Here is a 57,179-nt window from a genome sequence, read left to right as displayed (position 1 = left end):
GTAACAAAAAAATAAAAATACAAGATCATTATACAAGGTACGTGGGCATTTAATTTTACATAAGCTGTAAGGTGCATTTATATCTACAGACATTGTATGTATGAGACGGTCCGTCGATCTATACAATGTGTAGGTACGTTTACGTGTGTACGTGTGTGTGTGTGTGTGTGTGTGTGTGTGTGTGTGTGTGTGTGTGTGTGTGTGTGTGTGTGCGCGCGCGCGCGCGCGCGCGTGTGTGTATGCGTGTGTGCGTGTGTGTGTGTTTGTACGTATTTATATCTTCCATAATACAATCGCGAAAATACGGGCCGTGCCTATTAAAATAATGAAGAAAAATATGATTTTGTCTAACACGACACGTTCATTGTTAGTAGATATATACGTGACCTAGTACAAAAAAATATATTTTTTAGACACTCATATTAAAAAATAATTTTCAGTAGTATATCCCATTTCAAGTATAAATTATAGTAGACGTTAGTGAGGACAACCATAATAATGTAAAGTTATATAAAGTAGAATATTTTTATTTAAAACCTAATAATATAGGAAAGTCTAAGCAGTATTTTAAGATACACAATAATACACATATATATAGATACGAAGCTTTTTCAATATCTTTACAAAATAGAAATTACCATGAAAACCACAAATTTCAGTATGTCAAGATAAGTCCAAACTGGTTTTCAGCTCGCACGTTCAATCTTTTATGTATATAATTTTATACATACCTGTCTATTATTATGAATTGGTGAATATATTATGTGTATGTTGTTATTATGAATATCTTATATTATTCATACTTATAAGGTAGTAGTGTGTGTCATTTACAAGAGTGCAACACATTTATTTCCTTTTGGTACCATTCTACTTTAGAATATATAGTTTAGAATATCAATTGTCGTATAAAATGCTTATAATGATATACGCTTATTCTATGATAACAGCGATAAGGAAGGGTATAAAATGACTAGGAACAAATTATGTATATAACTGAGTAGGGACGGTACATTTGCATTCTTACATTCTTAATGTTCTTTTATAATTCGTTTTGTAAGACCAAGGGTATATCGTTTTAAAAGTTAATATGCTTAGGATTAGGGAAATTGGAAAACATAACTGTTAAAATGGAAATAATGACCGAAATATGAAAAAAGAGCTGCGGCGCGGTGCCGCATCGCAAGCGACCCTGATCTGTGAACGTTACGGTCCTTGCGTGCTCTTACGACGCAAGTTTCTGCGTTGCGGCACCGCAGCCCTTGTCACTTTTATAGGGTCAAAACGCAAAAAAAAAATAATTTGCTGGTTTTATAGCTTCAAGATCGTAAAGAGATTCATTTTTCACATTTAGAATTACATACACCTTCAATCCATTTCTGGGAATAGTAGATTCAAGTATCACTCGAATACGTCACAGTTCATTAGAGTTAGCCATAAAATTTTTATGTGATCCCAACTTTTCCTTTACATACACACTAACCATTTGATAGTACATCAGTCAAAGGTGCAATGCAAAGCCACGCCTATGCATTTTATTCGTAATCGTTACAAGTCTCGTATTTGGCTATAAGCTTAGCCGCTAGATCAAAAGCCATGACGTCTTATAATTAATATTTTATACGTAGAAGAGTTATCACGCTATATTGATGAAACTTGAGTATATTCATTTGTTTCATTATAAAGACAAGATGACTTCTGTGTATGATATGACAACCATACATTGTATTATCCAAATAGACACTAAAATCGTTGATATTTATTGCAGGGTAAAAATGACATTGTAAGTAAAAAGACGAAGAAATATTACTCATTTGCTCTGCGAATTAGCCCATCGGTTTCAAAACCGTAACGTTAGTAATCAAAATCCATAAAGTACGTCTTACGGAAATTGTTTTTTAACTTATGTTAAATAGCGGCACATAACCATCTACGTACAATTCAAATTCGTTGGCCATTCGAGGGCCACAGATTCGTTGGTGTCCCAAAATTCTAAAAAAATGAGAGAGTGCAACATTTGATCTGGCATTTTTTTAGATTCAACATCACATCAAAGTTCACTTATAAAGTTCACGTAAAATATTATGCAATTGAATTATCTATCAATAAAAATTGATATGTCGACTAGATATTATGTGATGTTAATTTCATAGTACATAATGGTTATAATGCGCATAGTATTAACATTTGTGGCGACTGTGTTGGGTCTTCTAAGGTATTCTTCTTCTATAGACATAACCACTCTTCATCTTTTTACTGACAAAATCATCTGATTGAAATATTCACTAAATATGCTTATAAATAAACGATAAGTTACATCGTTTCCTATTTCTATAAACATTGACTGTTGAGATTATACTCATTACTTAACATATATATCGGAAAAACACCTAAATACTAATAATATCATTAATACTTTCAAGTTTGTATTGTCAATTAATTGCGTTAATATAATTCAAGTCAAGTCAATTCATGATCAGATAGTTCACGTTCCCAAAAAACGCATTAAAAGTGTCTCAACATTTTTCTGAGCGGTCTAGATACCAAAAAGTCCATTGAAAAGTTACATTTACGTTAAAATAGTCAGAGAGCGCAATTTATTTTTTGGATGTTGTGGATTATTAAAAAAATGAAGACACAAATATTCCTTGAAAAACCTCTACCAAAATCAAAATGCTCTGTAGTCACTATGTTTCTAGAATATAACTTATAAAGATTTATTTCTAAACATTGCCCCAATTTCGTAATTAACTTTGTCATTATGGTTTTACAACAAAAATATAACCAAATTTGTAAATAATTCAATTTGAAACCCAAATTGTTCTTAAAAAAATTATGTGCGATGAATAGTTTACCTGATGGAGCGTTTAACCGATTTGCATCCCTTTTTCAAGATGGCGGCCGAGGGACTAGTTTCATACAAAGTTAGAGTTAGTTTAATTAAATTAAAATTGTGTCCACTCCCTATCCAAAAAGTTAAATTCTGTCCTCGAACTTTTACACGGTAAGCACTAAATATAGTTACACTTCAATGGACTAAAATACGTGCGTAGGCATTCCCAAAATAACGTCACGACTTTAGATAAAAGAAGAAGTCACAAATTGTTGTATAACTCGATGCCATGTTGCTAAATGAATTACTAAATTTTTTTTAAAATATCTTGACATGTCCAAGACACAGGGGATCACAACCTACAATTGGGACGGGATTAGAAACTATACAATTCGCGTGACATACTTCATGAATAACTTTTCAAAAATATGTTGCTATTAGATAATGCCTACGCATGTTTTTTTTAAAGGGATAATGCTGACGGGCTGACGATAAACCTGATGGAAAACAGTCACCTGTGTTGACTTGTGAAGACGAACCTTGGTGTTGAACCAGTTGTCCTGCCGTACTGCCGTAGGTATTGTTGGCCGTACTGCCCCTGGTGTTAAACCAGGGGTTGTCCACAATCGGTAATGTAGCAGGTTTTAAAGAATAGCTCATTTTGCGTATTCAGCCGTACAATATCTTATGTCGTATTAAATAATTGCGAGCAGTCTTAGAGTGAATTGGTATTAAACAAACCAGCCTTTTAACTAAACGCTCAATGCAAAACTGCCTTAAGTTATTACTCATTCGCTACAGATAATGCGTTTATTGAGAACATGCGCTAACGGGTAACCATCTTAAGAGCGAACGAACTCCCATTGGTTCGTTCGCTGGCTGTCGCATATGACTAACAGGAGTGTTTCGCCGCGGTACGGGCTATCGACACCCAGGCACATACCGGCCGCCGTGTTGTAGATGGGACTGCCGGGCTGAAATGGAATTTATGATTGTTACTTATTATTACTAACAAATTTGACGACCCGTGTGGCGGAGCGGCCACCATACCGGTCTGACGCGCAAAGGGTCCCGGGTTCGATCCCCGGCCAGACAGAAATCTAAATGATGAATTTATATTTCTGTTTCTGGGTCTGGGTGTTTGTGTATTTGTCTATGTGTGTGTCCATGGCACCCACGACACAGGGAATCCTAGTGTGGGGCTGTGAGTGTAGAAAGCGTTTTTTGATGTGAAACATCTATAGCCGCACGTAAAACCGATTTCTGGCGTGGCGACGCATGCCGTGCGCAAAAATCGTAATATTTTATTTTATCATTATGACATATTTAGTTGATGTGAAACATCTATAGCCGCACGTAAAACCGATTTCTGGCGTGGCGACGCATGCCGTGCGCAAAAATCGTAATATTTTATTTTATCATTATGACATATTTAGTTCCAATCACAATATGTTCTTTTCTGCATATTACTTTTACAAAATAATGTCGATGTTTCACATCTGCCAGGCGTCCCGTAACGGCTCACATGTTTTTTTTTTTTTTTAATTTGTATTACTTGGAAGGTGGAAGAACGCTCTGTAGTTAATCTCCGGCGGCACCACCGAAACACCTATTCCTGCCTAATAACAGCAGTGTTAAGCTGCTCTGTTCTAGTTTGTATGGTGTGGTAAAGGAGATATACTTTTCCGAGGCAATCCAGCTTTGTCCTCAGGAGTAGCGGCGCATCTCTGGCCAACCTCAGAAAGGAATCTAATCTCATCTGGTATTGATTACGAATACCCATAGGCGGCAGTAGCATACCATCAGGTGGACTACATGCTCGTCTGCTATCCTTATGTAATAATAAAAAAGATACACCGCAACACCTATTTACTTAGCTTGAAGCGGTTCTTGCGTTTTGTTGGAAAGATTTGGATGCATTATGAGGAATCTGTCATCGACTTCAGTTAGAACCGCTACTCTACGTCGTAGGTTACAAATACCACTTAACATAAGATGGGCTTGCATGTTTGTCTGCTATTTCAACATAGAAAAAAAAACATGTCCACCGTAAGGTCCCTGTTTATTTGGATAAAAGAAAACTATTCGACAAAGCTTTCGGCTTTCTGTGCATCATAATGGTGGAGTCCGCGCCAAACTTCTAGTCCGCTCTGAATATAGAAACGAGTCGCATCGCAACAGCAAATTGTAGATATTAGCTTACTGTTGCTACTGTTGCTACTGTAGATATTATCTGACTGACACCTGCACGCAACAACTTCAGAGCGGACTAGAAGTTTGGCGCGCACTATAAATGCGGCTGAAATAGTGGCATCATATTTATTTAAAAAAAATAGTACATAGTACTCACAGCACCCTTATGCTTCCACTCCTGAGTGCCACCGAGCTCGTGGCACTTGCTCAGCATTGGCGAGATGTTCGTCGACGAGTCCAGGCAGAGAGTGCGTCCCAATACCAGCTCATGGCGGTCTGTCTCAAACCACATCTAGAATAAGAAGTAACAATATTTTTACAACCGAGAGTAGCCCAAAATAATTATTTCTGCGGGGGGGGGGGGGGGATTCAAGAAACTAATGGCCGACCAATAACGACACGACGCATAAAATGTCCGTATATATAAATTGCTTCTGAATCAACGTTACGACTCGGTAAATGTTCATAAGGGATTCCATCATAATTATCAACATTTACAATAGTACATCTTTATCCACTAACTTATCACGCTTGTATTGCAACCTATAACTTTGGTCGAGATAATCCTTCGATTATCTTTGTTACAATAACATCACATAATTGCTGGTTCGTAATAAGTTATGTCACTTATTAAATACGTTTCCTATTTATAAATTTTTGGAATAATCAGTCTTGCTTTGTGTTATGAAATTTTAACTGATTTTTGCAAATGGTAAGCGTAATCAATTAGTTGATAATGGTGTATTATGGTTTATGTTGATGATTATGGAAGAATATATTGTATTTCTGGAACCCCCTGAGGTGTTTCATACAACACAGTTACCTGATTCAAAGTCCTGATGCAGTTGGCGAGGATCAGTTTGCTGCCCTTCGACTTGATGTCCTTCGCGCTCTGGATGCACAGCGGAGTCCGGTATAAGCGTATCTGGAACGAGTCGGTGTAGTTGCGCTTCCTGGAATTATACAATGACATCGGGATATTAATTATATATAGTCCTCGCCAAACTGCAAGTACGCTCTGAAGTTGTCGCGAGCAGGTGTAGTCATACAATTTACTATGGCGATTTATTTCTATATTCAGAGCAGACTAGCAGTTTTGCACGGACTATACCAGGTGTGAATATTTTTTTATGATATAGGAATAGCAAACGATCATCTAGTCCTCATGGTAGGGGGCTACTGCCGTCCATGGACATCTGCAATCAACCCCTGATCGGGTTAGATATTCCTACCTGAGGTAGGTTACAGATGCGCCGCTGCGCCTGAGGGCAGCTTGAAAGACTCGGAAAAGCATGTCTCCCTTACCACACTCTTCAAATCAGAACACAGCAGCGCTTTACGCTGTTATTATTAGGCAGAAATAGATGTGACGATGGTGCCACCGGAGTCGAACCACAAAGTATTCTACCACCTATAAGTTGTTGTTGTTATGTATAAGTCGTAACCATATACATACGTTTATATAAACATTTATATATTTTTAATCATAATAGCATTAAGATTGCTTAATTTATAGAGTAAATAACGGGTCTTTCTTGTCGCTACTGGTTTTTTGTATGGCGATCCCCATTTATTTTCAAGCTTATTTAATATCTACAAACAGTTTTACACATACTGTAACAATTCAGGTATCTATCTATTACGGTTTAAGAGATAGATCCCTGTGACAGACAAAAAACGATGTCTTAGTAATAGACTGCCAATTTTACACCTTGAGTACAGAAGCCTGAACAACTTAGACGTTACGTAACTACCCCTTACTACACAACCCTAAAAAAAGACGTAAGACGTTAGCTTAACCCACCTAGAATGCCACGGTTGAAACTTATTCTTATCAGGATCGTTGAGCGCCTGTATCCTCTTCTTGGCCACAGTGTCCTCGCCGTACTCCAGTTCAGGGTACACGTGCTTCAGATACCACCGGAACGGTTTGCAGTTGAGGCGCTGACGCAGCTCCAGCCGCTCGGATATGTCGCCGATGTCCACGTGGGCGGCAGCCGGCTCCTTATCTATCACTTTCGTCTGGTAACAAGGATATTTATTTATTTTATTAATCTAATTACAACGGCCGAGGCCACTAACACCAACTATAGTCCGATTCATAATTAGGTGTCGAAAATGTAAACAAAGGTGTTGACCTATCAAGAAAATACCCTTCAAATGGTACTTTCTTATTTTTGACGATATTAAAGTAATACAAAAATAATAAAATAATAATCTAAATAAATGAAGATCAATTCCCATTTTTTTATATTTATATTACCTCAATTTCGGTCCATACAGTAATAATAATAAAAATCAAGGTTTATGGTAGAACATTAAAATGTGATAATGGTAACATAATCGAGATACAAAACATTTTTTGTGCCGCGTTTTTAAGTTTCGTAGCCGATTTTATGCATTTTCGTGATCGTGATCGAAGTCGATGTTTTCTCGTTTTCATAGGGCGTTTGTTAAATTGTGTTCAAGTTGTTCAAGATTTTGTTTTTTGTTGAGTTTGTTGAAGTTTTTGTTTCTTGTTATTTTGTTAAGATTTACAATACCTGTCATCGTATTTTGACAATAACATTTATTTGTTTACATTTTGGACACTTAATTATGAATCAGACTATGGACAGATCTAACATACAGACATCTCACAGAACTCCAAACATACAGAGATTATCAGCTTCCAGTCACCAAGCACATCACAACTCGGATGACGATTCATGAGCACGTTCAATGTTAATATTATACATATAATATAGAAGTAGCAGGCGAGCATGCAGTCCTGATGGTATCTAAATGGCCATCTGCAATCAACTCCAGACAAAACTGGATTCCCAGCTGAGATCGGCGATAGATGCGCTGCTAGCCTTGAGGACTAAGCTGGAACGCCTCGGAAAAGTATGTCCTCCCACACCCTTCAAACCAGAACACAACAGCGCTTAAGATTACTGTTAAAAGGCAGATATAGGTGTGGCGGTTGAACCACAGAGGGTTCTACCTTTAAAAAGAGTTTCTCAAGTTAGAATAGAAAGATGATAGAACCAATATTCGTCAATCAGATAGGTATCACCGCTACACCTATTTCTAACGTGAAGTTATTCTAGCATTTCATAGAGAAGGGTATGTATAAGATCCTCCACCTGAGGAAGTTTAATACGAAAAGTATGCCTATTATTACAACCATTTTTATATGTAGTTCAACTTGTAATACAACTGTGAAACGTAACTAAACATTCAAGCATTAATTTAGGAATTAAGGTCACGCGATAAATTAATATTATTTCTTTATCTTTGTTTTACATACTCGTACGTGTTTCTGTTTTTTATGTGTTTAGTATTGTTTGCGGTATTCTTTGAGTATCACTCATATTTGTAGATAGAACCTTTCCCCCATTTCTGGGGTAATATCTAATGCCGCGGGCTGGGGTCCAAACGACACTTGGAAGTTTATGTGATTAAGTATAATTAAATCATAAGGGAAAATAAATACATAGTGTATAAATTAATATTATTATTATTAACGTACAAGAAGTTAGTATACGCACCACATACTCGTCCATCCAGACACGAGCCATCCGCATGGAGTTCTGCAGCATGTAGTCCTCGCGCTCCGTGACGGCATACGGGCGTCGCTTACGGAACACGTGACCCACGCGACTACAAGGCACCAGCTCCAAAGTACCGCCGCACATCCAAACCTGGAAACAGATACACAGATTATTGAAGACTTGCCTTGCGAATTTCAGAGGTTTTTACTTTTTATGATTATAATTATTTTTAAATAAGAAACCCAACAAAGCCGAGACTAAATTAGAATCATGGTGAATTTAACGGTACAAGAACAAACATATCATTTTACTCTCGCGTGAAATTTACATTTAGCGTAGTAGAAATAAAATAAAATTTTCTTGATAAATTTAAGTAGAAATGAGAATTAGTATACTATGATATTTTAATTATTCGCTTATAAAAAGTTGAGAGCATAGCAAATGAAATGAAATAAAAATTGTACATCACATACCCTGAATGAAATCTCCAGATTCTCACCACCCCAGATGTTCATACCGGGATCGTACTTGCCGATGTAGTTGAAATACTCTCTGTAAACAGCGAACAAGCCGCCGGCCATCGTGGGTGACATGATAGGTCTGATAAAGTCGATTTCCGCTGGAAAAAGTAATAATCTACATTCAAACACACTCACATTTCGCTACAATATCTTTGTAGCAGCTGTTTAGTCAGCCAGAGATAGTCTACAAATACAGGCAACCCTTTTAAGTCGCTTTTAGTCGGTAATTTAATGATTTTAAAGAAATCGCTCGCCGTACATAATATAAAGTAGGTAGTACAAAACAAAAATTCGTAACGTGGTTTCCAGCAGCCCTCTCAAAATAGATCACCACGAAAAAAGTATATTTGGCAGCCCCTTGCAAAGGTACCACGCCAAGTATTATTACTATTATGTACTTTACGCTACCCATTTACTATTAAACATAAACATGTAACTTTCAATTGTCTTGTATGTTTTTGTGTCGTTGTTCGTGTTTGTTCTTTTTTGTTTTTGATTGTACTGTTAAATCTATAACTTACACCTCAGGCTTCCTTTAGGAAGGTTATCCCATTTGAAGTGTAGACCCCAGTTGAAGCCACCTCGGACCAGCGGGCTTGCGGTGTACTCGAAGGTGTCAGCATTGATCACATCGATGATGGGAGCGACCACGCGCTGGGAATACTTCACCTTCTCACCATCCACACCTTTGGCGAGACGACTCAGCAGTGGCTCGAGCCAGTTCACGTTTACTTCGACGTGAGAGTCCAGGAAGATCAGCACCTAGAATAGTTAATAAAATATTTGGGTTACAGTAGCCTTTTGATAGTGGAAGAACAGTACACTTATTTTAGCGTAATAATATAGTCCGCGTAGAACTGTTAGTCCGCTCTGAATATAGAAATTAATCGCGTTGCCATGCAAATTTTATGAGTAGGTACACCTGCTCGCAACAACTTCAGAGCGGACTAGCACTTTGACGTGGACTATACCAGTGTAAGCGCTGCTGTGTTCCGTTTGAAGGGTGTGGTAATGGCACACTAGTCAGAAACGTTCCAACTTAGTTCTCATGGGTTGCAACACATCTGTGGTCGACCTCAGATGGGAGTCGAAACTTATCTGGGTTTGATAACATATGCCCACTTACTAACAGGCGGAGTGCATGACCGTTTGCTACTTCTATCTACACTAATATTATAAAGAGGAAAACTTTGTTTGTTTGGTTGTAATGAATAGGCTCAAAAACTACTGGTACAATTTTAAAAATTATTTCATCATTCGAAAGCTACATTATCCACGAGTAACATAGGCTATATTTTATATGAAATATATTTGAGGCGGTACAAAGTTTGCCGGGTCAGCTAATGTTATATAAAAATGTAATATTATGACTCCAGTGCGATACCAATTTAAGAATTCTGCCCCTTAATTACCTATGGATAAAAAAAACGACCAAACTGTGACATTCTATGAACTGCACGCACATTTGCTTAATTTATAGAATAATGTTCATAATGTTAGACACATCACTACTGTTGATGGCCATCACTGGCTGTCATATATACAGATAATTTCGGCGCGCTTTTCGGTGAAAAAACGTTATGGAGGATTCGTAAGTTCGTTGTTTATTTAAAGTTCAAATAGGTTTTGCAAATTATCTATTAATAGTTCTAAAATTACTTACATCACCAAAAGCATGTTCAGCTCCGAACAGCCGCGCACGTATCAGCCCCTCCCTACGTTCCGTTCTCAGCAGTCTTATGTTCATTCCGTTGGCGGGCAGCTTTACACCTTCTTTGCCCACGTTCTTGCCCTCCGCTTCGTTGTTGACGTCATCAACAATATAATCGACCAGATTTTCACCATCTATATTGTTAGTGTCTAATATATCGTCGTCTTTTTTCCTATTGATATTCAAGTCGTTCACTTCCGCCATAACTCTCTCGTGTATGTTGTCTAAGTCGCTGAAGTCGTCAACGAGAATGATTTCTTTGATGAGCGTCTCATCCGATCGTTCTATGATTGAATGTACGGAACGCATGAGGGTCTCAAAGTGCTCGTTGTAGAAGCACATTATCACAGAGGCCGTCGGCAGGTTGTTCTCAAACTTCTGGACTCCACACCTGTAAATAAATATGTTGCATTTAATACTTCTTTGAATTAAAATAAACAATACAATACAAAACAGTAACAATGTAAATGTTAAGGTGATTATTTTGTACCTATATAGCAAAGAGATGTCACTTTTTTAAATGATAGTAGATATCTACTATTAAACAATGGCGCTACAAAATCAAGCCAGGGAAGGAGTCATACAAAGAGAGAACAGCAAGATTTTGATAAGCTATTAAAACTTTGGGTAACTTTAAGGATCCTGAGATAAATGAAGTACAAAATTTTATGACATTATTCAAAACGCAATTATGGACGCTAACGTCTAAAGCTGAATGACAAGCTAAAGTCACGTCACACATTTGAGAATCTAACTTTTTACTTTTTTTTTAGAATTTAATCATCTATGACGATGCAATTCCGTTTTGTCTCTTCTGCATATTTTATGAAACTCCCCCTTCACTTGTAACCTTTGGCTAACACCTAAACAAAGGTAACTTTCGTGTTAATTTCCAATACTCACAGTCTATGTCTGGTATCAGGAATCGCCCTGAAGAACCCGATACGTTGCGAGATAAGCGTGTTAAAAGCGTGCGAGTTGTAGCCGCTTTCACGAATACGCATATCTTCTAAATTATGTACGCGACCGAATTGATAGTCTGCAATAAAACAGGGCCAATTGTATATAAAGTAAACAAACTTAATAAGACATATGCACCAACTGTTCAAATGAAATATTTCAACACGAATTCATGCAAGCGGAGATTAATAGCGCAAGTGTTACTAGTAACAAAAGGGGTCTCATTGTATACCTGCATATTCAAAACAATGACCTTATTATTACAATAGTTATGGTGGTAGCATCAATGCACTCTTAGCATATGAAACGATTTAGATTTTCAGTAAATTTAAGAGGGTTGATTTGACTTTGATTCTAAGTGATAAAGGGTTTCTTATTATCACGTGGGTTGCTCTGCATGCTACATGCATCGTATCGTTTCGTAGATACTTCCTCTAGCATGTAAGCCACGCATGCGAGACGCGAAGATAGGTTGGCAGGGGACGCAGACAGGAACCAGCGTGACGAGGACGAGGCTATAACTAGTATACCAAACATTTCTATTTTCAGTTCAAAATCTACAACGCAATCTCAATCAAAGCTTCGATAAGAGTCTTTCTCGTATTCAGCGAACCGCGTGGGCTCCATCGATACATGGATTACGCCACCTAGCTCCGGCTAGGAATATAAAAATAAACATTTTCTGTCTATAAATAACCTATTAAAGAACATCCTCTCTTGTACTTTTATTATTGTTATATCTATAAGCCATGTATTCATTAAGGAAAATATTCCAAATATAAATGTGCTCAGACAATCTGGAAAAACCTTTTTTACAATATGTTGACAGGCACAAACTAAAACAAATTATTGGTTTACAATTATATTATTATAAAATCTTATTAAGGTCGCGTTCCGATCCGGTAGTAGTTTAAGAAAATATTGTAACTGACAATTTGTAAGTGCCGCCGTTGGCCTATACAAAATAAATATATTTCATTTCATTTCATTTCATTTACATATAAAATTCTCGTGTCACAATGTTAGTTACCGTACTCCTCCGAAACGGCTTTACCGATTTTCACCAAATTTTATATGGATATTCAGTAGGTCTGAGAATCGGCTACTATCTATTTTTCATACCCCTAAGTGATAAGGGTTGTTAACCCTTATTTATTTTTAATTTATATGGCAACACCACGTTTGCGGGGTCAGCTAGTATTTTATAAGTGACAGATTTTCCTCTGCAATATAATTTATCTGGTATGATTAAAACATTATATAAAGAGGTATAACATAATATATATTATTGTTCTCTAAATTATTCTATGTTATCTCTATATTTTATTCTATGTTGAATGATTTGTGTCAATTTATGTTTAAAATAACGCATCAACGATAGGTACCTAATTTCTGGATTAGCAAAGTATTAATGTCTAATTTAGATAAATATATAAAGAACTACAACATTTAAAAAACAACGATACAAAGCAGGTTTTCAACGTTATCGTTCTTATTTTATCTTTTAATCTTATTTTATTAACATTTAATTTTAAACTTCGCGAACACATAAATACAACAAATAATTATAATGCAGCTGAGACAAAAATAAGATTTCACTGGTGCCTGACCGTCAGAACAATAATCTTGAACACACCGTGCCAACACAACATCAAAGAAAAATCCTAGCCCAGGCGACCAAAAATGCTTACAGCCATGCATAAAATATTTATTAGATTACTTATTGATCAAACAATTTAAATTAAGTTACTAATATCTGCAAGCAATTTCGTGAACCATTATTGATTGCCTATTAATATGCGTGAGTCGTCTTACACACTTAGGTAAAAGCCGACGACAACAATCACAACATCAACATAACATACAAAAGCACACCTAGGACATTTATGATTAGAGATGTTATATTAGGGTAATTTTTAGGTAATCCTATTATTGAATATATTAGCTATCGTATATTAGGATACCATAACTATTATGGGATATTAGTCACATATTAGTGAACCGATCACTATTAGCTACACAATGTTATATTGATACCTGATTCTCTTGATTAAATACAAGATTCTCGAGAATATGCACGATATTAATCACGTAGATTGTCTATTATAGAAGTAAACAGGTGAAGGTGATTAAATTTTCCTTCATGCTTCAACAGGCTTTGAATATTGTCATAACGAAGCGACTCGCCTGCTCGCCTCGCTATTACGCGTCACTATTATTTGACTAATTTCTGGTAACCTATTACGCTACATTCGCCTATATTGCCATAACGAAGCGACTTGCCTGCTCGCCTCGCTATTACGCGACACTATTATTTGACTAATTTCTGGTAACCTATTATGCTATATTCGCCTATCCTAATATGTATGTACATGACTTATATTATGATACCTGTACCTGCTACTAATATATTAGTCACACCTCTATTTATGATGTATTGAAACTCTTAGGAAGGTAACACCCACGCGCCATAAGCCAAAACACGAGCGTCAGTTTGTGTCGTCGACTATTTGCGACCTTAGTCGGTCATTGCTCGCTAACGACAAGTCAGTGGCGTAACTATAGGGTGACAGGACTGACAAAATGACACAGGCCCCCGGCCTGACGGGGCACCCGGCCTTAGAGGCTGCGAACTCAAGTGATCAAAAAATGTGTATAAATACATAAAAAAGGTCGCCAGAACCGAACAATCACTAAAGTACGTATTGGTGAGCGAAAATTTATTAGGGCCCCATAGGTACAATAAATTTACCACGGGTCTCATACGGTATAGTTACGCCACTGGCAGCGAGAGTCATCGACATCGATCGTCGCATGAATTATTCGCACCCTTAGATTACGTTACATGAAAAAAGTTAAATTTATTACGATTCATCATCGTGAACCCTTTCTAGACCCACTGTTGAGCACGTGGCTCCTTTAAAATTGAGAAGAGTTTACTTGAACCTTGACTCATGACAACCACCTCAGGAGAATCTAGGCACATATTTTGTTTAATTTGTGTATATTAAGCACACATGCCTTGGATTCTAACTGACCTTCAGCATGGAAGGCTATCCCTATTGACACTATTTTGAGGATGAATGATGACGACACAATAACAATATAAAAAGTAATAAATGCATGCTATAGCTAAATTACAAATACAACCATAATTCATACAATGTGACGAATGCAAATTACAAATATTAACATCACACACAACTGAGATTAAAAAAAGAACTACAACTTCTAATAATCCAATACAATGATTCTATACAATATAGCGATTAGCAAGAGACTGTAACAAATATTACGATAAATAAACTAGATACGTTGGGGTAATATCCGTGCTGGAGTACAACCTTTGAATGGTGGTGAAACCCTTTATGGTTCGATTTCAACGCCACACGTATTATGGTTTAATAACAGCATTCTTAAGCGCAATTAAGTAATTATCTGAGATTACAGAAGTCCACAGCAATAGCCACTTACAACCCAGATGGACTGCAAACTCGTCTGCTACTCTTATACGTAAAATAAAAAAATATATACACCATAACTGGTGGAAATTCCTGGTTAATTAATTTAAATCACACCATGTATTACAATGATGTACATGTATGTATACCATGTATAATATTGCCAATTTTAAAATATTGACCAATTAGCGTCAATAAGATTCATACCGATTTACCCCGGCGCTGACATAACCCCAACTAGCCTTACAATACACAACAGAGGATTAAAATTATTTATAGAACTTTTCAAAAACATCCAACGTTACGCCTACACTCATCTTAGCAGTATATAATATTGTATATGTTTTACCCCAGCTCGGCATAGGAATCTCGTCTACATGATCAATATGAATTATCTTCCTCGACATGACTTTCTTTTTTAACGCAGCGTAATTTTGTTCCTTCTTCAGTTGCTTCCAAAACTTTTTCAATTCCCGAGGATCCACTTGTAATAAATTCCCAATTTGAGGAACAACAGCGGAGTCCACTGCTGGGAAATAATTTTACAGTCTACATTCGCAAGAGCACTCAGAAACAATATTATTCACAAATAATATAATATTATTTGTTCTAAAAATTCTTCGAAACTTCAATTAAAATAATTATTATATAGTATGTTAGAAATAATTGTTCTACAAAAAAGCTTATAATATTATCATGTATATTTCAACTGTTTATTTATAAGTTATGAAGCTTAACATTGTTATTAATTTAAATAAATTAAATTACAATCAGTTAGTTCACAGATTCTCTTATTTATATTTTCTTATTTCGATTTTTATATTTTTTATTATTCAAAATACTGATTTACAAAATCGTTTAAGATTCTTCTTCTGACAATGTTATTCAATTTGGTTGCAACACCAGGTAGAAAGTGAACCATGTCACATTGCTGGTATTGCATGCACATGTTAAATAACTACTGAGGTATGATAATGTACAGAAAATATTATCTGCCTCTTTTGTTATATGTTTCTTACCTTACTGACTTTTTAGTTATTATATACACAAAATAGTAAGAGATTACCTATATAACCTCAAGAATGACTTAAATAACTTCCTATCAACTGACTATTTGAACTTTTGACACATTTTTTGAGTATTTTAATTTATGTTTTACTTATTTTATCTGAGCATAGGAATGAATTGATATCTAAGTACAAAGTATGTCACACAGCTGCAGAGGTTTCCTGCCATTTGACACACTTGCGAAAATATATTACCTTATTCTTTCTCATTATTCTATCAAATTTATTGTAATTATATTTTACATAAAACACACACATTAAATTATAATAGATTATGAAAATGTCTGATAAATTAAAGATAAAAATAAACAATTATCTATGGAGGAGTCATTGATTTTTGTGAATTATATAAATAAAACATCTGAAATGTAACAGTTTTTTTTCCAAAATTGGCAATAAATTTAATAAATAACATAAATATTTAAAGAAAAAAGTGTATTATCATGATTGTACTTGTATCATTAAATACTATTATAATGATATAAATGCATAAAATATAAATAAGGCTAAAGTAATTGACAAGAATCAATAATATAACTTACCAAGTGACTCAGCAGCCGCAAGTTCCGGAACAACTTTTTCCTGGTGTTTCATTTCCAGCTCTTGTATCTTATTACTCAACATCACGTCTTGATTGCGTTCCGAGTTTTGTTTTTTCCATGTCTTTCCTACATCATCATTTTTCCTTGGGTTGTCGTCCAGAAGATTCTTGCCTTTTAAGGATGCAATGGATTTATCATTATTTTTTATACGATTCTTCTCCTCCGCGTTGACAAGGTATTGCATTTTCCGGTCAGTACTACTTATGGTGACTTCATCTTGAATTAGTAAAATTAATGATGTCATGTTAATGGCAAGAAATGGAATGTAGTTAAATATGTAAATGTTGTTAGAATGAAATGAGATTATAATAAATCAACCATTTTTATGGATGTACATGTGAAATCCGTGAAACATATTAGTGAAATAAAGTAGAAAGCATGTTTTTTATAGTCCACCACAGTCACAGGCTCTAGCCAAATATAAATTGGTAGACTTTCAACACCTTTTTTATCTAAGAATACCCAAACCTTTAGGATTCCATCATTTTTATCAATATACCTGTGATCAAAGTAAACTAGAAGTCCAATCCTATTTGGAGTCAATGACAGATGTCTATGGACAGCAGCAACCACTTACCAATAAATTTAAAAGCTTGCATGCTTTACAGAACAAGATAGACAGTAGCTTTGTTCATAAAAACTATTAGTAATCTGTTTTTTAGTTAACTTCTGTTTTTGCTGCAAACCACCATATCATTGCTTCAGTTCCAAAACCGCAAAACTCAAAAATTGGCCATTTACAATTATGCATATCAATTGATAGGGAATTGAAAGAAGCATGTATATTGCATGTATATCATTATGCATTATGCATGCATTGTATGTATATTATTATGTATTGTTTCATACTCAAAGAGGTGACGAGCACGAGAATTATAAATAACTATATGTGCCTGTTTTTTACTCTCCTCAAAATTGGTAATTTTGAGATTTGCTGTGTTAGACCACTGGTTCAGAAACACAGCCACTGAAGATAATAGTCAAGTTCTAGCTATGCAAATATCCTCACAATGTTTTCCTTCACCGATAAACCAAAAGCATTAGCAACCATTATATCCTAACTAATATTATAAATGCAAGTGAGTTTGCATGTATGTTTGTATGGTAGGGTTTCGCGCCTTCACACCCAAGCCAATTATCATGAAATTTTGTACACATATAGTCAGGGGTATAGAACAGGACAAAGGTTAACTTGTACCCCGAAAAAAGTTCCCGAGGTATAGATAAAAGTAACTATTGATATCAACCTCTGACTGTGAGCGAAGCTGTGGGTAAAAGCTAGTTTATGAAAATAATTCGTCTCGGAAATATTACCACTCAAATCATCTCATCTTAGACTTAGATTCCAGAAAGAAAGTAGTAGAAAATTTTAATGAGTTGTTTAAATCCCAAATTTTACCTCTTGTTTCTCGAAGAGCATTATTAATAGAAGAGAGTTATTAATGTAGTACTAAGTATATAAATTTCTATAATTTTATTTATATAAAGAATATTTAGGCTAAACTAATTATATTTATGATTATAAATCATTTTAAAATTCAATTTCAAAAAATAAAAAATCTTATATCCCAGATGCAGTTTTCCTTTATTAATTTTTTTATGTTCTGTATCTTCTATCAATCCTATCTTACGCATAATAAAACAAGACAATAATTTATCTTTCCATCGCGTACAAAGGCGTATACCGAAAATCAATCCATTCAACAAGTAACTCCTATGATGACCGAAACAAAGTTCTACTGATATCAGATGAAGTTAATGAAATAAAAAATGAAACTAGACAAAATGAGCTCTGCAATTGAATTTAGGACAAAGACTTACCACTCATATTCAGAATCCAATACAAATACAGCGATATTGTCCAAGTCACCGAAGCGAACAATATGCCCCAAAAAAAGGAATTATTTAACCTACGCATTATGATTCTTTTGCACTGTATCGTTAATGAGATAGGGAACAATGGTATTTTTTTATTTTACGTAATTATGTTTTTGAATACTCTACAATTAAACGTATTAGCATTTCGAATTCCAATACTTAACAGGTGATTGTACTTTTCAATTCTTGGTCATGAATTACATGACGTATACGTGAAATGGGAAACCGACAAAAATGTTATAACTTGATTTAATGTCTTAAAACACTACATAGTATTTAATTTATTTTATATTTCTTTCCACAACAGCGACGAAGACAAGCAACAGCTCACCGAGGCAACTATACTATCTACTATTCAACTAAACGAAATCATAGATAACACATTTGCCTCTTCATAACAATATAGATAAAAAAGCATTAAAATCATTCGATGTCGATAACGATACGGTACTGTGTTCGTAATGCTTTGATATTTCGATGTATCGATGTTTTTTGTACAGTATATTGAACAAGAGAACGTTATCTTAAGTTTTGTCGTTTATTATTTTCGTTGAATTCACCGTTTAATTTTAAATTTTTAGGACAATAGCAGATTTCTACAGATTTTATAAGCTTTTAGTTTATAGTTTACTAATACTAATAGAGTTTCTCTTTAAATTAAATTCGGCTTTACACTTAATGGATTTAAAATTAAATTTACATTTTAATATCATGCGATCTTAACATAGTAATATTATTCTGCAGTTTATAGGTTTTAAAGGTATTTAGGGGAAAGTGTTTCGAGTCTGATAATTTGTAAATCCGTGTCACCGTTCGAAATATTACATCGACAAAATATTATTATTATTTTTAAACTCATTTTCTTCTGCTCGTATTAAATATTCCAAGTCTAAGGATAACATCGACATAACATAGACATCTAGCTTGCTGTTATTTTATCGTTACTAAGGTAAACACTAAACATTTGAAAAGTGTAAGTATTATTTTCCTAACTGTCAAAAATGACATGCATGTCATGGATTTATAATATGTTTATAATATGATTTGGACCTCGGAGTAATTATTATTATATTACTATGATTATTATTATTATCATCAATATAAATCAATCAATATAAATAAATAAATAGATTTATAGATGAAAAATAATTTAATAATTTATAGATTAATTATAATATTATTTTACTGCCACCATTTATTAATTCTACATCGAATTACGAAATGACTTCAGTGTGCCTACTCTCTATAATGTCCTGTAAAGAATGATGTATGTTTATAGCCATAACTTTAAAACTTCAATAAACAGCCTTTTTCGTAGGATACGGAACTCTGGCAGCTACGAATGTGCCTGAAGAGATTACATCGGAATTCGAAAGTAAATAAGACATGAATGGGTATTTTAAAATAAAAATATGTATTACAAAACTGCTAATGTAAGATAATAACAACAACCTTAGCCAACTAAAACTGTATTATCATCGATGAATTTGTATGGGGGAACAACTAAATTTGTAGGTGCTGGTCCCTTACGAGCTCTACCTACATTATCGAAGTGACTTCCGTGGCAAGGACAGTAAAAGCCCCCAGGAAAATCCCCAGAATTTGGTATAGGTACGCAGCCTAAATGGGTACATATTCCGATGACAATAAGCCACTCCGGCTTCATTATCCGTTTATCAGGAGCCTCAGGATCTCTTAATAAAGATAGTGGTGTCAGATTCTCTGCATCGATTTCTGCCGCCGTCCTGTTTTTGACAAATAGGGGCTTCCCTCTCCATTTGAACGAAAGGCACGCTCCTGGTGCTACTTTCGTTATATCTATTTCAATGGAAGCCATCGCGAGAACATCTTTAGCCGCAGCCATATAAGATAGAAAATGGATAAGCTCGCTTTTAGTGCCATACATGCCACAAATTAATCCAAAAACTCCGAGGACATAAGTAATCCCCGGTTTTTCATCACCTGAATCATACGATGTCTTTGAAACGTCTACGTATGCTTTCTTCCTATACGGGTCAAAATTAGGGAACTCTACGTCACGGTGCATCTTAGGAAAATCTTTTTGAAATCGCACTTGCGTCCACCATGGTCCCCATCTTTTTATGCTTCTTGTGCACGACGTGTTCAGAAAATTCATTGATTTCTTCTTACATACGTGTTGATTATAAGATGGAGCGTTAAGGGTCGCTGAGCAAGATTTTAAAATATCCCTACAACACGGTGTTGTCCACAACATGATACGTCCATACCCCGCAGCACAGCCAGTGGTAATTAAATTCATCTTCTTCAGATCTTTCCAAGCCTAGGATAATTTTATATAACTTTTGAATATTCTGACAGGCTGAACAAGCATGTCTCGAGATTTGTCAAACAAAAACCAACATAAAACATAGATAATATATCTATCTACTGTGGTGTGGTTTATATAAGTAACCTCGTGGTTAACCCTTTTTAATGTTTCATGGTTTCAAGGTTATCATACTTTTTAGGAAAAAATCGCGCTATTTACCATATTGTTCATAGGTCATAATATATGACATATCAGTCACATAGGCCATATTATAATTATAATGGTCTTTGGCCGATCGTGCCACCGGCAGTACTGTGGAGCGATAGTAGGCGAATAGTACTTATACACACCACAAACGACTAGGTACCTACTATTTAGAGTATGTAGAGTACAATGCAGAGTATTGTATAAGACGAAATATCTTGTAAATATAGGTTACTAAAAGTTATAAGGGAAATTTGGAGGGAAGATTTTTACTTACTTTATACCCTTTTTTTCTTTTCGAGGGGGGAACCTTTAAAAGGTGCCCGACGACTTAGGAGCGACGCCGGGTTATATGGGATTATTACCGCACTAAAACCCCCCCGGTGGCCGTCCTCGCTTGCTGGAGAACTCCGGGATCTCCGACGGAACACAACCGGGGTCCTCCAAGCGCGACGACCCGGTCGGGCTCTGCCCTGGGGGAGCGTTCGATCCTCCCACATCATCTGGTGACTACGACGATATGCGACCACACATACCGCCGTCCTTCCCGGGGTAGCTTACTGGACGGTTCGAGCTCCCACTCTTACTGCTCGCGACCCCGAAAGCCCCCTTCTAGTCGCCTCTTACGACAGGCCGAGTATACCGTAGCCCTATTCTGGTTCCGGAACTATAGGGACAAGATAACTTTATACCTACTCACTAAACCTCGTCGGTGGCCTTACTACGCATATGATTATATGGTTAGAATAGTATGGTTTAAGATTGCTATAACTAAACGTACCTATATGATTTAAATGCAGACTTGTGTGATTCACGGTAAACAAAATATGAGTTAAAATTTCACGTTACGTATTCCACAGACGTTATTTTTTTAGTTAATTTATTCACACAATGCTATGCTTGGCTGTTTTGTTTTTCTACTAGGTACTTATAAGAAGGTAAGTTACTTGTTTCACAATTTTCCTAGCGTGTTTAATTGCATAATTGATAGTATCCGATAGGTACTATGTATACATAAGAAATAGTTTGCTTATGAAACAATGCCATGAAGCTGGCCAATAGGTCACTTTTAATTCCAGTATAATATTTATCTACACTAATATTATAAAGAGGTAAACTTTGTTGTTTGTTTGGTTGTAATGAATAGGATCAAAAACTACTGGACCGATTTTAAAAATTCTTTCACCATTCGAAAGCTACATTATCCACTAGTAACATAGGCTATACCTATTTTATATAAAATATATTTGATAAATAGATTTTGAGGCGGTACAAAGTTTGCCGGGTCAGCTAGTCCTTAATATTTGTGGCTACTCGCATTGCAGCAGTCTGCATAGGTATCCGTCCCTGCTAAGTTGCTACAAAAAAGTCTTACAATAAATACTATGTTGACCGTTAATAGGAACGTTAAATTAAATACCATTTTAATACATTAAGGAAATCACACCAACCGTTGCATTTCAAAGTTAATCATTTATGAGTAATGTCATTATTCAACATCTTTAGCAATCGTTAGGTAATAAAGGTCGAAATACGCGATACGACCTGATAAATGTTGGCAAGTTGTATGAGAAAAAGAAGTCAAAACATGATACAAATACAAACCTCAATTATGAATTTATGAATATTCAACTGAACGTACATTGATACTTGGACAGCGTGTAGAATGGAAGGGCAAAATACTTCAATTATCGTCTTATTCCTGCTCAGTTTTATGTGGTCACCAGTCGGGCTGACACTTGTGACCGGTGTTATAAAACAGTAGGTGTTGTACAATCAGGAGGAATCTTTATTAAATACATAGCACATTAGCAACTAGTGTCAAGGCTCCATGACGTAACTCGTGAAAGTCGAGACAGTCGAGGTGGTGGTAGCCGCATACACCTTTAGTCGATAGTGGGACAAGCTTGCAAGTAAGTAATGTTGTTATTTTTCACGTACCACGTTGTTATTGTTTTATAGACTTTTAAATATTCTTATAAAATTATAAGATATTACATATATTAACGAACCGTTATTAATAGTAATTCGTTTTCAAATATTTATTTACTAAACGGTCCGTATTTTTAAATTCCCGTATTCTTTAGTAGAGCGTAGTTCATCCAATGTTTTTGGCATACCTACATACGAACAAATTTTATTTCCTTGCTCATTATATAACTAATTTATTATCTATTCATGAAAACGGTTATATTCCAATAAACATTACCACGGGTAGCACTGTACTACCTCCCGCGTGAGTATGTAACAGGACCTATAATACCTAGATATATTTTTGAACAGTAATTACTACCACTGACTTTGATGGAATTGATGGAATACAATTGATTGACTATATTGTATAGTAAGTGAGAATAATTATACAAATATGTATGTTTTAAAGTTAATAACCCGGTCAAGAAAATAAATATAAATTAAGCTAGTAGGTACAGGTTACCTGTATGTTATTTCGATGGAGGATATATATTTATTTTATAATATGGTATACTTATACAAATCTGGCCGATTTAGGTTTATTGTAAGTGTATCTTTGTACCTTCTTGCAATAATCCCTAATCGTACAGAACAAATAATAGACCCAAATAAGATTATGAAATTTATATTTTGTTTTAAGTACCTTGAAACTTTTGTATAATTGTAACACTTGATGTAAAACGATTCAAAAAAAGAAAGTAGCAATCTCAAATATAAACGAATACAAAAAAGGGAAGTAAGTTGATGCAGGTACCTAACCATAATGTTTACATAATGCATAATTAAATTTGATTTGCATAATTGTGGGCTACAATCATGAAATACAGCCAAATTTCAAGGAATACTGTTATAACTAAAATCCCTAGTACTATAGTGACCAACGACATTTTACTTATAATGCAAGCTTCGGAAACGAAGAAACACGACAGTGGTGCGCCTATTACTGCCATTATTATACACATACACATAACAAATATAACCATTACGCCTGTTCCTATGGTTCCCCTTGACGTAGAAGTTACTCCCAGGAAAAGGATAACGTTTCCGATTGTCAATAGAAGAGATGTTAATCCAATCGTGAGAAGAAAAGCTTTTCTCACGGATTCGTCAATATTTCCGCTATTTATATACTCTCCTAAGATGCTATTTTCAATTAGTCCGTATAAAATAATACCAGCCAAACCAACACCTCCCGAACCCATTCCGAATATGGATATCAAATATGTTGCGTACTTTGGAGGAAAGGTGCCGAAACATTTTGTAATTTCTGGCATGTTAAAATCCATAATGGTCTGATATTTTTGTGACTCACTTAAATATAATTAATATTGATTTAGATCTGATCTAATGTTGTTTTATGTCCGGTTCAGGTACACTGACATTACTTTTTTGATTTATTATTTCATTTTCTTGTCAATTTCTGAGAAATTGCCACAGGAAATTGCTGAAATTATTGTCATTGGGTATTAAAAATATTCAAGGGCATAGAGATAAATTGAATTCTTTGCAATTCACACCGGTAAGATGACCGCTCTTGGATCTTCTATAAAAGAAGGTAACACAGACATAGTCCTTTTTTAATTTAATTATTATCAACTAAATTTTCCCGTTATTGCATTAAACTCGGCTCAAAGTCAGTTATAAACAGACGTAAAAAATCATTATATTAGTAGATCGGGCGAAGGTTCTACTACTATAAAAATATAGATATCGACAACAACACCTATCAAGTTTAGAAGTATCATAATATCTACGCAAGAATAAACCATACAAACAAAATTTCATTAAAATCGTATTACTGGTTAACCGCGTAGTTACTTTGAAAGTAGAGACTGAGATTTTTTCATACTACCCATTTCAGAATGTTACCGACTACGTTCTTCTTCTTAGTCGCCCTCGCGTGCAGCAGAGCAGCTCCAGCAGATAATCCTGTACGAGTAGATTTGCCAGTTTACGATCAACCTAAGGCTGGTCCAGATCCTGTTCTTGCCAATCCTTTGGAACTTGAAAACCATCCTTCACTCAAACGAGTAAACGACAATTCCCTCGGCGGTCTCTTCGGTCACTGGAACAATAAGTTAGAAACAAGTACTCCAAAGGTAGTATTGATTTTTAAACTTTTTTTTATTTTTTTTACTAGATTCACACCAACCAGGCTTATAGGTTAACTATGATTATTATCATTTATCACTATGCACGAAGATATTATTACACTCGTGCTCCTCCGTGCAAATAATTTTTCTATTAGGTACATTATGATTTACATAACTATAATGAATCATTTTCTGGCTAGGTTGGTTCAATCAACTACGGAGGAGGTGCGTTCTCAGCGCCAGTGACAACCCTTGAAGGTGCGCTCCTTGAAACAGAAGGCTTGGGTAGCAAGACGCTCTCCGTTAAAGAAAATGTCCAAGGAGTCGTTGCTGGTTTATTTCAGGTAATTTACATGTGAAATGAATGTAGACATCATTGATTTATTTGATAATAAAGTACGATATATGAGACCGTAAATAAGAAGGTAGCTAGCTGGCCATCCGCGCTCGTTCGAAATTTTAACCTACCTATTTTATTCGTATTACATTATTTTCCATCACTGGGCACAAACATATAGTAGAAGATCCGAAGCTAAATCGAACTGGACCGAGCTGATAATAGAATGAAACTCATTTTATAACGAAATTAGTACATTGGGTAATACATTAAAAATGGGTTTGCTAAAAAAATCCTGGACAGGATAATTTTAATTATTTTTTGAAAAAATAATTTTAATTTTGCAGACAACCCTATATCAACGTGTACAGCGCTTCTACTGATATAAAATTTTATCTATTATCATCATGAGTGAAAGTAGTTGCCAGCGAAATACCTGTCATTATACCTGACAACCCAGTAGTTCGTCCACGTAAATAATAGGCAACCCTAAGCCTGCACATTCTGTATGTTTTTAACATTCACTCAGAATAGAATTTTCTTATTATCTTGATGTTGCAAAATTTAATTTTCAATTAAATTTTAATTTTTCAAAAAATAATTAAAATTATCCTGTCCAGGATTTTTTTAGCAAACCCATTTTTAATGTATTACCCAATGTACTAATTTCATTATAAAATGAGTTTCATTCTATTATCAGCTCGGTCCAGTTCGATTTAGCTTCGGATCTTAGACCAATATAGCCGGATCAGTTCTGCCGAAATCTCAATCTTCATCTTAAACCAATGCTCTTAATTACTGGAATAAATCTGTTCGAGTAATAACGCACTTATTTCAATTTTTCAGCCACAACCCATTGTGGACACCATAAAAGAAGAAGAAAAATATGGTAATGATGGCGACAAATTTTATAGTACGGGCAGGGCCTTAATTGGCGGGGCCACCACGGTTTCAAACTTCGTCAATTCAATATTAGAGGTATGATAATATATAAATATGTATATGTTTTTTTTATTTTTACCCAACTGCCAAGGAAGGGTTATGTTTTTCGCGCGTATCTTGTATGTTTGTCTTTCTTTATTTGATGGGATCTAACAAACGACTTGTTAAATTTCGACAGTTACGGTGTGATTATATTCGTCTCAATGACCCGAGTGTCCTTAGATAGGTTTTAGAAAAAAAAAACAAAATGGTGGATTTTGGGCGAGAAATAGTAACAAAAATATAAAAAAGTCAACCAGGTTCGGTTGACTTTTTTAACGAATAGGGTATCAAATGAAAGGAAATTTAACTGCGATTATAAAAACATATTTGTATACAGGGTGTCCCGTAAGTACCACGACAAACTTGGGGAGAACATAGGTGAGGGTCTGACCTCTCTGGGAAAAAAAAATTACCTTAGTAAAAGTGTCACCGTTTTTGCACTATCAATTGTTTTAGATTTTTTGAGAAATTCAGCCCTCTTCATCTTCTTTCGTTAACTGCGAGTACAAATTTGGTGATGCAGTGTTTATTTTTTCTGTTAAATACTATCAGATAGTTGATCTATCATATTGAAATGTAAATTGGTTAAGAGATGTAAAGGAACCATGAAAAAAATAGGGATATTTTTAGATTTTAATTATTTTACTATTTTTCCCTCAGCTTTGACTCGTTGTGGTGAAAAAAAAAAATTACTGGACTATAAGTGTACATAGCGCAAAAAATATGACCAGTTAATAGAGATTTCAAAAAGGTACCACACTTACTATTTAAAGTTGAAGAAAAAAAGTTAAGGCCGTTTTTGCACGAAAGGGACTGAAACCAACTAAAAAGTAATGATCGAGTTTTTATTTAAATTACGGTTTCTACCGACTCACAACGTGTCAAGCAGTACTAAATCACATTTTTACCTAGTTGCACACTTAAAAATATCATTCTTAATTTGTAAAAAAACAATTAAGTAACTAACTAGCAAACAAAGTACTACAATTTATTAAGTCAATTTTTACCTACTTTGAAGTGTCATTTCGAAGCGAAACTTCGTATATGTATGTAATTTGAATGACAATACCATAATTTGACATCTTGGAACAGATCTGATGATGAAGCCAGGATATGGATGGTAGATCTCTTACCAATTTAGCCCAAACTCAAGGGATTTACTAAGAAATGAACCATGCACCTGCTGGCTCCATCATCAGATCTGTTCCAAGATGTCAAATTATGGTATTGTCATTCAAATTACATACATATACGAAGTTTCGCTTCGAAATGACACTTCAAAGTAGGTAAAAATTGACTTAATAAATTGTAGTACTTTGTTTGCTAGTTAGTTACTTAATTGTTTTTTTACAAATTAAGAATGATATTTTTAAGTGTGCAACTAGGTAAAAATGTGATTTAGTACTGCTTGACATGTTGTGAGTCGGTAGAAACCGTAATTTAAATAAAAACTCGATCATTACGTTTTAGTTGGTTTCAGTCCCTTTCGTGCAAAAACGGCCTTAACTTTTTTTCTTCAACTTTAAATAGTAAGTGTGGTACCTTTTTGAAATCTCTATTAACTGGTCATATTTTTTTGCGCTATGTACACTTATAGTCCAGTACATTTTTTTTCACCGCAACGAGTCAAAGTTGAGGGAAAAATAGTAAAAAAATTAAAATCTACAAATATCCCTATTTTTTTCATGGTCCCTTTACATCTCTTAATCAATTTACATTTCAATATGATAGACCAACTATCTGATAGTATTTAACAGAAAAAATAAACACTGCATCACCAAATTTGTACACGCAGTTAACGAAAGAAGATGAAGAGGGCTGAATTTCTCAAAAAATCTAAAACAATTGATAGTGCAAAAACGGTGACACTTTTACTAAGGTAATTTTTTTTTCCCAGAGAGGTCAGACCCTCACCTATGTTCTCCCCAAGTTTGTCGTGGTACTTACGGGACACCCTGTATATATAAAACTGCAAGGTGACTGACTCACTGACTAACTAAATGAATAATTCATTTTTCAAAAATCAACGTACCTACCTACAGCCGAAACCACTGACCTTAGAGTTCTGAAATTTTGCACATAGCTTCTCTATATAGCGTAAATAAGTACTAAGAAAGGCTTTTTTGGAATATCTACACCTAAGAAGGTAAAATAGGAGAAGACAGTTTTTCTTAAATCCTTTAATTTTGAAGCAACTACTATAAAAGTTAGTATTTGGTTTCTTGGATTCCTATCCAAGAAACCAAATACTAACTTGTTCCTACAAGGACACACCTATTTATCCCCTTCCGAAAAATCAACCCCGTAGAGGGTAAAATAGGGGTTGAAAGTTCATTTGAACAACCGCCAATTTTGAAGCAAACACTATGAAATTCTTTTAGTTTGTCATTTATCATTACTTCCCAGAATGTGATACCTATAAGCATAGATAAGTATAGATATCTCAACGCCTCGTAATTGAAGGAAGCCATTAAATGACTCAAACAGCTGACAATTCTGTCAGCCGTTTAATGGCTGTCATGGTGTAATTTACGCGGAATAATTAAGTAAATATTAAATAATTAATTAAATAAGTTAAGACACGAAATCGAAGAAAAAGTGCGAAGAAATATCGTTTCATTCGTAAATGATCTAAAAACTACATTTTTTAATATTTTTCAAACACGAAAATAATTGACAGTGACAATTGTCAAAAGCTTACATTTTCTTGTTAGGAGCGAGTAATCTTTACTAATCTATGCCTATAAGTAACACTATCAGATTGTTGATTGATTGTTTTTTCAAAATGTTTGATTCCCGGCTAGAGAAAAAGATATTAAAAAAACGAATGATGCAGTTTTAATTTATATCGAAATCGGCCTCGTAATTCCTTTCATCATTTTTCGCATATCCTTATAGTTTCGGCCCTGATTTGATTTGATTTGGCCCTGATGGCCTATTTGAAAAATTCACCCTGTATATGTACAATGTATGTGTGTATTATTACATAGTGATGACTGTCTGACTAAAGGAGAAGTGTTGCTGTGCCAGAGATCAACGCAAAGGGAAACCGCTGAACTTTAGAGAGCTGGAATTTTACACGTAGGTTCTTTATATAGCGTAAATGAGCACTACGAGGATAAAATAGGATTATATTTTTTTGAACATCTATTGATTTTGAAGCAGATACCTACTATGAAACTTTGTATTTGGCTTTCTAGATAAAAATAATGAACCGCCTATTTCACCGTTTTTGGAAATTCTACTTCAGCTTTTTAGTGCAGTCGGGTTTTTGATTCTTTAATTAAATTAGGTACTTGTTATTATTGGCAAGACATAAAAACTTTAAGATTATGTACGGGATGGGCGCATGGATGGGTAGTATGTAGCGGCTCGGAATATAGCGATGCCGAATAATCGATAGTTGACCTCAAACATCAGTTAGGATATCGATAGGATTATCGATATTTTTACTATTGCGGTGCCGTTCGATATGGTACTATCGAAGTGTATCGATAGTACCATATCGAGCGGCATCACTAGTAATATGAAATGAGTACCTATACCAGATAATCACTGAAAGCTTTCGTCCTTTAAATATAAATCATTTATTACTTTCAGGTACCGGGCACGATAATCAGGAAGATAACCAGGGCAGCCACAGAAAAGTTAAATAATTTGGGCGGGAAGCTTATAGGGTTATAAGATATTGTAATATTAAGCCATTCATCTGGTTGGAGGATCTTTTTATTATTTTAGTTGATACAACTATTTTATTAAATATGTAGTGCAATCAATTTTTAGGCCATGCTTGTACAGCAGGACTCCACAGCGTCAGTTGTTGGACAACACTTGCACGCAATCACGGACTTTAGCTATAAATAATTGTAAATAATATGGTTAAGTATGTCATTGAGTGTATAAATAATACGATCTTGTTAAAAAAATAAGTACAAATCGTTTTGTAATGTATATGTATATATGTTCGTTAAAAGACTTTAAATATATTTGAAATTATTGAAAAGAAAACTCTTAAATTGGTTTAATCTTTATTCAAAATTGGTTTCACAATATGTGCCCTAGTATACCATAAAATTATTACATGCAGGACCATTTAGGCCTAAACGTGAATGTTTATACTAATATTTTATAATTATGTGATAAATACCGGGACTTTAGATTACAATTTTATTGAAAAAATCAAAACGACCGTCTAACAATGGTGCGCAACAAATTGCAGAGTCCATTTACGGAACATACCTTACAAACATATTGTAACTTCCAATACAGGGATATCAAATATTTTAATAGAATAAGATCGCTACGTTAAAATAGTTACGCAATATATAAGGTAAACCACCCGATCATTCACAACACCAAGAAAATACGTAATCGCAAGATATATATTGCTACAACCACTTTACTTATTCAGGGAAACCCTACATAGTATGTAATCGACATACCCCTAAATATTTTACTAATACTTCATGTTGTTATCTATGTTATTTGTACAAATAAATAATATTTTCAGGGCAAAGCAATTTGATGATTTACCCTACATATAATACCCTACATATAATACCCTACATTAAAAGTACCTCATTACATTGAGGTTTTAAATTTACATCGAGATTTTTAAAATACATTAGTATTTGTATAATAAATTTGTCGTCACAAAGCCAAAAATTATCCCGTATTAGTAACGTGACATCCAAATAATATGAATCAATGACATATCAAAAATGTCCTACTATAAATTTAATTATTGGATTTTTAAAGTGACTGAAGTGACTGAGTGAATTTCATTATTTTAACTGTTTTATAATAATATATATTAGTACCTACAGACAGCTTTAAACATTTAATTTATTCGATGTATTCAAAGTTTACTGTGATGATAAACGCATCTTGGTTTCCGCGGGGGTACTATATTACACAAATACTTATCTAGTGAATGAAATCTTCCAAGAAATTGCAATCCCTATAATCTACAGATACATTTATTATTTTTATTTTCAATTCTACGTTATAATAGTGACGTGTATATAGTTCAAACGAGCTTTTGCAAACAAAATTAAATATATTTAAGTTTGCAGAAAATGTCAATTCTAATTTTAATATTACCGAAAGTGCGACCAGCCCCTTTTATATCTCCTCTCTACAACCCGACCAATACAGCAATCCCATCATTACAATGCTACTCTTATACGCAACTATTATAATTTATAAGGATATTAATGACACGTACTGATTAAATATATCGTAGTGTATTTGTATACTCTAAGACTTACATCTATGTAAAATACTAATAATAATATTATGTTCGTGGACATAGCGTGTCCTTTAAACAATATTTCTCACCGCGATGTAATAATAAAATTTATAAAAAATTATGTAAGTGCTAAAGATCTTAAATATATATCTCTATATATAATTGCATTTTTTTATAAAATAAAATGGTTTATTAACTTAGGGATAAGAACATCGACGACTTCGCCTGTTCTAGTACTGACAGCAATTGTATTAAAACAGTGTTAGTATCACAGTTTCATGTAATACAGGTACGGTTGACAGTTGATCGCGGTTTAACTTGCGACTTCCTTCACGATATTTCTAATTATGTAGCTCTGATATTATATTATTTATTCGTTTTCACATTTTGAACGATGCAACATCGATAGCTAGACGAAATCAAACCGTGTTGGAATGGCACGGCCAAAAGATTCAAAAATAGTAGGTATTCAGAAATTTGAATCATTTATGAGACCAGGAAAGATAACGAGAATGTGGAGGCCACATTAATAATGAAAATAACTACACCAGGCTATACAGAAGGAAAAATCGAACATTTGCAAAAATACTTTACACCACGTGATCTCAACTGACCACGTGACCTATTTAAACAATGCAACTCATTTTATTATTTAAATACTGCTCTGCAACCAATGTAAATTTAACTAAGGCTAACAAGAGTAAAAAATAAAAACAAAACAAAATACAGTATTTGGAGAGGACAAGAACAAATAATGTTTTGTCCCAAAACAAGAAACATTAAAATAGCGAATTAAAACAATAACTATAATAAAGCCACTTTCATAGAAAGTGGAAGGATAGGGATTTTTTCATGAAATAAACCTGAAAGCGCCAACGTATTATAACGTTATACAAGTTGTTGTCTAGCATGCGCATTAGATTTTACAAAAACATATTGAACATTTGAGAGCTAATGTAAGAAATCGATTAATTAACTGGCTTAATCGATGAATTGATTCGTTGCAACAGCCCAAACTTTAAAATTGGCTACATATTGGCATTAACATATCAACATATTGGCACTCTGAAGGATAGTCCTATTTGTGCTGAAGGATAGTTATTATGACCTTCGATCATTTGAATAAAACGATGTCCTCAACGTTGTGCTGCCAACAATTAATCTTTTCATACTGCGACAAAGTGGACGAATGACAAAGTTCATTCGACGCGAGATCAAGTCGTCAATGGATACAATAGAATAAAAAGTGCCATATAAGTTTAAATCACCCATCAATTAATGCATACAGTATTTTGATTTTCACTGAAACAATCTTAGTACTATCAAATATTTGTTCTGAAGCTTACCGGCCTAATGCTCGTGTGCCCCATGTGTAAACTACAGATAAATTTCCTTATATCACCTAATAATAATCATGTGTAATATAGTTCAAACGAACATTCTATAAGCGATTAAATGTATTTAACACAACTCTTGAATTCACAAAGAACGCTAATACTAGTTTACTTTAAGAAAAGTGCGACCCACCCCTAATCATACGTCAACTACTCGGTAAATACGACGAATTCCATCTTTATACAAGTTAAATTTAAAATTTAAACTTAAACCCCAAAATTTAAACCCCACCCATTATCATACACATTTTACATATCATTTTAAGCGATACAATCTGCCTGTAACTTATCTTTATAATTACTTATCCACAAGCAAATGCAAAAAATATACTAAATCATCAAGAACCCAATATTAAGCCAACCAACCCAAGAACATATTGCATCTTAGCTATTGCTGTCTATAGCCTTTAGACAATATCGCAACCAATGTATATTATAACGTATAATTATAATTATAACAAACAAATAATAATTAACATATTAATTCATTAGGCGGCGTCTCATTTCAAATACCGCTATAACATTATTGCGTCATCTCCCTGAATTTAGCCTCCCGTAACTTCGGCTTTATAGAATAGCGTAGTTACAATAGGGGGAAAACACGCTGAAACGTTTCATGCTGCGTTCGGAAAAATTGTCCAACACGCCGCCTCGCGTTTTTATACAACTGTCAAGAAATATTCAAAATGTTATTAATCGATTCCAGTATGCAACTAAAAAGCTGTCATTATAGTAATTTTTCATATCCATGAAAATCTTTTTTCCTCATTTGGGCGAAGACTTTGTAGTTTTGTAACAATATACGTTTTTGTTCTAATAAACAGAGCTAAATCGAAAACTCAACTCGTAATCGTAAAATTACCACAAAGACAGTTTGATAAAACTGTGCAAGAATTTTAAATTCCTTTGTTCAGAGAAAAAGTCATTACAGGTTTACAAAAAGTTTAAGCTGATTTTGAAATTAGACACCGCCATTTTTGTGCTTTTTAACATACACAATACTGATTATTGTTAAAAAAAAACATTGCATACCCGATGCAAAAAGTGCCACAATTCATATATGATAATGTGAATCAATATCCTACATATCTAAAGTGTCTGTTTGTGGTGATTTTCTTCTAGGTGATGAACACTTGCTACAAACACATTTATGGATTAACCGTGCTAATCGTTTATCGTTATCAGGAGAATAACGGGTGAAGACTTTCAAAACGATCATTTAGATGTTGTCGTTACCATCAACAATATCCAGCACGGTAAAATCAATATGCTTGTCGGACCTTAAACGTCATGGACGCGTTATATGCATCTGACGTACAGTCTCGACGTAGTGCTTGTTATGAGCGAGGACCATCTCCTGGAGCACGGGCGGCACTTCCGAGAGCGAGGGAGCAGCCGGTTCGACGATGTCGTCGCGCTTGTAGAACAGGATGTACGGTGTGGCATCGCTGGTGTCGTCCTCGAGCTTGGACTCATCCGAGTCCGCCACAGAGTCATCGTTGTACATGAACCATTGGTCGTTGTCCTTGGCGAGCGTGTAGTAGTGGCCCGAGTCGAGAGTGGTGCCCGCGTGGATGACGGCCGCGTACAGCGTGTAACAGGAGTGTACGGCCTGCGAGCGCACAGTGGGCAGCGTCACGCCGCTGTTGTGGTACATTGGCTGGCACAACTTAGTCTGCACTTGCATCTTCGCGTCGAACCTGATGTGACAAAAAATATACAATTGATTAAGTTAAGATAAAAATTACTTCGCAACAATCCGCTACAAATATCTATGATGGTACATATTTTAAACCAGTACGTACCACCCTCTCTCCCACAAAGGATGCGTGCAGATGCAAAAAATTAAAAATTTACACCACCATACATACCACCACCAACACGTGTTTCGCTCCAAAACGGAGCATCATCAGAGTAAGTTGACTCTACGATGGTTAATCGTTAAATACCGGTAGTTAAGTAGTAATTAAAATATTAATAGTACTTTTAATCTTAACTTAATAGCATGGATTTCCGCAAAGTAACGCGTGATACAATTAACTATATACAATAAGTATAAAAAGGAGGTAGCCCAGTAAGACATCGGTAGTAAAGAAATTAACTCACTTGAAATGCTTTAACACCAAGATCAGATATTTAGGTGTAGTTTCAATCAAAACGCTCCTCTCAGCGTCGCGCAGAACGCCGCAATCGGCGCACTGGTACTTGTTATCGCCAGACAGGCTCTCCTTAGAGCAGTAGTAATCGAGCAGGTTCTGAACGGTGAATGGACCGTCAGGGTTTTTATACTCCGGGAAAGCGAGTTGGAGATCGCGGAACACGTCGCGCGACAGGGAGGAAGAATGGCAGTGTGTGCACTCGACGCGTGTGAGAAGCACTCCGCCAAACAAGCTGTCTATGAACGAATCCTGGTGCAGGAAAAGTGCCTCAGACATTCGCAGACGTTTCTTGGGTGGTACGAGAGTATCATCCGATAAATTGCGTTTCATAGACGAGCTTGAACCTGCAATAGAATAGACATATTAGTGTCACTGCACACATTACAATATTAATTTATTTTAACTTTTAGTAAATGTAGAACCCTTTGGGGTTTCAACGCCAAAGCCAACTCACCTGCAGCGCTGCTGCCCGGACGTGGAGATACTGATCGACGATTCTGGCTGGTCCCAGGATGATTATTATTATCACTGTAAGATTATACATGTCATTATTATTATCAATGATTTAACCTGAAACATTTTTTTCTATTGATCAGCAGACAATGAATTTTGTGTTTGGGATTGATAACTTATTACAATAAAAAATCAAATTAATATATATTGACAATATTTTGTACACAAACATGTGAAGATGTGGAATGAACTTCATAAGCGTTATGACATCGGGCAAAAAAGTGGAAAAAGAGCTCTTCTTGAATGCCAGAATTACTTTGGCCTCAGTTTTGGCTGTCTAGCATATGCAAGTACCCTTCGCAACGTTGGCTATTTTTCAAGTAGCCCAACTACCCGATCGCTGGGTTTAATTATCTTATATATAAAATTCTCGTGTCACAATCTTTGTTACCGTACTCCAAAACGGCTTTACCGATATTCACCAAATTTTATATGCACATTCAGTAGGTCTGAGAATCGGCTATTATCTATTTTTTATACCCCTAAGTGATAAGGGTTGTTCACCCTTAACATTTTTTTATTTATATGGCATCACAGCGTTTGCCGGGTCAACTAGTAATAAATAAATCTTTCACAATCACCTGGCGCTTTGCAACACGAGCTGACCGCCCCTCCAACGGTTGGCGCTGTTGAGCACGGCCGGGCGCGAGTAGTCATGATTCGCGTCGGAGCAGTGCTCATACGACGACAGAAGCTCGAACAAGTAACTGGAAATTTAAAATTTAAATTCGTAGCAATCTAACATATGAACATAGGTTCAGATGGTGTATGACGATGATATATGATGGTGTAATTCACATTTTATCATCCATAATACACTAATACTCCAAAAGGATTATATTATATTGATTTAAATACATGGCCAAGTGCGAGTAAAACTCACATGTGGAGGGTTCCGTACCACTAAGTTGTCATATTCTTTTTTTTCATTCATCTTCTTTTTTTTATCACAGCAGCAATAGAAGTAAATACACTGTATAAATTTGAAGTGTCTATCTATTATGGTTTAAGTACAGTACCCTGTGACAGACGGACAGACAGCGTGTTTACTTGTTGGGTATGGAACCCCAAAATTAATTGCTTATGAGATTCTTTTAAGAGGTAACAGAACGGGTATGGTTTGAAAGTATAGATACCACCGCCATTTATTTCTAGCTTGCACCAATACATTTCGGTGGAAGAGTGCGGATGCAAATTGACTTACGTATGAAGCAAGTGTCCATAGTCCATAGGAGTGGCAATGCCATTGACTTCATGTGGAAACAATTTTCAATATAGAATTTGTAGTCTCCATTAGTGACAGTGACCACTTATCATCAGTATTACTGATGGTAACTGCATTTCTGTCTTTCATTTCATTATCATATTCTAACTTTATATTTCAACTTTAAATACCCAAGGAACTCGGAGCTATCATGTTGTGTGTCAGTTGTGAAGAAGGGTGGCTTGACCACGGCGAAGAACTCTTCTGGGTTCAGCTTAGTAGAAATGGAGTGCAGCATTTTGGCAAACAGTATGCCAACCTTGGACCAGTAGGGCACTCCGTTCATCTTGAGCAGGACATGAGTGCTAAACCTGCAAGGGTGAAAAAAAATGTGTAACTAATTAAAAAAAATAACATTCATAATATACACTAGGCACAAATTAATTATTATTTGTTTGTATTAAATTTATTATTATTTAATATAGTTTGCATTTTATAAGGCATCATAGGTTGGGAGGAGTATCTTTGCAACCTCCAACAGGTTTTAACCAAGTTGCTCACTGTCATATCAGACGATCTCATTTTACAGGCAAGTACGATCTGACCTAATATATAATATTTTGCAGTTTAAAATAAAGCATGTACTTCGTTAAATCCTGATACAAAATTGGATTTCTGTAGATTATGTACAAGCTTGATGCGATAACCATTATTTGTTTCCCTTTAAACAAGCATTGAAATTTTAAAATAATATTTTGTATCACCAGTCTAGATTCAGTGATTACTAAGTTATGAATACATGAATATATTACTAAAGTTATCCACGAGACGGTATAGTTCAAAACATGTGACCTAACATGGTTTGGTTTGAGATAATTATCAATAAATGCGCACAGAGCACAGCGCCAGCTTTTAAAATTTATTTTACAAACTGACCAATAACTATATGATATTATAAATTTTTAAACAATCTTAACTTCTTATGTGGACGAAGCCTGAATTGAAAAACATTAACTATGTGTCGCATAAACTCGCAGAACTTTCTATTAATGAACGAATGAAGTCTTGTCAAACAATAAGTCATAATAAAATAAATATCGTTCAGTAATAAAAATTGCAAAACCTCGCAAAGGAACTATTGTAACTGGAGCATTGGTTTAAATTATTCATAACAGCTTTAACTACGTCAAACAATATACGTAGTAAATTTCCAATAATATGTTAGCATATCCATTTAAGTAGACAATGCCGAGAAATTATAGATCGACCTAGATAAGAAATAGACTTATAAAATATTAAAATATCGATCGCATCGCGAGAAATGTATGTGGAAACGCTGCAGGTGCAAGCGCTGTAAATTATATGCTTCGCGACGAACAGATACGTGGCAGTTCTACTCTAATATATACTAATAGCTAATATTTACTTTCGCAGTCGGCTACAAACACAGTTCAAACATATGTTCGCAGGAATAAGACATTTTTCTAATTACTTCGTATGGTATTCTTATTTTTTTGTATTCAGTAGTCTTAAATAGCTATCAGCTTTTATTTTACCCTCATTTGACAAGAAACCGCCCATAATAATGCTTAACGAATGCTAATCACATTCTATCATGAATTCCCTTCGAACGCAAGCATTTCTTTGTGTGACAAAGAAATAATGTTAAATAGTGGGTAATAGTGGTAAAAAGTTAAATAATGGGTCTATTATGAGCCAATATGATACAGAGTTCTTTGAAATTAATGTCACTGTAAGCATAGCGAGACCTCATTAATATTGATTATGGATTTCTAAATCATGACTCGTTAAACCTCTACATAATTTCTGTAAACCAAATGTTTTGATAGTTTTTCTTATGTTCTGGCGTTTCATGTGTATTATGAGATAGATACAAAATAAAACAAAATAGCAGTAGCACAGCAAATCAGGAGACTAAAAAAATTACAAAAAAACAACAGGCTGAGGCAGAGGAAATCATTGACAAAAATAAAACTGAAATAAACAAAACAATAAAAAATAAATAACATAACATAGTAGGAAGCAAACATAGATTAACTTTACAAAAGCAAAAAAAAAGTGTATTAGAAATCCTTTCGACTATTTCAAAATATAAGGGTGCTCAATAAGGATCAAGAGCAATCGATTAGTTATCGATCAATGGTAGGATCGATCATTCAACGTCAATCGTAATTTGTCACTACACCAATCTACCGGTGATATTGATCGAACATAGGAACAACATAGATTTTTGCATAACTACGGCTGATTATTATAATTATTCATGTCTGTATAAGTTAAGAGATATGTAGTTCTAAACCAATGAGGACGAAACAATAAAGTGGTAGCGATCAACAACACGTCCTCCTCCGAATATATTTGGAAGACTATAGTAGTCTTCATTGATCTATTGTAAACTTAATCATCTATCGAAGTTTTATCGATCGGAATTGGTCGAATAGTCGAAGCTATCCATATCAATGAAACGATTGGTGTGGAGACACCCTAACAGTACCTAAGTACCCAATTGTTCAAAAACTACCAGAATTTTCGCAATCAGACAGACCATGACCTGCATTCGATCATTTTTTATTCCAAAACAGTCCTTATGGAATATTTATGATTATGAGGATGTTGATGCAGTACTACGCTGAATTTCCAAGAACATTTAAATACAATTAGGCATGCAATATCCATCCACATAATATGTTTTACATCATGATAAAATATTTTTGAGATATACAGGGTGATTTTTTCAAATAGGCCTTCAGGGCCAAATCCGAAACTATAAGGATTAGCGAAAAATGCTGAAAGGAGTTACGAGGCCGATTTTGATAAAAACTAAAACTGCATCATTACTTTTTTAAAATATATTTTTCCCTAGCAGGAAATCGAACGAGTTCATTTTGGAAAAAATTACACCCTCTATATTATTCCACTATCTGATAGTGACGCTTATAAGGATCAAATTCTGGGAAGTAATGATAAATGTCAAACTAAAGGAAAAGCCTCAATTTTAGGAAAATACATATTTTTTTCATATTCATTTGGCAGTTAAGTTCCAGCCATTAATTAATTTACTCATTTCGCATATTAACATTTTTTTGTGGCCTATTATTTCAAATCATTAGAAAGCGGACGTTTTGTTTTCCAAGAATTTATTATGTTAGACAGTTAAGTTATTTATAGGACTATTATAATAGATTTTCAACTAGCTATGCGCGGAGTTTCGTTTAATACAGATGTAAAGTTGACAATTTGCGAGAATGACTTTTTTTAGTAAAATCCCAGCCAATAGAATCCACTTTGAGTCCTAGGTATATAAGTCTGGTCACCAATCAAGAACTTCTTTTTAGCCCTTTGAATCTTGAAGTGTTATTTATTAAGTGCTTAGTTCCTGTAGGATTTGATCGAGTGCTCGATCTCTTCTTGGACTGTTCTAATATGAAGGTCGTGGTGTAATTGTCGGTTTGTTACGAACCATTGACGACTGCAACCGTTTTTTTTTTTTATCGTATAACCTAACGATTAGAGACGTGCTACCTGATGTAAAGTAGTCAACGCCGCCTATGGACATTTGCAACACCAGAGGAGTCGCCAATGCATCGCCGGCTTTATATGAGCTCTTTTTGCACCTTTTTTGAAGAGCCCCATGTCATAGCGCTCCAGGAATACCTCAGGACCGTCTAAACATATAAAAAACACAAGTAGTGTGTGTACTCACTGCCTGGTGAGGAGCAGCGCCTGCATGACGCTGTTCATGTAGCACGTGTTCCCCAGGTTGATGAGGCCGACCTTGCGCGTGGGCTGGCGGCGGCGCGTGCGGCACCCGCGCGGCACCACGGCGTTGCGGGCGCGCCACGGACGCAGACGCAGGAACCGGCAACACTTCGACGCCATGTGGCGCTCCAGGCAACGGATCTAGAATATACACGATGATCATTTTATTTCCTAATTATTTTTATTTTAGTATAGTTGTACCGCCTTCAATTTTTCTGCACATCCCTAAGGTTGACTGGGAGAAAATGCTATTTAGCATTAAGTCCGCCTTTTGCAGCACTCTGTTTTTAACATGGTCAATAAAGAGTAAATAAATAAATAAAAAAAAGATGACAGTATAAAAAAATAGAATAAATGATTTAAGTAAAAACAATATATTGAAAGGATTCTGGAAAAAGAACCAGTTTAAAAAAATCTTTAAGATTTATTATATTTTCAATAAAATGAAAGTATAACTAAATACTGCAGTCGGCCATCTTGTCGCCTGAAACGCTAATCGGAGCGCGAATGGGAGCGCGTAATTTTTGGGTGTATCATTGAATTGCTTGATTTTTGTATGGGATGTTCTAGTGCGATGTCACCAACGGACGCCATGACACCCGCGAGCGTTTTCGCGCTTAATTCAAAATAGGTATAAAAAATAAAAATATATTATTTTCGTTGATACTGAGTTTATTGCAAAAATAATACGATTTTTGGAATCAGCAGACATGTACGTACATCATAAAAGGGGTTTTCGAAATTTGTCATCATGCCCATTGTGATGTTTTTTATTGTTATAGTTGATTTAACTAAGTGCTTGAAGCTTGTGAATGTAGAGGAAGCAGATATTTAAAAAAATAACATATTTTTATTATTTATTACGATAATGTTTCAGTAATTAAATGATGGTACTTCTGGAGTCGGGACACGAAGGTTTCTACAACTTAACTCACAAAACACGACTAAAACCATATTTTATGCCTGTATTTATTATGTCACTTGAGCCTACCTTCCATCATATTTAGTATGCATATAAAATCCGCCCATTAATGAGCGACAAACCAAAAAACCAATTACTTATACATCAATTCCTAAATAATGACCCTAATAGTGAAAATTCCTGCTCTTTCCAAGATATTAAGTAGGGTTGTTGCGAATATCAGCATCAGCATCAGCATCCGCTGATTATCAGCTTTATTTTAAATATCAGCATCAGCATCCGCATCCGCAACAAAAGATGCTGATATTTAATGCTGATATTGAAATTGTAACGTGTTCGTTGAAGGCGGGACCGAGCTTAAATCACGTGGAGTTTTAGCCAATCACAGAAGTTTATAAACACAAGTTGTCTTCAAACAATCATTCGATTGTATTGACAACGTAATTTGGTCAGACATCAATAAGTTTCGATCATAGTTCAATCAATCAATAACAGAATTATGTATTCAATTCATAATGCCACATCCAGTGAAAACTGCAAATGACCAAATATTTCGTTATTGAACAAAGATACGACACAGTGTAGTTTTTGTAAAAAAAATAACAAATAAATGCCGACTTCTGTGTCACTGCAGAGTGGAGGGTAGCTGAAGTGGATGTTGGTTTGGTACATGGTTCTGAAGTCGGTGCTAAATATATTTCGTTGGATAACGGCGTAAACAGCGTGCTCAATATGAGCGCCGACTTCGGAGATATGTGCTGAGCCAAAATTTGTTTTAGTTGATTTTTGCTTTGTAGTGACATGGAAGTCGATTGTATTTTTTAATTAATTTTTTTTTCACCTTTTTTAGTTATGACATACTAAAAATCTTACAAACGCACTAGTCGCCCTTACGATAACCAATGGAACCACTATAATGTGACAATGTGACAATAATGGAACCACTTTGGAAATATCTTTTTTTTCAAAACAAAAATCATCCAGTTCGGTTCATAAACTACGAAGTTATCCGCGAACAAACATAAAAAATAACATATATACGGTCGAATTGATAAACCGCCTCATTTTGTGAAGTCGGTTAAAACAAGACTATTCTCGTAAGGGACGTACAAAAACCTCAGTATAAAATATATTTATATTTAGTATTTCTAAATATCAGCATCAGCATCAGCTGATATTAATCTGAAAAAATCAGCATCAGCATCAGCATCCGCTGATCTAGTAAAAACCTGCATCAACAACAACCCTGATATTAAGTTCCTGTACTCACCACGTTAGCGTATTTGGATCTGAAGTTGTTCTTTGCCTCGCCTTTCAGCGGATCGACGAGGCGATCGATCATGGCGCTGAGTATGTCAACGATGTTTTGCAGCAGATTGCGGCTGTACTGGCCGCTGTCGGCAGCCAGCTGAGTCAACACGTGCTTCACGTGTGTGGAGATCTGTATATATAGTATTGCAATTAAGTATTTAGCCATTTCTGAATTTAGGCTCAACAGAAAAGAAAAATCTTAAAATGTTTAACTTTGATGTGTTTTTATCAGAATATTTTAAATCAGATAGAATGTTACATTTCTGTGTAGTATCAATTGGACGAGTGGACGAAACGTCGCTTTAAGGTAAGAAACTTTTGGAATAAACCGTGAATGTAAAGTTGTCGAAGGTAATATTTATTCAGATTTTAAATCGACTGACAATGAAATATGTATGATGCTACCATATGAAGAACGTTCGCGATGTCACTCTGATAATATTTTTCGAAAATATGATTTTCATTCAATCATAATCAATAAAACTACCGCTTGCTTTTTGAACAAGACTATCGGACCCAATTTAGCCAACAAAAATTGAGCAACCTATAAAGATCGTTCTAGAGAGATCTATGTAAAAAAAAAAACCAGTGTCAACGGCGGCTCGAATAGTGGCAAGGCGGTGCACAGTACAATCGCTACAAAGAAGTTTATTGAGTAATTGGAGCTGATAGTTTATCCGTTTATACAATATTACCGGCACTTACCCTATCAAGTGCATCTGTAGACTCGCGTAGAGAGGCGAGCACGTGGAAAATCACGTTAGCGTTAGATTGACGCAGAGACGGCGTCGCGAGTGCCGAAAACATGCTGGCCAAGTTATCCAAGGACACTTCGATCAGGATATCGAAACGCTCACTCTCCTGTTAATCAGATATTGTGTTAAATTAGAAAAAAGTCGTTGTAATTTCTAATCACTGCTAACATTTTTTGTTTATAATAAATTAATGAATAATTCGTCGCAAAATGTTACAATAACGATCGCTACTCTAATTAGATCTAGAAACTGATATAAATTGAGAAACATTAAATAGTGTGCCTAGCACGTTCTCTTGTAGGGCAAAAGGATCTAGAAAAGTATAGTGCGCAATTGAACTCAATATACTTTTGATTGATTCGTGCCAAATAAAAGAGTAGAGGATTTCAAAAAGTCATATGATAGAATGGTCGCCATATGATTTGGTTTATTCGCAGACTAGCTTTGTGCATCAGCGATTTCTATTTAGGTTACGTTAGGTTAGTTAGATACTATGTCAAAATTTGGCGACGAGGTGTGTTTGGTTAAAATATCTAAAACGCGCTTTATTGCTCGCGTTCAAAAATGGCTGCAAAGTCAAAACTGCCGATCTCCGGCCGATGTTATGTCTCCCAGACACCTAAACGGATACACACCTGAAGCGCCTTGACATAGGACAAGATCCAATTGCCGAGTGTCGGGGTGCCGTGCCACTCGTACATCCAGCGGTAGAGGCAAGAGAGCGAAGAACGCAATCCAGCGCCACCGGGTCCGTTGTCCCTCTGCTGCACCAGCCAACGGGCAGCGTTCATCGAAGCGTCGGTGTCATTACTGTCGATTACCACGAGCACGGTGGACATCGCCGGACAAGCATCTGACTCTGTATAACAAACAAATATTTGAATATCATGTTGTAAAGGAATGTACGATTTTTTTTTACCTTTTTTGGCGGATTTAATAAGAAGTGTATTGTAATATTTAAATAAATGAATACCTTGATAGGTACCAGTAATTTCGTTATCGTGTCAATTATATAAGACCTAAAAACAAAATATTTAAATTCGTTTTGTCGGTATCCTTTTCTGCAAAACTTCAGACATTTTCTAGCTAACTTCACGATGTCGGTGTTGTAAAAATACTATATTATTTCTTATAGTAATATGAAACTTACGTGGATCAGATATGAATGAATAGAATTTGTCCATTACAGCGGTGACAACCTCCTGGCGGACCTCGCAGCTTACGGTGTTCATGATGCGGAGGAGAAATCCCTCCACTGATTGGAGCAGAACCCACAGCTCCTCCTCATTGCCAGACGCCCGTGCTAAGGAGATTTTACTCATTAAAAAAATATTAGGGTTCACTGCCCGACACGTCAGCATTTCTTTATTTCATAAGCACACTAACTTTACAATATTTCATTATTATTCGTATTTTACATATACATTCATCCAATTTGGTCAAAAAATTATCGGCGTCGAAGAATCCAAAAAGGTACGACGTAATATTACTCGTTATATTTAACAAGGTACCTCAATACTTACAAAGACACTTAACGATGTCTTGACACGTCTTCACCAACTCAGGGGCTGGTGGCAGGTACGCATTCTGTTCGTTCATCATTTGCAGATACTGCTCCAACGTCTCCAAGTCTGGCTGGAGACTGTCCGGTTGGACGAGCTCGTGTTTCTTGACGGCCATTTTACGTGGCCTGCAAAAAAAACGCATTTTGAACAATAAGCTTATAAAACAAAAGATTTAGGAAAAGGATAAGGAAAGGTAAGTAGGATTAGAGTTAATCTGCATCGAAATATCTAGTGAAATTGGCAATCGATTTATCGATCGATCGATATATCGATTTTTCAAAATATTTAATCTCACGGACACAGGCTACAGATACATTGCTATTATTGACGTTCGTGGTTTTGTCTTACCAAACAAAGCATTAAACTTAGTACTACTAAATATGGATTACTAAATATTTAGAAAAGTAGAGGGTAACATTTATCGCCGTTTATTCAAAACCAATCTAAGCCTATCTTTGTTTACCAATGTTCGAAATTTGACAATTATTGAATACAATTTTCTAACTTTGGTAGGAAAAGATTGGTTAAGATTGTACATTATTAACCATAAACAATATAAATATATTTAGATTGTATTTGACAATTTGCATGTAAACTTCTTGCTCTCATGGTATATAAAATAAACCTTATGACACTTCTGAGATGACAATTTAACAATGCCTCCTATTGCAAAATCCGTTTACAAATCACATACAAAACATTACCTTCCAATTTAGGCTGTCAGGTGAGAATAAATAACATTACACATACATATATTTTTACAAATAACGCTTAACGTAAACAAGATCAAACTATTAACCAAATATCACACCATAAATCTGACAAGAACAACAAAATGTGATCAGATGTGAATTGTACATTCTTAGAAAGTAAGTTTTAGTGTGATCTTAACATCACTTGGCTCACCTTTCATCTACATCAATTTCATAGAAGTCTTCAAGATCGTAGCAATAACAACAACATAAACAAGTCAAAACCCCGCAAGTCAAACAATATAAAGAGGACAACGCTTTAGAAAAAAACGCTCTAAATTTTTTTTTTATACTTAACATTTTAATATTTGCTCAAAATATAAGATGACAGTTTAAAATTAATTCATTCGAAAAACATAGAATTATTGGAACCATTACGTTTATCGAAAAAAAATAAGGGACTACCAAAGAAATAATTAAAAAAATTAACAGAGATTGTAAGGAAAAATCAAGGATATAACAAAAGTCGATGATTATATACATTTAGATGTAGGAACACTGAACAGTGTTGTTGACAATGAATGGACCTTTTCTGTTATTCCACCCCTTGTGCCGTGGACAAAACAAGGCGTTTAGAAGTAATAGGCCGTTGCTAAATTATTAACCGTTAAGGGCTGATGCACACTAGAGTGCAGGACGTGATTTGTCCAATATTCCGTTCGAAGTACTTATTACAAAAATATGATATACAAAACAGAATAAGTAAGTATGATAAATACTCAATGATTTTTGTTCAAATTTGAGAAAGGTTTTCTAACTTTATCTTTAACAAAAATTTTCTACCGCGAATGGATACGGATGGATTTCACTGCGACGAAAATCTTTCCGACAGGTCCGTGTGATTTTGCATATAATCCTTCATAGCCCTGCACGTCACAGGACACACAAGTGTAAAAGCAAAACTCTGATATTCAGAACAGTGAAGTGTCAAAAGCGTACGTAATATCTCACAGCTCAAACGAAAGGTTAGAAGACCTGATATTAGGTTAGATTAGGGTCAAAAACATTCAACTATGTAGTAGACCTGACGTAGGCAGAAAAAGAATTGATCACGACTTATGACCAATTGGTAATAAAATGTTCACTGATATATATGACTATCGTCAATAAATCCGGGATGGTTTCAGTGATGTTTAGCTTCAGTTCAATTTTAGCGGGATGAAAGCTGTGTTTCTGAAAATACAAAGACAATGTCACCTCTATGGCCCTGTTTATTTCATCTCTTCGATTGGAAATAATTTAGAATTAAAGGAGATCGAAATATGTGGATGACAAACAATTCTAACGCGACTCTAGTCTTAACAAGGATTGATCATATGTCCATGGGCGGCAGCCACTTATCATCAGGTAGGCCCCATGCTAGTTTGCTGCTTCAATATAAAATAAATCAATTAAATAAAATAAAAACCCAAAAGAAGTCAGTGTGTGCGGTTCTTAAAGGGTTAAAGTTGTCCGAGTAAACTGCTCATTTCTACATTACGAATTTATTTTAAAATGAATGCGCAATTGTAGGGTATGATCCTACTAGTATTCCGAAGTCTTCTTAGTATTGTACGACTTTTTAATGCTGTGCTGTTGTTTTTTGTTTTCGTCTTTTTCAGTTAATAATAAACACAAAATTTTAAATGTCTACAAATTTCAAAATGCGTTAGACACTAAAGCTTTCAAAAATACTGCGGTAAATTATAAATGCGAAAGTGAGTTTTGTTTAATACATTTTCACGCCTTAAGTACCAAACCGACTGTTATGAAGTTTAGTGCACGCGAAAAAAATGCAGTTTACAAGGGATACATAAAACGATTGTCCTGAATAAATTACGTATTATTAAATAAATCGTTTTTAAAATTATTGGGGCAAAAATTTTTACTCAGTGGAAATTTAGCAACTCTCATAATAATAAACACATAAATGAACAATGACGTCGCATTCGCATCGTGCCACGTTGCAACGTCGTGTCGCGATGCGATGTCGTATGGTGGAAAGCTACTTGTGCAATATAACAGTCTCCAATATGTCGCATCGTTAAGTGTATTTCATCGCTCCATAAAGTTTATTTTCCAAATCATTGTTAATGTAAGGTTCTGACATGCAATTATGTGCCATATATATGTGAGAGGATATTATTATATACAGGGTGAATTTTTCAAACGGGCCTTCAGCGCCAAATCCCAAACTATAAAAAAAATCGAAAGCGAAAAATGCTGAAAGGAGTTGAAAGTAGGGTGGATTTGTTTTCAAAATGAACTCGTTCGATTCCCGGCTAAGGAAAAAATATTTAAAAAAACGAATGATGCAGTTTTAGTTCCTATAAAAATCGGCCTCGGCCTCCTTTCAGCATTTTTCGCTAATCCTTATAGTTTCGGATTTAGCCCTAAAGTCCTGTTTGAAATATTCACCCTGTATGCACGTGGTGACTTTCGCACGAGAACTTACGCCCGGGGCTTTGAGGCTTAGTCGAAAGATACCTATTTGCAGTTATTAAAATTAATTTGGAGAGAACGTGTGATTGAGATTTTTAATAAAAAAACTTAATTTAAACATAAAAGTCTATTTAGTGGGAAAATATAAACGAGTAGGGACGTTGAAAACGTATTGTTAATAATAAATAATTTGACTTTAAGCTATCTAGCTGAATATTTAAATAGTGACAGTGATATTCAGAAACCAATCCTTAACAACGAGAAAGAGGCAGTTAAAATAAAAATAAAAACTACAGTAAGAATTATTCAATTTTAAATATATCAATTGCTTATTAATTATTGATACACTGTGCACTAGATTTAGCAAATATTAAACTTTTTATATCATGAAAAATACTTAAAAAACACATTAGCTTACGCTTTTTTCACGCCCATCTGTTAACGAGTTTTCTCAAAGTTTAACACTGCAGTTTAGAAGCAAAAACTTGTCAGAAATTTCCGAAGCGTTAACACGAAACAAGACATTACGGCGGGAAAATATAAACATTGGAGCGCACGAACACTGGGCGCGGTATTGGCGAGTCGAATGTCGGACTTCGACGATGTTCCTGTAGGCTGCCCGCGAACTTCAGCGGCGCGGCGGGCTACTTCCGCTGAGACATGCTAAACACTTACGTGTGAGTTTTTTAATTCAGAACACGAGGCTTAGGTTAAGTCTTGATAGAAATCTTTCAAATGCTATTATTATGTAAATTTTTAAACTTTTTTCCTGACGGCGCGGACAATTTTTAGATAATCAATTCCCGAAACATGATCGCCAATTTAAAACGGCCTTTTGAAGCGTACTTTTCATTACATTTCCTTACATATTACTCCTTACATATATCACTTAATATCCTTTGTATATAAAACATTTGAACAAAGTAAACTTTAATGACCATGGAATAAACATATTATTATCATTAGATATTACGATACAAAAACCAAAACTTTCTATTTTACCATTCTACCATTCTGTTTTAGGTAATTGTATACAGAATCTAGGCAATTACTTCTTACTTACAATCATTTTTATTGTTACTACAATAGGTAGCACTTCATTTTTGGAAATATTAATTTTAATTCATTATTGTATGATTTAAAAGTAACCATGCCAAACCTTCAACTTGAATCATCTTAGAATGTAGTTGGCAACAACTTAAGAGAATTGCAACACAAACCTCCTAACGATCTCTGATTGATGCCGAGTCGTGCCCTTTATTGTCCTGCTTTTACGCAGTTCACGATCGTTAAGAACTGTTTAATAGTGTTTAACTTCAACATCAAAATTGGAGATATTTCATTTGCAATACCTAATCTTTACATTTACAATACATTTTAGTAGCGACAAAAAAGTATATCATACATCGCAAGATAAATCGTCCAAGCCGATGTTTTCCTCGTTACCATTAGCTGCCCCACAAGGCTGGGCACAAGTATCCACACCGTGCCAAAAGAATTAAGATTCAGTCTACACTCCAAGTTATGTGCAAATTCATACACTTCACACAACTTAAGAGATTTTTTTGTTTTTCTTTGTCTATCTAATATATCCTAAATATATCTAAGAGTATATGTATAATAGACGTTAATAATGTTACTAACAAGTACGTATATTTTGATTTCAATAAAAGTATCTTCATTATAATGATTACGTCTATTTTTATACTCCAGTGTATTTCGGAAATAACTCGGAGCAGCCCCCATCCCAGGATAGCTTTATTGATTTACGCCCTCGCAGGGTATCTAGGTCAGAGCTAGCTGTTTCTCTCTGATAGCGAAACAATGACGTATAGATATACTCCGTACATCTAGATGTAATATATGTGTTGAAATCACGGGATTACGACGATTTTATTATTGTATTGTAATGTATCTTAACAAAATCATTTCGCATGCCTAAGTTACTTTATGGAAAATATGAAACTGAAACTAAATAAATCTAGAATTCTAGAATTACGTAGTTAATTAAATAAAATTTATTAAGACATGCGCGCGGGCGCATTTGGAGTTATGCTCTGTACATTCGTCAACGAAGGTGAACTATCCAATACATTGGAATTGGGGATTTCCGTCAAATTACTCATATCAGTATTCGTGAATTAGTCTTTCGTGGAGCAGGAAATTTCTGAAAGTTCGGAATAAACTGCAGAGTGCAAAAGCGCACACATACACACGAGCGCGAGCTGTTTTACTGCTTTAATTGTCATTGTTTTAATATATTCGTTGTTTTTGAAGTTATATTTATTTGGCGCATTCGAAAAAACGATGAGAAAGATTTTTTACAACACCTTCATTTAAAATCGACACCATGAAGGCTGGCTGGTAAATGTCGCTGCAGGAAATGATACATATACTGATCAATTTATATATTTTTTGTTTTATTTTTTTTATTTTATTAAATACGCCAAAGAAGTATAACTACTTATGTGCATTCATAAGTACACACAGTATATGCTTTTATTCACTAATAACTGATCCATCTATTGCACTTTTTAAAGCAAAATGCTGAATATTCAAAAGAAAAATCTAAGAAATAATTATTCAGTTAGTTGTTTTAGTAATATTTAGATGGTATTTTAATAATTTGGCAAGTACGAGTCGAATTTGCATATGGAGGCTTCCGTACCACCAAATGTTCATTTTATTTTACATATTTTTATAAAACAACCATATTAAAGTATGTTTTATTGTTCTTATTTAAATTTGAATGCATTATAATAGTAGTTATAGTAGTAAACGGATTATAAAATTTTCAACTGTCTTCTTAGTATGGTTTTACAGGTAAATTGAAAAATGTCAGAAAAGACCGGTTTGTTATATGGAGACCCCCTTTAATATTCTACTTTATTTTATTTTTAGTATTTGTTGTTATAGCGGCCACCGTTATGTATCCTTTGTAAAAATTTCAAGTGTCTATCTATTACAGTTCCAGACATAGAGTCTCTAGTTGGCCGGGTTTACAAGAAAATCTTTAAAGAATTTCCCCAAAATAGGTTATTCGTTCTTGACAGTTGCAACTTGCAAATAACATTTGTTTTTAATTATTTTGCATAACTTAAAATATAATGATAAATCCGATGGACATTCTAGGGCTACTATCTAGTTAGTAGACACTTAATCAATTTGAAAATATGAGGACCAACATACTACTAAACATGCTTTTTAATGAAATATTTCTTTTCCACCAAAAAGAATATCCTAAAAATCGGTTCATAAACAACGTTTTCCGCGGACAAACATAAACATATACATGGTCGAATTGAGAAACCCCCTCCTTTTTTGAAGTCTGTTAAAAATATACCAATGATTCTTTTGCGATTCCTCTAGGCCTTTTGGGGCACTGTTCATGATAAACTGAATACAATAACGAATTCTTGTTTCAGAAATTTATGTATATGAAAGCAATCCCTTAATAATAATAAGTAGTAAGCGATAAGTAAAATACAAGCCTATAGTTTATTTTATTACATATAATAATTTTTTGATTACTGTTCATTTTCATATGTAAATTCAATAAATATGTCATCCAAAAACTGTGCCGGGCCACCGGGGCAATGTGTTTACTAGCGTAGGTGATATCCAGGAACGAATAATATTCAGCATGGACTCAGTCACATCTTGAAAAGTGTTCCATTGCTGGTGAGCCAGTCGCATAAGACAATTTCCACAATGGCAGGTATTGACCATTGCAAAATCTTTTTGGTTCACAACACACGTTAAAAGTAAAGTCTCTGCCTCGTATATTACGAATATCTAGTTAAAATATCAAGGAACACGAAGTTTTCTTCAACTTAAAGCTAATAGAAACGATAAAACTCTAAATTCTCAACAAACAAACACGGTATGCAAGCGAGAAATCATTAGACGTCTGTCATTCAGACATCATAGTGATGATAATTTTGAACAATTTTAATCCAACGATGTATTATTGATATCAATATTGATACAGTTTTTTTTTATTTACATATTAGTTATGATACTGGTCATGTTCATGAAATAAGTCACGCGGAGTTATTATTACGATAGATATTATACATTACTTAACATTAATTGACGTAATATATCAAGTTTTAAGAATAGAGGTGTATTATGGAGTTTCTTTCATCGTTGTTTCTCCGAATTTCTTTCTTTTCGTTTCTCAACAAAACACCCCCTGAATTAGTGACAGGTTTTTTAAAGTGAAAAGGAATTTAGTAAAGAATGTACTTTTAAAACAAATTTTGATACCATATTTCACAAAATTCACATTTTTTTTTTCATATCAAGAATCCACACACATCTTCAAATTTAGCAATCACACAAAATAAATGTATCCGTATGAAAATACTGATTTGATGAATATTTGATGTAAAGCTGGAAACTCTGCTTAGTAATTGCTAATTACATAAAAAAGTAAGTAAAAATAATGTTTCATTGTTCTACTGTACTTTTGATGTCTCACTGTTCATGTTCCTACATATTTCACATTTTGTTCCCCTAATAGTATATTTGATTTTAATCTATTTGCATTAACTTTGGGCAGGATATTGTTGTGGATATCTGTATACTATGTACAAGGCAGTCAGTGCAAAAGACAAATATTCATAAACTCCCAATCAGAAATAAACTAAATCACTCCCATTACCATCATTACTTCATACCTACATAAGAGAAAGGGTGCTTTCATTGCTTTAAAAAATACAAGAATTCCAAAATATTCATATATTCATATACCTATACCTATCAAAAATTTCTGGGCTATAATATTTCCAATTATATGATCATGATGATGATAATTATGTGTGATTATTCTTAAAATCAATCACTTTTGATTCAAATGCAAAATTCATAGTAACAGGTTATTGATCTCATCAATATAGTATAGAAACAGCTGCCAACATATCCTTTAAATATAACTTTACTTCAGTATCCACTAATATTAAATGTAACTACAAAGAAATATATCTCTATTGTAGTCATTTTCATTAAATATCCTAATTAAATTATCACATAATTTATAAAATGTCAAAAACTCACTTCCTCCTGCTTGGCATCTTGCAAATTCTTGTTTACATAATATCCAGGCACTAAAATTACCAAATCGACTAATCAAAATGAAAACTCGTCACTTTTATATGATTTTTCAATGATTTATGATTCTACACTGAGGTCCTTCATTTCGGAGCCATTAAGAGCAGGTAGGTGCGAATTGCATCTCTTTCCGATGTTGGTACGTACCTATCATGCGCATTTCCACCTTTGTTAAAACTATCAATAACTAGAGCAGGCATCCTACAGCTCAATAAATGCAGAATATAAAATGGCTACCCTTAGCGCACGCGATATTATGTCAAACATTAAAAAACTAATTTGAGAATAGTACTTACGTTTTGATAGGTAATAAATTAGGAAACTGATTTTTCAGCTACGCACGAACCACATACCAGTTTTCATTTTTAATAATTAACACTTGCATCACATAACATCTAATGCATTGTGCTTGATCACGAACACAGTTCACTTTTGAAAGTTATTGTCCACTTTTAAGAAAAATACATTAAGTTTCGTGCATGAAAATGTGGCTCGAATCGTCGAGCATTACTTTACTTTAAAACCACGACCTTTGCTATAGATTAGCTACGCACGTCCGTAAGTTTATGCAGCAACAAAACTAGAAAGAAGCAGCGTTAACATAGAACTCGTTTAACTGAACTTTTATTAAAACTTTTATGAGCACCACACAAATTAAGAAAAAATATTAAAAATAATACATTTAGAATAAATAAAGTTTATTTTCTATTGTATTGTATTTTAACAAAGTGTTCGATATTGTGTCATATCATACCATCGTCAATCAGAACCATAGACATAAACCCATTAAACCCACAGAAGATTATGTAGATACTATAATGCTACCTATAACATAGCATCCAGAACATTCACGAACTACACCCACGCTCGTCAAGACACTATAGCTAAAGAAAACTAACTATCTTAAGTGTATTTTTAATACATTTTTATGCGTCAACTCCTGTTATATTTTTCGTAAATATATTAAATAGGTACACATCTACTACTACAATGAATAAAAAAACTAAGGTTGTGAACAATCACAAAAACTATCACTTTCTTAGAGAGTGATAAACACAAGTAACTTAAACTTAGTTAAACTTACTACCTCCTGATAGTCCTGATATACCCAAAAAACATTTTTTAATTAGAAAAATGGGAACAAAATATTGCTGAGTGTAAAAGCAAAAACAATGGAATTGGTCTCTTTTTTTTAAATAGCTAATATAAAAATGTTTTGTCTTTTGGTCCCATTTTTTGTGTACATGAATAAGTATATAATTTTTTGTTGCGTAATAAATTATCCTAAAAATATAATAATGTAAATCGGTAAATATAAAATATATCTAAGTAATATATTGCTGGTAACACACCATCCATAAATTATCAATTGGAATGATATTGTCTATGATATTCCAACACATCATGGCAATATCCAGTAACATTAATTTTTGGCTTCATCCATTTTTATTTTGTAAAACTGAATACGTCAATATTTTGTGGTTGGAATTTAATAAAAAAAAATCACACCAATATTATGGACGAAATTTAATAAAAAAAATCAGGCCAAAATATTGGTGTACGTACATAGGTAATGTTATAAAATGAAGCGGGCTCACAGACTATTTAGGATTATGGGTTGTATCCTATTTCGTGGAATTACGCAGCGTCACAATCACCTAAGAGAGTGTTGCTATACTTTTTTGATAGTGTACATTTTTCTAAGATAAATTTCTTTAATTTTCTTATATATTTTTAATACTTGAATTAAAAATGAACATGTTATCAACTTGATGATAAGTGATGACTGCGAATCATGTGCTCAATCAACACATTAATCACGGACGGTGTTTTACCTGAGGTCGGTTATACATGCCTTCAAATTAATCCTATCTTATAAAAGTACTTTAAAAACAAATTTAACTTTGCTGTTATAAAGCAGAAATAGCAGGACTACTACTAACTGTCAAGTGAAAGATTATTTTTACCTTCTATATAGTTCAATTCAGGAAAAATCATACCTATTTACTTGGTTTTAGACAAATCTGTAGTATCTAATGTGATTTACTTTTCTTACCAAAGAAAATCTTTTGCAACATTCGTTTAAAATGCAAGTAATAACATAGTTTTTAAATTTCTAAAATTCCTTGAAGACCTGTTATTCTCCAAGCCGAGAATAAGTTTTAAAAGAAGTTACTTCGAATTGTTACTATTTATACTTTATTTTCTTCAAAATGGAGAGTGCCACATATTTGCCAAATAAAACGCAAGTCGTTCATCATAGAACGCAAACTGTGAATATTTTAATTTTTATACAAGTACTGAAGTATAAGTATTTGTAAAATTAAAGTTGCAAATGAATTTTCACTTCATATGACATCAGGCTTCCTGAAACCCAGAGAGCTCTCACACACACTTCTTTTGCCTAGATGGCATCGATTGTTTATTGTTCTTACTGGTTACCGTTCTTCATTGTTCGACTCTGTAGGCATAACCGCCATATTTTTTCCACCCTATAATAGCAATGTTAAGCGCGGATGCTTTTGATTTGATGTGATAAAGTAGAGACACTTATACGAATCATTTCAACTTAATCCTCGGCGGTAGTAACACATCTGGCGGATTTTTGTGTAAACTCTCTTCCTTACTGACACCAGGTTGATTGCGTTCTTCAGTCGTTTCGCACCGACATTACCTATAGTCTGATTCATAATTAGGTGTCCAAAATGTAAACAAAGGTGTTGAACTATCAAGAAAATAAGGTTCAAATGGTAGTTTCTTATTTTTGACGATATTAAAGTAATACAAGAAGAATAAAATTATAATCTAAGTAAATTAATATTATTTCACATTTTCTAATATTTGTATTACCTCAATTTTGTTCGATATATTAATAATAATAATAGTCAAGGTTTATGGTAGAAAATTAAAATGTGATAAGAGTAACACAATCGGAATCCAAAACATTTCTTGTGCCGTCATTTTTAAGTTTCGTAGCTGACATTAGTGGTGTCCAAAATGTAAACAAGTTAACAAACTCAACAAAAAACGAAAATTTAACAAATATACACAATTTAACAAACGCGTTATGTAAACGAGAAAACATTCGAATTCGATCACAATCACGAAAATGAATAATATCAGTTACGAAACTTAAAAATGACAGCACAAGAAATGTCTTGGATTCCGATTGTGTTACCATTATCACATTTTAATTTTCTACCATAAACCGTAAACCTTGTTTTTTATTATTATTACTGCATGTGACGAAATTGAGGTGATATAAAGAGGTGAATCTTAATTTATTGAGATTATTATTTGATTATTGTTGTATTACTTTAATATCGACAAAAATAAGAAACTACCATTTCTAACGTATTTTCTTGATAGGTCAACACCTTTGTTTACATTTTGGACACC

The 57,179-nt window shown here is 34.5% G+C and overlaps 5 protein-coding genes across 9 annotated transcripts; 1 reads left to right on the top strand and 4 right to left on the bottom strand.

The window, feature by feature from the left end:
• Positions 1-234: 234 nt before the first annotated feature.
• LOC140743592 (polypeptide N-acetylgalactosaminyltransferase 35A) lies at positions 235-19,093 on the bottom strand. 3 transcript variants are annotated; one of them, XM_073075000.1, is made up of 12 exons: positions 18,703-19,093; positions 16,822-17,097; positions 15,562-15,741; positions 11,695-11,830; positions 10,744-11,182; positions 9,602-9,842; positions 9,033-9,178; positions 8,557-8,709; positions 6,828-7,045; positions 5,847-5,976; positions 5,181-5,315; positions 235-3,804 (listed from the first exon to the last, which is right to left on the bottom strand). In XM_073075000.1, the coding sequence occupies exons 1-12, from the start codon at positions 18,797-18,799 to the stop codon at positions 3,673-3,675; spliced, it is 2,283 nt and encodes a 760-aa protein (XP_072931101.1). In that variant the 5' UTR covers positions 18,800-19,093; the 3' UTR covers positions 235-3,672. The 3 variants fall into 3 exon arrangements, with proteins under 3 accessions (XP_072931101.1, XP_072931102.1, XP_072931103.1); XM_073075001.1 differs by having other exon boundaries at positions 16,822-16,992; XM_073075002.1 differs by lacking the exon at positions 15,562-15,741.
• A 1,061-nt stretch (positions 19,094-20,154) lies between these two features.
• Positions 20,155-21,151, bottom strand: LOC140743126 (cytochrome b-c1 complex subunit Rieske, mitochondrial). Its single transcript, XM_073074187.1, has one exon. The coding sequence runs from the start codon at positions 21,038-21,040 to the stop codon at positions 20,213-20,215; it is 828 nt and encodes a 275-aa protein (XP_072930288.1). The 5' UTR covers positions 21,041-21,151; the 3' UTR covers positions 20,155-20,212.
• Positions 21,152-22,958: 1,807 nt separating this feature from the next.
• Positions 22,959-32,054, top strand: LOC140743591 (uncharacterized). Its single transcript, XM_073074999.1, has 5 exons — positions 22,959-23,166; positions 25,089-25,326; positions 25,521-25,664; positions 26,504-26,635; positions 30,242-32,054. Exons 2-5 carry the CDS (start codon positions 25,090-25,092, stop codon positions 30,323-30,325), a joined length of 597 nt encoding a protein of 198 aa, XP_072931100.1. The 5' UTR covers positions 22,959-23,166; position 25,089; the 3' UTR covers positions 30,326-32,054.
• On the bottom strand, positions 24,010-24,513 carry LOC140743790 (uncharacterized). Its single transcript, XM_073075378.1, has one exon. The coding sequence runs from the start codon at positions 24,511-24,513 to the stop codon at positions 24,010-24,012; it is 504 nt and encodes a 167-aa protein (XP_072931479.1).
• A 2,137-nt stretch (positions 32,055-34,191) lies between the features above and the next one.
• Positions 34,192-54,549, bottom strand: DUBAI (Deubiquitinating apoptotic inhibitor). Of its 3 annotated transcripts, none has more exons than XM_073074997.1 (12): positions 54,077-54,549; positions 45,454-45,620; positions 45,081-45,233; positions 44,566-44,789; positions 43,881-44,036; positions 43,135-43,305; positions 40,887-41,083; positions 37,354-37,533; positions 36,540-36,665; positions 35,900-35,973; positions 35,393-35,789; positions 34,192-34,986 (listed from the first exon to the last, which is right to left on the bottom strand). In XM_073074997.1, the coding sequence occupies exons 2-12, from the start codon at positions 45,608-45,610 to the stop codon at positions 34,575-34,577; spliced, it is 2,247 nt and encodes a 748-aa protein (XP_072931098.1). In that variant the 5' UTR covers positions 45,611-45,620; positions 54,077-54,549; the 3' UTR covers positions 34,192-34,574. The 3 variants fall into 3 exon arrangements, with proteins under 3 accessions (XP_072931098.1, XP_072931096.1, XP_072931097.1); XM_073074995.1 differs by lacking the exon at positions 54,077-54,549 and adding an exon at positions 53,928-53,995; XM_073074996.1 differs by lacking the exon at positions 54,077-54,549 and adding an exon at positions 53,727-53,879.
• Between the last annotated feature and the right edge of the window lie 2,630 nt (positions 54,550-57,179).

This window comes from Epargyreus clarus, unplaced genomic scaffold, assembly GCF_041222505.1.
Source record: "Epargyreus clarus isolate Ecla_fem2 unplaced genomic scaffold, WU_Ecla_fem_2.2 ptg000007l, whole genome shotgun sequence".
Taxonomy (NCBI): Eukaryota; Metazoa; Arthropoda; class Insecta; order Lepidoptera; family Hesperiidae; genus Epargyreus; species Epargyreus clarus.
This window is presented reverse-complemented; position numbering and strand designations above follow the sequence as displayed.

What these genes read in the sequence shown, in the direction of transcription:
- LOC140743592 (XM_073075000.1), bottom strand. Translation starts at nt 18,799, where the DNA reads ATGCGTAGGTTAAATAATTCCTTTTTTTGGGGCATATTGTTCGCTTCG. An exon ending in ATCTGGAGATTTCATTCAGG is followed by an intron (nt 8,710 to 9,032) that starts GTATGTGATGTA and finishes ATCTGTTTCCAG; the next exon opens with GTTTGGATGTGCGGCGGTAC. An exon ending in GCATCAGGACTTTGAATCAG is followed by an intron (nt 5,316 to 5,846) that starts GTAACTGTGTTG and finishes TTCTTATTCTAG; the next exon opens with ATGTGGTTTGAGACAGACCG.
- LOC140743126 (XM_073074187.1), bottom strand. Translation starts at nt 21,040, where the DNA reads ATGAATTTAATTACCACTGGCTGTGCTGCGGGGTATGGACGTATCATG.
- LOC140743790 (XM_073075378.1), bottom strand. Translation starts at nt 24,513, where the DNA reads ATGGATTTTAACATGCCAGAAATTACAAAATGTTTCGGCACCTTTCCT.
- LOC140743591 (XM_073074999.1), top strand. Translation starts at nt 25,090, where the DNA reads ATGTTACCGACTACGTTCTTCTTCTTAGTCGCCCTCGCGTGCAGCAGA. An exon ending in TAGAAACAAGTACTCCAAAG is followed by an intron (nt 25,327 to 25,520) that starts GTAGTATTGATT and finishes TTTTCTGGCTAG; the next exon opens with GTTGGTTCAATCAACTACGG. An exon ending in TCGTCAATTCAATATTAGAG is followed by an intron (nt 26,636 to 30,241) that starts GTATGATAATAT and finishes TATTACTTTCAG; the next exon opens with GTACCGGGCACGATAATCAG.
- DUBAI (XM_073074995.1), bottom strand. Translation starts at nt 53,980, where the DNA reads ATGCCTGCTCTAGTTATTGATAGTTTTAACAAAGGTGGAAATGCGCAT. An exon ending in AGACATCGTTAAGTGTCTTT is followed by an intron (nt 45,234 to 45,453) that starts GTAAGTATTGAG and finishes AAATCTCCTTAG; the next exon opens with CACGGGCGTCTGGCAATGAG. An exon ending in CCTATGTCAAGGCGCTTCAG is followed by an intron (nt 44,037 to 44,565) that starts GTGTGTATCCGT and finishes TCTGATTAACAG; the next exon opens with GAGAGTGAGCGTTTCGATAT.